At 47.7% G+C, this 71,514-nt stretch overlaps 1 protein-coding gene across 2 annotated transcripts; it reads left to right on the top strand.

Moving 5' to 3' along the window:
• Positions 1 to 38,211: 38,211 nt before the first annotated feature.
• Positions 38,212 to 56,463, top strand: Cipc (CLOCK interacting pacemaker). Of its 2 annotated transcripts, XM_052185352.1 has the most exons (4): positions 38,212 to 38,326; positions 44,005 to 44,192; positions 51,136 to 51,305; positions 52,925 to 56,463. In XM_052185352.1, exons 2-4 carry the CDS (start codon positions 44,015 to 44,017, stop codon positions 53,804 to 53,806), a joined length of 1,230 nt encoding a protein of 409 aa, XP_052041312.1. In that variant the 5' UTR covers positions 38,212 to 38,326; positions 44,005 to 44,014; the 3' UTR covers positions 53,807 to 56,463. The 2 variants fall into 2 exon arrangements, with proteins under 2 accessions (XP_052041312.1, XP_052041313.1); XM_052185353.1 differs by lacking the exons at positions 38,212 to 38,326; positions 44,005 to 44,192 and adding an exon at positions 52,539 to 52,717 and having other exon boundaries at positions 51,211 to 51,305.
• The last annotated feature ends 15,051 nt before the right edge of the window (positions 56,464 to 71,514 follow it).

Raw genomic sequence — 71,514 nt, 5'->3', positions numbered from 1 at the left:
AAATATACCTTTAAATCCAATTATAAACAAGAACAAAGCATGAGTGGCGTTAGGCCACGTGTAGTTAGTTAAGATAGCTCTAACACTGAATCACCAGTTTTAAACTAACCTTTTCTTAATAACACTATACCTTTTACATAATAACCAATTAATTTATAACTCTTTAGTCAAGAAATGTAAAGCCTTATATCATTAAAACCAATTAGAAACATGTATAAAGCGACTACATGAATTTCACAAGCCAAACCAAAGTCTTCCCAAATCTCGAGGTTTCTGGGCTTTTAAGAGCGGCTTTTTCCCCAGCCATGTTTCTGTCTTGGGTGAGTGAGCTACGCTGCCGCGGCGTGGCTTTGAATCAATCCCCACACAAACTGTGGCTAGCTCAAGAGGTTACCAGCAGATGTAATCTTTACCAATTTTTTCTTTTTAACATGAAACAGTCATTCACACAACGACACAGAGAGGACATAAACATACACATAGACAGTCGGTGCACCGGGACAAACACGGAAAGATACACAGAAAGTTAAGCGTGCTTGTTAAGCAATTGCATCCATTTTCCTCTTTAAACAGCTCTTAGAAGCTGTGGACATATGCCTATTTTTAAAAACCCCTTTCTTTTCGCCGAAATCAGCTCTTACGAGCTTTGGGCAAATGCCTACCAAATTCCTTCCCCATATTTCCCTATCTTATCAACCCAAGCAGTCCTGCGCTGGGTCCACGCAGTATGCTTGAAAAACTGTATCCATTCCTGCACTCACAACCATAGACACGAATTCACTAGCGCTAGTTTTGCCCTCTATGTTGCTTACCGTGCGGACACCATTAATTTTCACCTTTTTCTGCGAAGCTTCGCTGGATAGGGCTACCTCAAGAAATTCTCTCGTGCCAGGTCGTCCCACGTTCAGGCGCCACTATGTAGCCGCCAGCAGCTACATGTAAACTGGGTTACCTGTTGAGAGAATTTTGGGGTCATAGGGAAGAGCGGCGAAAAGAAAGTACGGCTAAGTCAATGTTCACTGATCAAAGCCGTAAACTTTAATGGCGCCGGACCTTTTAACAGTTTGGGCAAACCCTCCCCCCAGACTCCAGGCTGAGTTCCGGTGGAAGTTGTCTAGCTTCTCTTGGAGGTCTTCGTCTTGACTGCTCCGGCAGCTGGGTGGGTCACCTGTTTAATTCAGGAATCCCTATACCAGGAAGAACAATGAACTTAACCTTTACTACGTGCACTCCACCCTAGGTGGAGCAGGATCCTGGCTAACTGGGAAAAGTTAACCTTGACCAAAGTCAAACTCTGACCAAGTGCAAGACTGCCCCAATATGGCTCTGTACACAGCGTCCTATGGGAGACCCTTGCAGCTGGAATTTTTCCAGTCTCCCTTGTCCCTGCTTAGGGAATGCCACCTCTGTCACAGCCTGCAGATGCTGAGGGTGGAGGGGCCTGGGATGGCTAAACAGGGGCTGGCCTGTAGGTATGAGGGACAGTTCTGCCCTGTGTCATCTTTTTCAACCCGGAAGCTTGGCCAGAGAGGGTCCTGGTGGGTGAGAGGATGGGAGAGGCTAAAGACTTAGAGGCCCCCCAGTCCCCTGATGAGATGGTGCTTTGGTTTTCAGGAAGCAGAAGCAGCAGTTAGACCATGAATTCTGTTGCTGGGGAAGTTTCTTTCCTAGTGTCCAGAAAGGACCCCCAAGACAGCTCTTCCTTGTCCTCTACAGTTTGCAGAGGATCCGAGGAGAGGAGCCAGTTGGCTCTCAGAACATAGTTGCTGGACACAGAGTCTCTGGAGGTGGCCTCTCCCCTCCTCTGGAGACAGTCCTGAGGGGGATGTGGTTGTAACAGACCATGGCCAGCAGAAGGCAGGCAGCGTCCTGCAAAGAAGAGAGAGCCCCTGGTGCTGCTCTGAGCGACCGAAGCCGGGAGTTCAAAGAGGGAGGCTGCTCGTTGGCTTCAGGCTCAGCCACTCAGACTGGGCGTGGCTGCCTCTGCTGCATAGAAGTGTTGGCCAAGAAATAAACCCACTGCTGGGGACAACCCCGGACCCAAGTCTGATGGCATTTATAGGGCACGGACTGTAGCTAGAAATTGTGTGAAGCCCCCTTGTGCCTGTCAGCTCTGCAGCTGGCTTTTAGATCCCTCCTCCTGTCTGTCTGTGGTATGAGTTGATCTGTCTCGGCTAGCAGCACATCAGGATGTGGAGGTGACAGAGGCACAGATGTTCCAGAGAGTGTGATGGTTATGAGTGTATTTATTATTGTTGTTGTTGTTGTTGTTGTTATTACAAGGTCTAGTGGATCATAGACTGACCTGGAATTCATAGATGACCTTGAATTTATGCAGTCAAAATGCTTTACCTCTGACCTCTAACCCTGGGATTACAGGTATGTTCCACCATACCTGGTTTTTGTTTGTTTGTTTCAGTGCTGGGGGTTGAATCCGGGAAGGGCGTTGTGCTAGGCAAACACTCTACTTCAGTGCCTTTCTAAAGGAAGAAAGAAACCAGGAGAAAACGAACTAGCTTAGGAATCCACCTGGCTTCGCCGACAGCTTCGATGGAATGCCCTGCCCCTGCCAGGGGCTCAGTGTGTCATCCGCTGCCTGGTGTGCCTGTCCTTCCTTCCTCTGCTCCAGTTGCCCTGGCGCTGTGCTGGACTTTCTACAGGATGCTGACAGCACAGGACCTGAAAGAATATGGGACAATGGGTATCAGAGGCTGAGGATAGGTGAAGAAGAGAAAACGGAGCATTTGAAAAGCCCTGCCCGGTTACTTCCGGTATCGACCATCATCATCCCTGCTGGCGTATGAACTTGGTCTTGTCTCACTCAGCTCCGGGAAGAGTACCATCTGGCATCGTCTCATCGGGCCACAGCCTGCCTCCTTTTTAGCCCCCTCTGACTTCCTCCTAGCTGTGTGCCGGCAGAATGATCCATTCTTCTCAGAGAAGGGAAGGGCCAACAGCGGCAAAGACACCCTGAGTGCTAAAGACAGCCAGAGAGGGTCTGATGGTGGAGGTGTCAAGGAAAGTGACACAGACACTCAGAGATGTGTTCCAGGTCACCTGGCCAGGGAGGGCAGAGACAGGGCTCCAGTCTCCCTAACCACTAGCCTTCGCTACCATGGGGATGAGTAAAGTTTGAAGGGGTCTTGCCAACTGGCTGAAAGGGGTGACACCGCAAGTGAGACTAATGACTCCAAGAGGCAGGCTGTAGCCTGTTTGAGCCCAACTCTGGCAGAGCCAGCACTGGCTGAGAAACATGGAGACAAAGAGCAGGAAGATCCTGAGGCAGCCAGGGTGACAAGGGCCCTCAGGAGGTACTGGAGACGAGGTTTTCCCAAGGCTTTCCTTGCCCTGAGTCACAACTCCTCTACCACAGGCTGCCCCGAAGCTTGACAACAAGGAGACTGTCACCCAGTATGGTGACATGTGTTGCCCTTGCAGTGGACAGACCCAAGTACAGACTGGTGTATTTGTTGGCTGTGTGCTTATCTCCCCCCACCCCTGTTTGTGACCTCCTCTGTACAGTGGCCTGGACAGTGGTTGTGAATCAGAGAGTGTGACCAGAGCCCAGATGGACACACCAAGCTAGGTGCAGAATAGGCCTGTGGCCCATATGTCCTGTCCCGCATCCTCATTCTTCTAGAACAAGGAAAGAGGAAGCAAAGTCTCCTTGGAAATTAAAATTGGGTTCATCATAGCCCTGGTGGCCACTCAGGTCTCCAGGACAGAAGGACTGTTCTCTTAGAGCAAAGAGACATGGAGGGCAATAGCCCCTGTGCCCAGCAGGGCTAGGCAGCTCATGGAATGCAGTGCTAAGCAAGATAAGGAGTTTGGGAGTCTTGGCCTAGCACTGGGGATTGGTGCGTCCTGATTCCATTAAAGGTAGGCCTGGCAGGGGGCTGGAGAGATGGCTCAGCAGTTAAGAGCACCAACTGGTCTTCCAGAGATCCTGAGTTCAATTCCCAGCAACCACATGGTGGCTCACAACCATCTGTAATGGGATCTGATACCCTCTTCTGGTGTGTCTGAAGGCAGCTACCGTGCACTCACACACATAAAATAAATAAATCTTTGAGCCGGGCGGTGGTGGCACACGCCTGTAATCCCAGCACTTGGGAGGCAGAGGTAGCAGATTTCTGAATTTGAGGCCAGCCTGGTCTACAGAGTGAGTTCCAGGACAGCCAGGACTATACAGAGAAACCCTGTTTCGAAAAAACAAAACAAAACAAAACAAAACAAAAAAAAGAAGGTAGGCCTGGCACCAGCCAGAGGCCAGAGCGCTCACTCTTGCTTAGGCCTGACAATGGGCCAGCAGCCAACATGGAGGCAGGAAGAAAGCTATTCCTACCCCTTTCCACCCTGTGGGGCTCGGTGGCCAGCCATTTCATCCATGATTCCTTCTTGCCTAGCGGGAAACTGGTAAGCTTGGGCGAGAGCTATCTTATACAAGAAGCGCAGGTCTTGGGGAGCAATCAGGCACCAGACAGAACAAACAGGAGACGCCCTGCCCCAGCTCTCTGGGCTCTTTGTTTTGAGAACATAAATGTAGAGAGAAAATAGTGAGCTCCTGAATCAAATCTGTAAATCTCGGTACCCAGGAGTCTGAGGCAGGGGGATCACGGTGAGTATGAGGCCAGCCTGTGCATCTGTTTCACAATACACAAGCAAATAAACAGTGAGAAGCAGCAGCAGCAGCAGCAGCAGCAGCAGCAGCAGCAGCAGCAGCGACAGCAAAGCAGTTCCTTTCAATCCTGTTTCCGACCAGTGTCAACACTGTCCCAGGCAATGACGTGTGCTGGGAGTGATATGTATCACGTCGGACTTTCCAGGTGCTTACATATATAACACACATGTGCACACACATGTGTGAGGTCATGATCTTTGTCCCTGGGTGATTTTTACACAAAGGGCTGACCATATCGCTCTGCAGTTATTTGGAACAGTCCAAGCTGGACTCCCTCTCCGGGGAAAGCATCCTCGCTTGCTTTTCTAGCTTTCTGGATAATAGACCACGTGTGGACAGAGCACTGACAGCTGGTTCCGGAGCTTCCTTTCCTCAGCCCTCACTCGGGAGCACCGGCCAGCTTTTATAGTAAGTGGCACGTCTGCCCAATTCCAGGGACCACCGCCCACTCTCAGACTGCGTTTGCCCTGCCTGATGGACAGTCTCCGATTGTTACCACACAGTCAATCCCGCAGGGACCATGTTGCCCAGGCCTTTCTGCATGCCTGTGAATAGTTTTTGGGGGGCATTGTTTCCTAGGGTGAAGCCAGTGGGTGGGCAGAAATGCATGCTCACCCCTCTTGGTGGACAGGCCGCAAGGTGGGAGGGTGGCTTCGTCCCCGTGTCCCGTCCACCTCCCTCCACCCCCCCACCCCCGCCCTGTCTGCCCAGGCTCAGCCAAACGCATCCCAGTAGCACACATCCCCCACGTGACTGCTGGCCGGGGCCGCCGTTTCCAGGAAATCGATTGTAAAGCCCGCTGAGTGTCAGTGGCTCACACACTGGAGGCCATCCAGGGAGTAGATTAAATTGTAGGAGAAAAATCTTATCCTGAGCTCAAGATGGCTGGTAATGGGAGCCCTGTGGTGACCTTCCTGGAGAAGTTAAAAGAACACAAGCATTTTTAACCGTTCCCTTGCTCACTGCCTCCGATCTGCCTGGCAGAAGTGTAGTCCCTCTGCCCGTGAAGAAGCCTCTCTCCTGAGCAGGCTGGCTGCTAGGGTAAGGCCTGGTCTGGGGTCCAGACTGTCATTGTAGTCAGAGGCTAGGAAGCCCTTTTCACCAAGTCCAAGACCAGTGGCTGCTCCTGGCTGGGTACGGCCCATTTTCTTCCTACACAAACACAGGTGCCAGGGTTGACTCTGGCCCTTCCTGACACTCCAGAACAATCCGGTACTCAGCCTGCCTGCTCAGTCTAAGGACAGAGAGCCCTTGGGCGGAGCCGGTTTCTTTGGGGCAGGTGAAGCAGGTTTTTTTTTTCTTCTGAGAAATGGAAGGCTACATTGCAGAGGGGCGGCTTGCCTCTCCCTTCCTGGCCCAGCAGGGGAGAAAGGAGAAGCAAGAAAGAAGAGAGAAAGGATAAAGCCGGAAGTGAGTGGTAGGAGAGAAGAGGGGTGTGGGTGGGGAGTGGCTGAGTCGAGGGCGCGGCCTGATCCGCATCCGTAGTGGAAACGCAGCCCATCACGGGACTGCAAAGGCTGCCTCGTCTGCGCACTTCATCATCTGCAAATTCCCTCATCGAATCTTTACCCTCACGCCAGCGTGATTAGTAGCTCTCATTAGTTTTACACATATACTATGAGGCTGGGTCATTTGTTCAGTTGTCCCAGCTGGTAGGTGACAAAACCAGCCTGCTATCTGAGTTCCATCACTGGCTGAAGCTAGTCTTCGCACCAGCCCTCAGGCCAGTAGGATTTCCAGGTAAGCCTGCATTAGTCTTTCTGGATGCCTTTGCCCTGTTTTCTTAAACACACGCACACACACACACACACGCATGCACGCACGCACACGCACGCGCGCACGCACACACGCACACATGCACGCACGCATGCACGCATGCACGCACGCACGCACACATGCACCAGTCTGTACCCTGCTTCTGAGGTCAGATTTGGTTTACTGGGATCTTGCATCTTTGTCGTAGAACAGCTCTGTGCCTGATGCAAGAGTCCAATGGATGAAGGCAGAGTAAAATCATGTCTTCACACAGTCTGATGTCTCTCCCAAACTCTGGTACAGGTGCTCGGGTAATCTCCACTGCTGAGCAGAAAATCTTAGGGGTGAATTACTGTTTTTATTAAGACGAGGCCTTTGCGCACTGGGGGTGGAGCTTATCTAGTAGAGCGTATTCCTGAAAGCTCTGGGCTTGATCCTCGGCAGATCATGAACCGGGCACAGTAATACACACCTGTGACCTTCGCCTCGAGGAGATCAGAGTTCAGGTTCATTCTCAGCTACACAGGAGTTCACTGACAGCCTGAGCTACATGAGACCCTATCATTAAAAAGTATTTTAATGATCCAGGCAGTGGTGGCGCATGCCTGTAATCCCAGCACTCTGGGAGGCAGAGGCAGGAGGATTTCTGAGTTCGAAGCCAGTCTGGTCTACAGAATGAGTTCCAGGACAGCCAGGGCTATACAGAGAAACCCTGTCTCAAAAAAACCAAATCCAAAAAAGAAAAAAAAAATCAACCCCCCCAAACAAAAACAAACAAACAAACAAAAAACAACAACAAAAACAAAAAAAAGTATTTTAATGAATTTTTATTTTTTAATGTATATGGCCATTTTGCCGCTGTGTGCATATGTCTGTGCCATGCGTGTATGCCTGGTGCCCTCTGAGGTCTGAAGAAGGTATGATCCCTTGCACTTAGAGGACAGTTATGAGCTGTCACGTGGATGCTGGGAATCAAACTTGAGTTCATAGCCAGTCGCTGGGTGTGGCTATTCATGCCTTTAATGCCTTTAATCCTAGGCAGAGGCGGGAGGATTTCTGAGTTTGAGGCCAGTCTGGTCTACAGAGTGAGTTCCAGGACAGCCAGGGCTACACAGAGAAACCCTGTGTCAGCAAACAAATCCGAGTCCTCTGAAGAGCCGCGAGTCCCCCTCGTGCCCAAGCCATCTCTCCAGCCCCCAGAAGACCCAATTTCAGAAAGTAAAAACAAAACCCATGGTGACGAGCAGGGCGTGTTTATGTGGTGACCTGGTCTCCTGGGTTCAAGCAGTTTTTCTCCTGGTAGCTGGGACTGCAAGCATAAGCCACCATGTCTGGCTCATGGTGTGAATAAGTCACTGTTAGACAAGAATGCCATGGTAGCAATAGATACAAAGATGTCCTGTGTCCTCCTCTCCTCTCCTCTCCTCTCCTCTCCTCTCCTCTCCTCTCCTCTCCTCTCCTCTCCTCTCCCCTCCCCTCCCCCACCCTCCCCTCCCCTGCCCTCCTTTCCCCTCCCCTGCCCTCCCCTCCTCGCCTCTCCTTTCCTTTCCTCCCCCACTCTCTTTTTCTTTCTTTCTGTCTGTCTGTCAACAGATTTCTCTGTGTAACAGAGCCCTGGCTGTCCTTGACTTGCTTTGTAGACCAGGCTGGCCTTGAACTCACACATACGTGCCTGCCTCTATCTCCTAGTCATGTGCCACCTTGCCTGGAAGATGTCCTATATCTTATTCTATTAAAAATAAAGCAGGTTAGGGCTGGAGAGACGCTCAGCTGGCTCAGTGGTTAGGAACACGTGCTGCTCCTGCCAAGGACCTGCGTTCAGTTCCCAGCACCTGCATGGAAGCTCTGAGTCACCGGTAACTCCAGTGCTAGGGTATCTGGACACCCTCTTCTGGCTTCTGCGGACATCAGGCCTACACATCTATGCAGGCAAAAGCCTTCACAGATACAGTAAATACAGTAGGGCAGGGACTGGCTGGTCAGATGACCCCGGTGGGGCTTGCCAGCCTAATTTAACTGGTGAGCTCCAAGTCCCTCAGAGAGATGTTGCCTCAAAAAAATTAAGGTGGGCGGGTGGTGGTGGCACACACCTTTAATCCCAGCATTGGAGAGACAGAGGCAGGCTGAGCTCTGTGAGTTAGAGGCCAGCCTGGTCTACAGAGGAGTTCCTGGACAGGCAAGTCTATACCGAGAAACCCTGTCTAGAAAAAACAACAACAACAACAACAAAAAAAAAAAAAACAGACAAACAAAAACAATAATAACAAAAAAAAAAAATCAAGATGGATGTCATTCCTGGAGATGATATCTAAGGTTGACCTCTGTCCACACCCTGTACTCAGATGTGTAGACGGATTTACTTAGTGTCTGTATGTGGTGCTGGTATTGAACTCAGGGCAAGTCCTCTACCACTGAGCCACACCAGAGCCCCCATCCTGAACCCCCACACACACACAAACACACACACACACACAGAATAAACATACAAGCTTATAAGGCTGCATAACAGTAAGACACCATTTTATTAATGAAACAAAAAGATGCTCTGTGAAAACGGCTATCTGCCGAGGTGTTAACAGATGATTTTCATTGTTTTCTCTTGGTTTATCTGTGTTTCTTGTTTTTTTTCAATGAATATCAACGATTTGCATGATTTTAAAGAGCAAATAAATAAATAAATAAATAAACTCCAGACTGTGTACTTTTTCCTGTGCTCATCCCCAACCCAACAGCTCTCAAAAAAAAAAAAATGCATCTATATGTCAGTCATTATAACACTCTCCAATGTTCCCTCCCATCTCCCTCTGTCACTTTGACAACTGGGTTGAGGGGAGGGGCCCTGCTGCTCCCAGAAGCCCCCTGCTGACTAGTGGATCTAGAGAAGGCAGTGGGCTCCCAGAACACCTGAAGGTCTCCCTCCCTCCTTCCCTTTCCACTCCCTCCTTCCCTCCCTCCCTCCTTCCCCATTCCCTCCCCCTCCCTTCCCTCCCTCTCTGTCAAGCCATGCATACCTGGGTGGGCTTTCTAGTTATTATTTGTTTCTGCAGGTGATGCTGGCCTCAGAGGGCGAGGAGCTATGACTCACTTTCTGGCTGTCCTGCCGGTGCCCACCTGGAGACCAGGGACACATGGCGTGGTGTGGTACCCCCTTCTCCACTGCTAAAGTAAAAACTGGTCCCATCGTGGTAAAATCAAGTGTGGCAGATTTGCAGTCGCAGGTGCCTGCTCCTCTGCTGTGCAAGCAAAACAATGGCTCAGGGCACAGCCATGCTGGTCCCTTCTGGAAGGCTTCAGGGAAGGGAAGGAAACCATGGGAACCGGCTCTTCAGAGCATCTATTGGGCATGCGGCTGGGGCCTGCCTTGGTCCCATCTTGCCTCTCAGTGTACTTTCCTGAGGTATGTAGGGGCAACTCAGGCAGAGAAAGCACAGGTTTGAGAAGGTTGGCTCTGGAAAATCTGACTGTGATCCTCTTAGAGAAGTGAGTGTTGGCTTCTCCTACCTAGGATACACTGCCCGGGCTCCCCATAACACAGACTTCTGAGGATCAGATCCAGGCTGGATCATTTTAGGGGAAGGAAAGGTTTCCTGAAGTCTTTCAAGTTTAATGATGAGCCAGCGAGTTTATCATTCCCACTGTCAATACAGAGCTGGTCAAAAGAGGCAGCTAGGATCTAGGAGACCTGCCTTGGCCCTGAAAGACTAGGATTCAAAGGAAGGAACAGCGGGCCCTTCGAGTCCCCAGGCCCCACCTTTAAATCAAATCCCTTGAAGTGTTAGGCCTGGCCACCTGCAAAGAGCTCCTGTCATCCTAAGTCTTTACACCTGGGATGGATGGAGATAGTACAGGGCTCTGTTCTTAGCTCTGTTCCCAGTTACCAGGTCTCCTTGGCCAAGGCACTCCTCCCAACCCCCCAGCCCTTGTACCCACACAGTGCAGTGCAAAGATGGGTTTGAAAGGGCGTGGCTAAAGACTGCCCAGCTGCCTGCCAGCAATGTTTCTGCTCTACATGGGAGTCTGGTGGTAAAGTTCCATGACCCAGTATAACCTGGTGTGGCTGCAGGAATCAAAGTGTGATCGGTAGCGACACCATGTGGACACATAGGGTAACTGCACTGGCGTGCACAGAAGCCTCAGGGTGACTTCCAGCTTCCTTCATTAAGGAGAGAGGAGCTGATTGCAATTAATCACATTCATCATCTTACGTGGGGAGCTGTCTTGGAGCTGGCAAAGAAAATCCCAAATCAGAAGACAATCTCCCAGCCAGATCTCCCTGCTGTAAGCCTTCAGCTAGACACCTGTTTTGTTTAAAATTTCAAATACCGGCTTGATAGAAGCGCCTGGTGTAAGGAAGGGAGAGTAATGGTAATCACAACGTTAATAAAAATTTAACAGGCTGTTTACTCTTGCCACGACTCTCACAGACATCACCTCATTTCGTGTTCCCAACAGCCCTGGGAGGTACTTACTCATGTCCCCAATTTTCAGATGCAGGTTGTAAGCTGTGTCTGGGAGGGGAAACTAGACTTCAAACCTAAGCAACCTGGCATTAGACTCCATTTTCTCCTTTGTTTTGTTCTGAGTCAGAGTCTTACCAGGCAACTCAGACTGGTCTCGGACTCAAGATCTTCATGCCTCAGTCTCCTGTATGCTAGGACAACAGGCTCTTGGGACAATGCCCAGATGGCCCTAATTCATTCCCTCCCTCCCTCCCTCTTTCCCTCCCTCCCTCCCTCCCTTCTCCCTTCCTTCTTCCTTCCCTCCCTCCCTCTGTTTCTCCCTCCTTTCCTCCTTCTCCTTCCTTCCTTCCTTTTCCTCTCCTCCTTCCTTCCTCCTCTCCCCCTCTCCATCCCTCTTTTCTTTACAAATATGGCTTCCTTTATGCGTATAGGTGCTTTGTCTGTGTGTGTGTCTGTGTACCACATACCTGCTTAGTGACCACAGGGGCCAGAAGGAGTTGGATCCTTTGGGACAGGAGTGAGAGATGGTTGAGAGCCATCGGGTGGGCGTTGGGAGTTAAACCTGAGTCCCCTGGAAGAGCGGTTCGTGCTCCTAAACCCTGGCCTGTTGCAGCCTTCCTTGTCTTTTCTTTCTTCTTTTCCCTCCTCCTCTTCCTCCTTTTCATTTTTTTATTCTTGAGACTAGGTTTCATGTAGCCTGGGTTGCCCTGGAACTCACTAAATAACCAAAATGGATAGCCTTAAAATTATGATTCTGTGGCTCTACCTCTCCAATACCTCTGGGATTGAAGACTTGAACTACCACATAGGGTTTTTGTTTGTTTTGAGTTTGTTGTTGGTGGTGGTGATGGTTTTTCTTGAGACAGGGATTCTCTGTGTAGCCCTGGCTGTCCTGAAACTCACCCTGTAGACCAGGCTGGTCTTGAACTCAGAGATCCACTTGCCTCTGCCTCTGGAGTCCCGAGACAAAAGGTGTGCACCACCAATACCTGGCTTCACATGATTTTGTATTCAGTGTGGAGGCTCAAACTCAGAGCCCTAGGGAAAATACTTTGTCAACTGAGCTACACCCCACACCCAAATGAATCTCCCATTCCCTCCTTCCTTCTTTCAAACATTTTATTTATCTATTTGCTATGTTTCTGAGGTGTTAGCTCCTGGCCACCAGCTGCTGACCTGTGTTCCTAGCTTCACTGCGCTCAGCTGCGTTTTCCTATTTTTTTTTCATCTACAGGGATTAAATAGAGCCTCACACATGGGAGTCATGTGCTCTACCTCTGAGATATATCTCTCCCCGCCCCTGCCCTCCAATACCTTTTCTTTTTTCCTTTTTCTTTTTTTAGGGGGTGGTTTCGAGACAGGGTTTCTCTGTATAGCCCTGGCTGTTCTGGAACTCACTCTGTAGACCAGGCTGGCCTCAAACTCAGAAATCCGCCTGCCTCTGCCTCCCAGAGTGCTGGGACTACAGGCGTGTGCCACCACTACCTGGCATTCTTTTTTCCTTTTCTGGAGATTAAGCCCAGACCCTTGGGACTACAAAGATATAGACTACAGAGATATAGACTACAGAGATACAGACTACAGAGATACAGATTACAGGGATATAGACTACAGAGATATAGACTACAGAGATACAGACTACAGAGATATAGACTACAGAGATACAGACTACAGAGATATAGACTACAGAGATACAGACTACAGGGATACAGACTACAGAGATGAGATACAGACTACAGAGATATAGGCTACAGAGATATAGACTACAGAGATACAGACTACAGAGATATAGACTACAGAGATACAGACTACAGAGATACAGACTACAGAGATATAGACTACAAAGATACAGACTACAGGGATGCAGACTACAGAGATACAGACTACAGAGATACAGACTACAGAGATATAGACTACAGAGATACAGACTACAGGGATACAGACTACAGAGATGAGATACAGACTACAGAGATACAGACTACAGAGATACAGACTACAGGGATACAAACTACAGGGATACAGACTACAGAGATACAGACTACAGAGATACAGACTACAGAGATATAGACTACAGAGATACAGACTACAGAGATATAGAATACAGAGACACAGACTACAGAGATACAGACTACAGATATATAGACTACAGAGATACAGACTACAGAGATACAGACTACAGAGATATAGACTACAGAGATACAGACTACAGGGATACAGACTACAGAGATGAGATACAGACTATAGAGATACAGACTACAGAGATACAGACTACAGAGATATAGACTACAGAGATACAGACTACAGAGATACAGACTACAGGGATACAGACTACAGGGATATAGACTACAGAGATATAGACTACAGAGATACAGACTACAGGGATTCAGACTACAGAGATGAGATACAGACTACAGAGATACAGACTACAGAGATACAGACTACAGAGATACAGACTACAGGGATACAGACTACAGAGATACAGACTACAGAGATATAGACTACAGAGATACAGACTACAGAGATATAGACTACAGAGATACAGACTACAGAGATATAGACTACAGAGATACAGACTACAGGGATACAGACTACAGAGATGAGATACAGACTACAGAGATATAGGCTACAGAGATATAGACTACAGAGATACAGACTACAGAGATATAGACTACAGAGATACAGACTACAGAGATACAGACTACAGAGATACAGACTACAAAGATACAGACTACAGGGATACAGACTACAGAGATACAGACTACAGAGATACAGACTACAGAGATATAGACTACAGAGATACAGACTACAGGGATACAGACTACAGAGATGAGATACAGACTACAGAGATACAGACTACAGAGATACAGACTACAGGGATACAGACTACAGGGATACAGACTACAGAGATACAGACTACAGGGATATAGACTACAGAGATATAGACTACAGAGATACAGACTACAGAGATACAGACTACAGAGATACAGACGACGGAGATATAGAATACAGAGACACAGACTACAGAGATACAGACTACAGAGATATAGACTACAGAGGTACAGACTACAGAGATACAGACTACAGAGATACAGACGACGGAGATATAGAATACAGAGACACAGACTACAGAGATACAGACTACAGAGATATAGACTACAGAGGTACAGACTACAGAGATGAGATACAGACTATAGAGATACAGACTACAGAGATACAGACTACAGAGGTACAGACTACAGAGATGAGATACAGACTATAGAGATACAGACTACAGAGATACAGACTACAGAGATATAGACTACAGAGATACAGACTACAGAGATACACACTACAGACATACAGACTACAGAGATATAGACTACAGAGATACAGACTACAGGGATACAGACTACAGAGATACAGACTACAGAGATACAGACTACAGAGATACAGACTACAGACATACAGACTACAGAGATATAGACTACAGAGATACAGACTACAGGGATACAGACTACAGAGATGAGATACAGACTACAGAGATACAGACTACAGAGATACAGACTACAGAGATACAGACTATGGAGAGATTGATTACAGAGATACAGAGTACAGAGATACAGACTACAGAGATACAGACTCACCTCACCCCACCATGTGAGTCAGGGTCTCACTATGTAGCCCTGGCTGACCACCATTTCTACATAGGCTAGAATAGTCAAACTTGGACTCTTATTATTTTTTTTTTTTAAAAAAAATCACCTCATGTTATAGTTCTGTCTTCACTGTCAACCCCATCCACCCCATGTTCATGATAATCCCTCCAGGTTGGAGAAACTCCCACTTCCCGGTACACTGGTTTGAATTCTCCAGCGGGCAATTCTGATGAGGGGTTTCCTTTGGCAGTGACGATGGGTACATGAGACAGGCTTTAGGTGGGACAGCCCAGGCTGCAGTCCCAGCTCCTTTCCTCACTGTTCCTAACCGTGTGCCCTGGGTTCATTCCTCAGCCTCCCGTTCTGGGCCTGACAAATGTCTGTCAAACACCCTCAGATTGGAGAAGTCACTTCCTGCTGAGTGGTGTTCATGAAGTGCTAGCCTAGTTTACCTGTAATTTGTACAATTCCGCCTGCGGAGGAACCACCGGACAGATTTCAGAAGGTCAGGAACTCTCATTCAGTCTTCTTGGGAAGCACGGCTGTGATAGGAAGAAAGGTAGGATTTGGATAGTTAGTGGCGAATGCCAGTGTTGGGCAGTGGACCATGCCACCAGACAGAAAAACTGGCAAGGTGGAGCGGATTAAGGAACCCTGGCAAGTCTCATAATTGAGAACGGTGGGGATTTAAATCTTCTCAGACCAGATTCCTGTCCTGGAGCACGTGACCATGACACCCCACTAAGTGGACCATGATAGTTGGTCATGTAGCTTAGAAACCCAGAGTTCTCCATGATAATGAGGTATCTAGATAGGCCCCTAGGGGTTTAGATAGGGTTTAGCCAATAAGAGTCCCTTCCTAGGCAACCCTTCCAGCAAAAGATATTTAATCTCTGGTTCACCCTGAGTAAGTGGTATGCATCGCCATCCACCATGAATAAACAATTTGAACATGCTGTCTCCTTCATCAAGGACTGCTGGGGGTTGGGGTGGGGCTTTCATCATATAGAGCCTCACCTAAGTAGAAGACTCTTCTGCACTGCATTCCTCCCTGAGCTAAGCTGGACCAGCCCTGGGTTCATCTCAGGACCTTGGGGGTTCCCAGCAGCATCTGGGTGCACAGGAGTTTGAGAATCACAGTCTCCATCTCACCCGGAGAAACATGGGCTGGGACCCCTATTTTAGGTCACATTTTGCCTCCCCTGAGAGCTGTGTTGGTGTCTCAGGAGCCTGGCACTCGAGAAAGGAATGTAGCCTAGTGCCCCTGCATTTTGCCTACCCAATCTGTGTCTCCTTGGTATTCCAACACCCCAGTGGTAAAGTGAAAGGCAGAACCACACATCAGCCTGCTGCAGATGAGGCTCGTGAACTGCAGAAGGAGTTGCTGAGTTCTGGTTCTAGAAATATCCAAAGGACTTATTTAGCCAAGTCAGCAAAGGAGAAACAAGATTTCAGTATTTTGAGCCCTATATTTCCATAAAGAAGACATTACCCCAAAAGCAGTACCCCAGAACCCTTAAGCTATCTGGAGACTCTGGTACTATGAATCATTCTCTATGTATTTCAGGAAGCACAAATTTAAGACCAGAAGTGGGGTGTTTGGATGCTAGTTCCAGCTTGGTTTTCTTCCTGCCTCTTTGAGGTCATGAAGTTATAAGCATCCTCTTCTGGTGCCTTAGTGCTCTTCTTCTGGTCTCCACAAAAGCCAGTGCAATCTTCTTGCCCATATCTGTCTACTAGCCACGATGGCCACTGGTCACGAACACATTGCCTATTCTCTAAGATAGCAACTGCCTATGAAATCTATATCATTAGTTACTAGCTTTTTCATTAGTTACTTTTATAGTTGTTTTGACCAAATACTTAAGAAGAAACAACTTAAGCGGGTGTGGAGAGAAGGCTCAACCTTTAAGAGCTCTGGCTACTCTTCTAGATGACCTGGGATCAATTCTCAACACCAACATGTCTACAAAAACCTCATAACTCCAATCCTTCCAATCCTAGGGGATCTGTCATCCTCTTCTGGCTCCCAGGAGCACTGCACACATGTGTGGCACAGAAGTACATGCAGGCAAAATGAAGGAGAAACAATAAGCAAAGTGGTACAGCACTTGGGAGGCAGAGACAAGCAAATCTCTGAGTTCGAGGCCAGCCTGGTCTATAGAACAAATTCTAGGACAGCCAGCGCTACATAGAAAAACCCTGTCTCAAAAACCAAAGAATGTCAGGAGGAAGGACTCTCTTGGCTCTTCATTTGAAAGGATGGTGTCCTGTACAGGCATGGTGACAGGATGGTGTCCTGTATAGGCATGGTGACAGGATGGTGTCCTGTACAGACATGGTGACAGGATGGTGTCCTGTACAGGCATGGTGACAGGATGGTGTCCTGTACAGGCATGGTGACAGGATGGTGTCCTGTACAGGCATGGTGACAGGATGGTGTCCTGTACAGGCATGGTGACAGGATGGTGTCCTGTACAGGCATGGTGACAGGATGGTGTCCTGTACAGACATGGTGAGGAGTGGCTTCTGTGTGGCAGTACAGGCCAGGCTGCGCACATCTTGCAGTTATCAATAAGCAGAAAGACTGGGCCTGGGGGGCACTGGAGAGATGGCTCAGTGGTTAAGCACTGGCTGATCTTCCAGAGTACCCAGATTCAATTCCCATCACCCACATGTCAGTTTGCAACTGTCTGTAACTCCATTCTAAGGGATCTGACACACACACACATTCTCTCTCTGTGTCTCTCTGTCTGTTTGTCTGTCTGTCTCTCTCTCTCTCTCTCTCTCTCTCTCTCTCTCTCTCTCTCACACACACACACACACACACACACACACACACATACCTGCATGCAGGCAAAACACCAATGCACATATACATATAGATTGCAGGACTGAAGGTAGGGCTGGGCTACAGGTAGGTCTGATGTCCTAAAGATTCCACAACTGCCCCCATATTCCAAGTTGTCAAACACATACACCTGTGCGGTCCACATAACAGAAAGTTCACAATGCTGAAGAAGCAGGCATGTCACCCACTACTGCAGCTGTGGGGAGTGGGACTGGACCCTGAGCATTCCAGGTTCTGTGTAAGAGATTATACAGGTTGAACCGAAGCCCCAGTGTAGGAGAGCAGGGGAGATAGCTTAGTTCATAAAGTACTTTCCATACAAGCATGAAGACCAATTTAAATCAATCCCCTGAGCCCATATTTAAAAAGCTGGGCATGGGGCACATATTCGTAATCCCAGTTCTGAGCAGGTAGATCCCTGGGGCTCACTGACCCAGAAAAGACTGACTCAATCTCAAAATCAAAAAGTGAGAGGCTGGGTAGAGAGCTCAATCTACAAACAGGAGGACCTGAGTATCAACGAAACTAAGCAAACAAAACCAAGGACAGCTGGGGAGGTGGAGACTCTCAGAGGGTTCGCCATCCACCTTAACCTAAATGGTGAGTCCTGGGTCCCATTGGAAAATGCTGTCTCTAAAACCAAGGTAGAGGGCTGGAGAGATGGCTCAGCAGTTGAGAGCACTGACTACTTTCCTGAGTTCAATTCCCAGCAACCACATGGTGGCTCACAACCATCTGTAATGGGATCCGATGCCCTTTTCTGGTGTGTCTGAAGACAGCTACAGTGTACTCAGATACATAAAATAAATAAATTAAAAAAAATAAAAGGTAGAATGATTCTCGTGGATGAGACCCAAGGTTGACCTCTGGTATCCACTTCATGCACATCTGTATACACACAAACACACACAAGCACATATGCACACATAAAAAGAGGGATGTGGACTGAGATGGTTTAACAGGTAAAGATTCCTGCTTCCAAGCCTGATGACCTGAGTTGTCCCCTTGGCCTACAACAAAGAAGCAGAGAACAGAGTCCTCCAAGCAGTTCTGAGCTCCGCATGCTCTCCGAGGTGCGTACCCCTGCCCAGACACATGGAGAAAAGTAATTAGAAGAAAAAGAAAGAATAAGCAATGTGGGAATTTAAAAGGCAGAGGCTGGCGGATCTGTCAGTTCAAGGTCAGCCTGGTCTACATAGCTTCAGGCTAACCCCCGGTGCCTAGAGAGACCCTGTCTCGAAACAAAACACAAAATACAAGAAACAAGAAACAGAAAACAGGCCGGGCAGTGGTGGCGCACACCTGTAATCCTAGCACTCTGGGAGGCAGAGGCAGGCGGATTTCTGAGTTCAAGGCCAGCCTGGTCTACAGAGTGAGTTCCAGGACAGCCAGGGCTACACAGAGAAACCCTGTCTTGACAAAAAACAAATAAAACAAACAAACAAACAAACAAACAAAAGAAACAGAAAACAGTACTTGAGGGAGTGTGGGGAACGGGAGCTGTGCTGGTTTGGTTGAGAATGGTCCCCCATTGGTTCATTGGTCTCCAGTGGTGGAACTGTTTGACAAGGATTAGGAGGCGTGGCCTTGTTGGAGAAGGTGTGTCAGTGGAGGCAGGTTTTAAGGTTTTGTTTTGTTTTCATTTTTTGTTGTTTTTCTAAATAAAAATATTTTTAAGAATTTATTTATTTATTATATGTAAGTACACTTTAGACACTTTTTCTTCTGGCTCCAGTCCTGCTTGCTCTCTGTAGCTGTTTGCAGTGAGCCATCATGTGGTTGCTGAGATTTGAACTCACAACCTTCGGAAGAACAGTTAGCATTCATAACCACTGAGCCATCTCTCCAACCCGGCTTTAAGGTTTTAAAAGACTAGTGCCATGCCCAGGTAGCTCTTTGTCTGCCTTGTGGTCAGTGGCGGCTCAGATGTGAGCTTTCTGCTATTGCTGCTGCACTGTCCCTGTCTGCCTGAGGCCATGCTCCTCATCATGGTGGCCATGGGCGTTAAGCCTATAAAATCCAAATTAACATGTTAATTTATAAGCTGTCCTGGTCATGGCGTATTTTATCACAGTCATAGACAAAGCAAGAAAAGAAAGGTCAAAGTTGGTTGCTGAAAGCTGTACTCCCAAGGGCTTTTTGGTCCCATAGCCCTCATCCACAGAGCCATTCAGAGTTGAGAGTCCCATGGCTCTGTTCTTGTAGAAGGGTCTCATTGGGATTGGCCCTGTGAATGCTTCCCACAGACTTCCTGCAGAGCATGGTAGAGCCGGCCACTGTGGTTTCTTGGCTCTTGGAGTGCTTCCTGGAAGAACAAGGGGCTCTCAGTAGGAGTTGGAAGTGATGCTGAGTTTAGGGAAGGGCTAGTGAGGATGCAGCCCAGATTATTGACCTGTATTGAGGTGCAAATGAAGGATGCTCAAGGGAGAACCACAGAGAAGGCCTTCTGCAGTGCCCAGGGATCTCCTGAGGAAGAGATTGACTCCTAGGAGAGTCAGGGAGAGCAGTCCTGTTTCCTCCATTCCCTCCCAGCTTCTCCTCCTCCTCCTCTTCCTCTTCCCCATCCTCCTCCTCCCCCTTCCTCTCCCTCCTCCTTCCCATCCTCCTCTTCCCCCCATCCTCCTCCTCCCCCTTCCTCTTCCTCCTCCTCCCTCACTGAGACACTGAAAGCTACTAGCAAGTGGGGTGGGTGGAGGTGTTTGTATGAGAGACTGACAAAGCTTTTTATCTCCACATCCCTAGGGACCAGTGGCCCTCAGCTCCATACCTCAGTAGGGACAGGAGAGGATTCATCTCTGAGGGAAGATGAAAGTTGTCACTTGCTGTCACTGATGCTTGAACTCCCTGAGGAACGGTGGATTTTATGACCTGAAAGGTCCAACTTCCCCTACCTAGTACGTGAATCGGGAGTGAGCATGGACCAGCTGCAAAAAAGGGCTTGCACTGGGTCACATCCCAGGCCTTGGGAGTGGGGGTTGGGGGTGGGGCTGGTTTTGTGGAGCCTCAGACTTTGTCAAATGAGCCAGATGGATCTTCACATTTCCTATCTTTGGCCCCTAACGACGGCCTCCGTGTGAGGTTCCTGATCCTCTCCTCTCTCGGCTGTCCTCTAGAACTGGAGAATGTTTACTGTTGGTTTTTTTTTTTTTTTTACTTCCTATCTGTCTGGAAATGACAAAGATCAGCAGCAACAGAAAGAGGACTCCTTGTTCCAGTGCAGAACGCCCACACCCTTCGAACTCTTCACCCAGCCTTGGCCTGACTTCACCCGGGAGTGGGAGAGGGAGGGGACAGGGAGACTGGGCTCTGGCCTGAGGACAAGAAACTCCTCTGCCTGGGAACAAAAGCTTTTTTCTGGAAAGCTTGGTGTGAGAGTCAGGGAGATGGGGGAGGGAATGCAGGAGGGAACATGGGGACAGTTCTAATGAAAATGTCCCCAGGGTGATAGAGCTGTGATCTGAGAGTCCTTTAAAAGTCTGGTTAGCTATTGAAAAACAATTGGCTGGCTCCTGGTCTTCTGCCTAGTGTCCTTGCATCAAGCTGGGGACTGACTCTGTCCTTAAAGAGGCAGGCTCAGAGGCTGGGGAGGTAGTCAGCTGGTTGAGTGCCTGCCCACTGCGCTAAAAGCCCTTTGTTTGACCCACCCACCCCCAGGATTACATAAACTGGATGTACTGGTACATGGTAATCCCAACACCCAGGAGGTGGTGGAGGTGACCAAGCATTCAAGATCATCCTTGGCTACCTAGTGAATTCCTGGCTAACCTGAGTTACATGAGCAATGTCTCAAAGACACTCAAACCAACCAACCAACCAACCAACCAACCAACCAAGTAAGCAAATAAAAAAGAGACCGGGCTGGGGAGAGGGCTCAATATTGACTTGTTTGTCTTGCAAAGCACCTGAACCCAGTGGAAAAAACCAAAGCTGGGTGTGTGCTCAGGGATGCAGAGGGAGAGACAGGGGATCCCTGGGGTTCACTAGCCAGGCGGCCTTGTCTAATCACTTAGCTCCGGGTCCCAGTGGAAGACTTTGTCTCAAAAAACAAGGTTGATGCCTCCTGAGGGGTGATATGGTAGATTGTCCTCTGGCTTCCATACATTCACGTACAGACACAGACACAGACAGGCACAGGCACAGGCACAGAAACAGACACAGACATAGACACAGACACACAGACACAGACACAGACACACAGACAGACACAGACACACAGACACAGAAACAGGCACAGACACAGGCACAGGCACAGGCACAGACACAGACACACAGACACAGACACACAGACAGACACAGACACACAGACACAGAAACAGGCACAGACACAGACACAGGCACAGGCACAGACACAGACACAGGCACAGGCACAGACACAGACACACAGACACAGACACACAGACAGACACAGACACACAGACACAGAAACAGGCACAGACACAGGCACAGGCACAGGCACAGGCACAGACACACAGACACAGAAACAGGCACAGACACAGACACAGGCACAGGCACAGACACAGACACAGACAGACAGACAGACAGACTCTCTCTCTCTCTCTCTCTCTCTCTCTCTCTCTCTATATATATATATATATATATATATATATATACTTTTATTTTATGTGCATGATTGTTTTGCCTGTGTGTATCTCTGAGCAGCTCCTAGAACTCCTGCTTCCAGTGCAGACAGAGCAGGGGCTCTGAATCTCCCCCTGGTTTCAGCAGAGTATCAGCTAATCATATGGACAAGGACAGAAAGACATACATGCAGAACTAAGCAAGCCCATTCTGCATGGCCTGTCAGAGAGGGCTCCTACCATCCCTTGAACCTGTCTCCTTAAGGCTTCCGGTACTTAAAATCTTTGCCATCAGAGCACCCCCCCCATTTTTAGTTCTCTTGGGTCCTGGCACTCAAAAGAGTCCCCACCATCACCCCCAGGCTTCTCTGTGTGGCCCTGGTTGTCCTGGAGCTCACTCTGTAGACCGGGCTGACCTTAAACTTAGAGATCTGCCTGCCTCCACCTCCCGAGTGCTGGGACTAAAGGCGTGCACCACCGTTGCTCCAGCACATTTTGTTGTTTATGAGTAGCTGCCTAGTCTAAGGTATTTTGCTATGGTAGCCTAAAGAGATCAAGATACCTGGTGCTAAGCATTTTGGGTTAGAAAATTCTTTATTGGAGGGGCTGTGCCATAGGTTGGAGATGCCATGTGTCTCCCTGGTTTCCATTCGTAAAAACCCAGTAGGTGCTCCTTCCCCTGAACTCAAAACTATCTCTAGATGCTGCCATATTCCCCATTTAGGGTCTAGTAATCTGTTTGGGGATCATGGCAATTAGTACTGCCCATTCAGTGATCAAATAGCTGAGGAGCTCCAGAGAGAATCTGGGTCCCGCATTCCCGAGAGAAGTTGAATTCCATGCAGAAGAAAGGCTAAGTCTTCCAAGCCCTGTGTCAGCTTCTGTTCTTTTAGTTGTAACAAATGGTACCCAGGAATGCTGGTGCAAACCTGTGATCTCAGCATTTGGGAATTCAAGGCCAGCCTCAGCCATGATGGGAACAAGAGCAGCTTACACTACCTTTATAAGGCCCTATCTTAAACAAACAAACAAAAAAAAAAGGAAGGAAAGAAAATTTACTTCAAAATGGCTTAAAAGTGTGTGTGGGGGGTCAGATGGCAGGGGGTTGGGCATAGCTCTGGTTGAGGCTGAACTTAATCCAGTGACCCAAATGTCATCTCTGGAACTTGTTTTTATCTGTGTTCTCTGGTCCTCTCCATCTGTCTCCTTGAAGGGATGGACGATTGTGAGCGATCCAGGCCTAACTGCCCCCATTTGAAACTTGAGTGTGGTAGTGGTGGTGCATACCTTTAGTCCCAGTGCTTGGAGGCAGAGGCTAACCTGGTCTACAGAGTGAGTTCTAGGTCAGCCGGGGCTACATAGAGAAGCATTGTCTTGGAAAATAAAAAAAAGAAAGAAAGAATGAAAGATAGAGAGAGAAGAGAGAGAGACAGAGACAGAGAGAGAGAGAGAGACAGACAGGAGAGACAGAGACACAGAGAGAGACAGAGACAGAGAAAGAACTAATGAACTTGAGAACACACAAGAAGTTCTTTTTTTCCTTCTGTTGCCCAGTGAAGTTTTCATGGCACCTGATTGGCTAATTTGAGCATAGATCTAACCCAAGCAAAACACCTTGACCAGAGAAAGTGATGTTCTAATTGGCCTAACAAGTTACACAACTTCCTCAGGACCTAAGAGCAGTATTAGCTCTAGCAGTATTAGGGAGGGCATCAAGGGTGTTCCAAGAGGAAAATCAGGTACAACGTCTAGGAGACAGGTGAAGGATTTGAGATGACAGAGACAAGAGGCAGCAACTACTGTCTTCATAACAAACAGTTTCCTCCGAAATGGGTCAAGGTGATAGCTGACCGTATATGGAAGACCTCACTGTGTAGCTGTGTAAGGCGCATGCCAGAAGCAGACTAAAGCTGCCCCCCAGATGTTGCACAAATTCTCTCTTAGTTGTCTCTGGGATAAATCAGCAACCAAGGGCCTTCATCCAGATCTGTCTCCACAGCAGACTGTACCAGCAACTTCCCTTTCTTTTTACATAGGTGCATTTTAAATTTTTTTTTTAGAAAATGTGTATGGGTGTCTTGTTTTGTCTCTTTGTAGGTCTGTGCATCGCATGCGTGTCTGGTACCTGCAGAGGCCAAAAGAAGAACAGATCTCCGGGGACTAGAGTTACAGATGGCTGCAACCTGCCTTGTGGATGCAGGGAACTGAACCCAGGTTGGAAGAGCAGTCAGTGCTCTGAACAGATGAGTCATCTCTCCAGCCCCAGCAGATGGATATTTATAATGGGATCAGTAGTTGTCCATCTGGGGCTAACAATCTCTGGCCTCTCTGCTAGAGATACGACTATGGAACTGCATTATGCTATATGAGCAGAAGAGATGGGAATGTCTGCATCTTAAGTCAGCGGTTTGTGTAATCCAGACTGCTTTTCCTCTCCTTGAGTCAGAGCAAGGATTTGCCCAAGATCCAGCTTTGAGCATGCAAGTGAAATATATCCTAGAAGATGTAAAAACAAAACAAAACAAAGCCTGGTTTTCTGAATGACCACATGGAACAGAGGCTTCTGCCAACTTGGAATGATTTCCTCAAGTGAGAAAGGCTTTTCGAAACCACTAAATCACTGCGCTTCATCCATTCTAGAAATCCAACTTTCCCCCTTACTCTGCTGTCTTTGAAGGTGCAGCGCCACTGACCAGACAGTGGTCATCAGAGTCCACTCTTAGGGGATGCCAAGTCCCAGGAGATCTTTTTATCTTTTAAATGAGAGCCTTGGTGGGAAAAAAATCTCCTGCTTGTATAAATAAATTAATTTAGAATCAACATATAAAATACACAAATCCTTGTGAGGAACAGCAGTAGAAATGAGTGAAGATTTAGAATCCTAGGTAGAGAAGAACTGTACATATATATATTTATTCCAGTGACCAGGCACTCTTTTTTCCCCCTGTTTCAACCCAGAAACCATCCCTTGATCACTTCATAACTCCCATGGGTTAATACAGTAGCAACACATCCCCTCATCAGCTAACTAGTGTTGCGTGTGATATTGTTCTTTTTGGAGCACCATTCCCATGTCCTATTTCTGCCCTTCCGCAACTGTGTTTCCTAATATTATTTGTTGGTTACCGAGGCTACGTGTACATCCTGGTAACTGCATTTCCCATGAAAGTGGTGTTTTGCCTTCTTTTCATACAGAGCCTATGTGTTCCTCATCCCAGAGACTTTCTTTGGCCAAAGGTAATGATGAAAGAGAGACATTTAAACAAGTAGCCATGGTACCAAAGCTGTTTGGCTTTGAACTAAGCCATTTTCTACTTTCTTTCCCTGGTTGTAGAGGGAGTTCACTTGTTTTCCAGACAGCTCAGTCAAGGTCTGGTCCCTGTTCATTGCTGAAGAACCCTGTGTTCTAGTCAGTTCAGAGACATGTCCTTTGTCTGGGACCACAGATAGAAGCCCTTGACAATCACACACTTTATTGGCTATGTCCTGAGCATTCCTGGTGCTGGAATTTGTGGTTTGCAAGTGGAGGCTTACTCATGGACCAAGTGTGGGGTGTAAGGAAGATGAGAGGGGCCCTGAGTGGAGGGGTGTGGCACGAGAGTGTGTGAGCCCACGTGGCCAGCCTGGGCATACATGGGAGATTATATTGCTCTTCTACACCCAACCAGGAAAACCACAGAGTCAGCAGAGAACACGGGAATGGGGGAGCAAAGGGCTTCCAGGCAGTCAGGACAAAGTATTTAGAGAAACAGCAAAAGGAGCCTGGGTTGTACAGCTCAGCTGGAAGAGTTGCGCATGGGACGTTCGTGAGACCCTGGGTTCATCCCACATAAAAAAACAAAACAGACACTATTTATTATCAAAATCATCAAAATCTTTTTCTCAAAACCAGTACTCAAGCCGGGCATGGTGGTGGCGCACGCCTGTAATCCCAGCACTTGGGAGGCAGAGGCAGGCGGATTTCTGAGTTCGAGGCCAGCCTGGTCTACAGAGTGAGTTCCAGGACAGCCAGGGCTACACAGAGAAACCCTGTCTTGAAACACCCCCCCCCCACCAAAAAAAAAAAAAACCACAAAAAAACCAGTACTCAGAGGAAAGAAAGGCACCAATCTATCTACCACTGGTAATTGTTACCCAAGGTAGAAAATGATCTAGCCTAGGGCTACGTTGGCTGGTAGGTTTGGAAGCCAATTATGCCACAAAATATTTTTAATGCCGGTGTCATGACAATTTAATTCCATAGGCTGAGTGAGCTCTTTGGTTGTGACCGTTAGCATTCTTGCCGATAGCAAATAGGCTTCAGGCACAGAGGGGAGCTAGCTCTCTCTCTGTGTGGGCTTGAGCGGGTTTGGTGCCTGTCAATCCCTGAACACATTGGATCCTTCTGGAAAAGCCAAAAGGTAGCAGAACAACGCTTGAAGAATGTCTGACGGTTAAGGGGAGGACCCTTCGTCTATGAGTGGAATATTTTATAAAAAATGTTATGTCACCTAAGTTCCTGGTAGGAGGTATGATAATTGTTAGAGGACCCACAACAATGATTCCAAGATGAAAACTGGCGTGGGAGAGTTGGGCTGTGTGGTGCTGAGCCAGAACTGGGTTCTTTGCAAAAGCAGCAGGCACTCTTAACTGCTGAGCCATCTCTCCAGGCCCTGTTGTTTTATCTAATTAATTTAATTTAATGTGTGTGTGTGTGTGTTTGCCCACATGCACGCTCTCACCACTGTGCATATATGGGCATCAGAGGAAAACGTTGAGGTGGATGATCTTGCCACAACCTCACTGAAGCAGGACCTCTTTCGTTTCTTGCTTCTGAACCTATGCAGCGCACTCCGGGCTTTCTGTGCTGGGATTAAATGTGTGCGTCCTGACTTCTGACTTTGTTTCCTCCTTGTGTATAAGAACTAAAGCTGTATCCCACCGAACCTTTCCTCTTTCATGTTAGGTGTCTTACCAGTGGTAGAAAACTATCCTAGAAGGAATCCAGCCCGGAGGTAGCGGGGCCGGCCTCCTACTGACATCGGACACAAGGAGGGCCACACCCTGAGTTCTCTCCATCACAGGCTTTCTTGGTCTGCCACACACTGACATCTACTCTCAGAGCAACCACATTTCTATCTTTGTCTTTTGTGTTTTCTCGATATAAATAGTCTGTTCTGTGTTGGCTTCTTTTCTGGGGGTGGGAGTGGGTATTTCTATGGAGAAAATTCTCATAGCACGAGAATACAAGGCGTCCTTAAGTTTGGAGCACAGCCATTGCTAGCTCTCACTGGAGAGTGTCTCACAGGCTTCCCATGAAGTGGCGGTTTCTTACAGGAACTTTCTTACGATCTATTAGAAAGCATCGTTGTTTTAAATTTCCACCACTATTTCAGGGTGTCATGTATTCTAGGCTGGTCTTGAAGTCAGTCACTCTGTGGCTGAGGATAATTTTTAACTTCTGATCCTCTGGTCTCCACCCTACAAGTGTTGAGACTATAGGAGTGAGACATCACATCCAGCGTTCTGCGGGTGCTGGAGATCAAACCAGGAGCTTAATGCGCGCAACGCCAGTGCTCTAAAGGTCAAAGCGAGTTTCATGGAGCCCAGCTCCTAAGAGGAGCCTCTGGAGAGTGGGGTGGGGTACTTCATGTAGTTTGCTGGAGTTAGACAATGTCCTGTGTAGCCCAGGTTGGCCTTGAACTTCTGATCCTCCCAAGTTCTGGAATGTCATCTTTTGCTTGACACTTGCCATCATTTTTTAAGTTAAAAAATTTTTTTAACCTTTATTTTTATTTTCTGTGTATGGGTGTTCTGCTTGTATATATTTCTGTGCACCTTGCATGTGCAGTGTGCCCTTGAAGACCAGAAGAGGGCACTGGATCCCCTAGGACTGAAGTTATAGAAAGTTGTGAGCCACCATATGGGTACTAGGAACCGGATTCAAGTTCTCTGGAAGAGTAATCAGAAACAGAGAGGTAGGGAGAGGGGGAGGGGGAAGAGAGAGGGAAGAATGAAAGGGGAGGGGGAGGAAAGAAGAAGAGGGGAGGAGAGGGAAGGGGGGAAGGAGAGGTAATTGTGTAAGATTTGGAGCAATTAAAATCACAGGCATTTTTTCTTTGGATTTTTTGTTTGCTTGTTTGTTTGTTTTTTGGGACAGGGTCTCACTGTGTATCCCTGGCTGTCCTGGAACTCACGGAGTTTGAGTGCTGGGATTAAAGGCCTGTGTCATTGAGTCTAGCCAGTTAGGAAAGTGAATACTTACTAGGAGTAGTGTTTCATTCCTTTTGTCCCAGCACTCAGGAGGCAGAGGCAGGAGAATCTGTGAGTTTGAGGCTAGCCTAGTCTACATAGGAAGCTCTAAGACAGCCAGGGCTACACAGAGAAATCATGTCTCAAAAAAGCAAAACAAACAAAAATATATTTCAAAAAAATAAATAGATAATAAATAAATAGTTAAAAGCACATGCTTCTCTACCAGAAGACCTGGGTCTGGTTCTCAGCACCCACACGGCTGCTCACAACCACCTGTAACTCCAGATCCAGGGGGTCCTGTGCTCTCTTCTGACCTCCCAGGGCAAGACACACACACACACACACACACACACACACACACACACAGTACATAGATACACATGTAGGTAAGATAGCCATACAGGTAAAATAGAAATAAAATTTAAAGTAAGTAAATACATTTACAAGCAGTCTCCTTCCAAGTGGAATTATCCAGGGTAGCCCATCCACCCACTAACTGTTGTCACCCAGCCCCCAGCTACTTGAAGGGTCCCTTAGTTAAAAGGGAGAAATCTCTCAGGAATGGTCCCCACAGCAGCAGCTAGTGAAGTCTAGCCGCAGGGTTTCTGAATGGAGAGAAAATAGAATTTTGTTCTGTGTTAGGGACAATGAACCAGATATGACTCGATACAGGCTTCTGAGATAATTTTGTGTTGTTATTTCACCTCAAGTCTGAAAGAGAAGACACGCTGGACAAGTCATGGCATACACTGGTTAGAACAAACAGTTAAGGGTGTGCCCACATCAAAGGGCAACAGGGTATCTGATTCAGGTCCACTTAAAAAATAATTTTTTAAAAAATTTTCATTTATTTGTGTTGGGGGCAGGGTGGGTAAGAATATGCCATAGCCTAAGTGCGAGGGTCAGGATGAGTTGGAGGATTTGATTTTCTGCTTTCTGCTGTGTGTTCCAGGGATCGGCTTTGGGGAAGGAAGTTAGGTGGTCAGTCTAGACTCTAGGCAGCAAGAGTCATTACTGCTGGCTTTGTGTGGTTTTGAGAGTGGGGGGAGAGAAAGGGAGGGAGGGACAGAAAAAGGAGGAGGGAGGGAGGGAGGGAAGGAGAGAAAAAAGGGGAGGGAGTGGGAGAGACAGAGACAGAGAGGGGAGGAGGGAGAGAGAGGTGCATGCTGGGAAGTCAGTGTGACCCAGGTCCTCTGCAAGCTCAGTAAGTGTTCTCAGCCTCTCAGCCATCTCTCCACTCCCAGGTTGTTTGTTGTTTGTTTTATGACTTTGATGCTAAGCACTGAGTTCTCCTCACACTGGCAGTGTGTAGACTCGCCGCACAAGCCCCCCCATCAGGTTTTCTAGGAAAGCACATGGATACAGTAAGGGCCACCACTGCCTCCTTTGGCCCAGGCAGCCCTTTGGATCCCTTATGAATGTTGATGTACACTCTTGGGTTGTCACCTTGTTGGTGACACAACAGCCCTCCTCCTCTGGTCCCTCTAGCCTTTCCTGCTGGTCTGAGTCCGAAAGGCCTTCCTCAGCTGCAGAGAGGCAGTCACATTGCTCCAAAGCGGACAAAGAAAGGTAAGGAAGAGGATTCTTTGAACTGGATTGTGTAAATAGAGGTGTGGGCTGTGAACACCGAGCAGCAATTAAGTAGAGAGATTGTGGCACAGGCTGGCTGGGCTGCGCCATCCTCTCAGACACTGGCAGTGACACGTTCCTACAAGAGCCTTTTAAGAGCTGCTAATTATTTAGATGCCAATAAGAGCTGGGTCTTAAAAGTGATTTTGAACTGATTATGGCTTTTTGAACTGATTGCATCTGTAAGCTAGAAAGGCAGGAATCTATAAAAGAAAAAAAATCCTTTGATCAAACACAAAGGAATTATCCTAAATAAAAATACCATCATTTCACATATACACGGTTGTTCCACACATGTAAACAAGCAATTTCTATACATATCAAAGATGTAAGCAATTATATTCATTATTCCCCCACCCCCCACCCCGGCTTGGAACCACACCCTGGATTTTGCCTGGCACATGCTAGACCAGTGCTCCATCACTGAGCTGTGCTCCCCACTGTTCCACACCAAATTTCAGGTTGGCTGAGAAGAGGGGCCACCGTTGTTCATCCTTATAATTCCTTACAGTGTAAGAGAGTATTTACTGAATTGGACTGATGCATACCAGAGCAAATAATTGTCATTTATTGTGACAATAAAGTGTAGATCGAATGCCAGAGAAGGGAAAGACAAAAGACCATTTGAATAGCTTCAGGGCTAGGGAGACATACCTATTTTTTTTTCCAGAGACCCAAGAGAAATATGCAAATGTTCTTGAGAGGGAAGCCAACCACTCTACATTCCACAGAGACCGTGTTGATTGCACTGTGGGGGTTGCTAGGCAACCACTTGGTAATTCCCTGTGTGATAGAGATGAGCCTGTCACGTGCTTTCCTGGCTGTGTCTGACATGAGGGAGACAACAGGTAAAGGACAGCTAAGAACACCTGCACCCGATGACACAGTCAGTCACTCCTGCTGAAGAGCCTCATGCCCTGTCACAAGTTGCTGCAGGGAGAATTTCATTAAACTCCTAGTGCATGACATTGCAGTGAGTTTTCCTAGATTCACCCCGTGGGCAGATCCTGCGGGCGATCCTGTTATCCCTGACCACAAAGCCCAAGACCAAAAGCATCGAAATTCTGCACGTGCGTGGCTGTCACTTCAATGAGGGCTCCAGATCCCGTCCCCTGGCTCCGGCTGGGATGAGGCGTCGCTAGATAAAAGCATCTTTTTAAGTCTTAAAAGGAACGCTGGAAACCACAAAGAGACCCAAATTCTGGATGAGCAGACTACACTTTCCACACACCCGTAGATAAGACCTCTGAATAATTTCTTTGTGTGAGTACGATTTCCAAGAAGTATGATTCCAAAGACAAGTGTCTCATAAAGAACCCACTCCACCGTGAGTCTTGACACCATCAACTGCCTTCCAAATAGGCTGAAAGCGAGATATAAAGCGTTGGAGGACGAATGCTTTATCATGTCTCAAAGCTTCTTTGATATTAAGGAAGGAATAGTGAATTTGAATTTAAATTAAGAGGAGTGGCTTGTTCATTCAAATTTTCAAAAGGTTGCCCCTCCTGAGAAGGAGAAAGTCCTCCAGCCTATCACATCTGAGTCTTTGGAGACCGGCTGCCGGCTTTTTACCCTTCCATTGGAGATCTTGGGCTCTGAGATTAGGCAATCAGCCACAGAAAAGCAAGTTTTAGACTGAGCTAAAACATCCACTCTTGATGAACAACTGGACGAGACTCCATCTAACACTGGCCACCCACTAACCCACCCTGCTTCACTGTGGGTGGTAGAGGCAGGAGAGAATCAAAAGAGAGACCCCTGTGCCCGCCCTTTGGCTATCAGGCTGTTAAAACAATGAACTCCAGGTAACTAAAATTCCCCCAGGAATCCCCTGATGAGGGCATGGAAAGAGTGAAACCCTGACACCCACCACTGGAAGACTGTGCTTCCCAGGAAGACCTTTCACATGGCTCTGACTCTGAGTAAAGGGGCTTAAAAAGAGGATGGGGGTTAAGGGAGTGTGGCACGGAGGTGCCCAGGCGGGCCCTTGCCCCAGCACCTCTTCCCCCTGAGGGACCACAGGCACACAGACATGGTACAGAATAGAGTTTATTCAGGGTAGAGGTTGGGAGTTAGTGGTAGAGAAAGGCAGAGAGAGAGAGAGATAGAGAGAGAGAGAGTAGAGAGTAGAGAAGTGGAAGCCGGCCATGACCACGTGGAGGAGGGGGGAGGGGAGCCCAAGGGGCAGAGAGGTGAGAGTAGGATGAGGGAGAATGGAGAGAGAGAGGAGGGGCAAGCAGCCCCTTTTATAGTGGGCCAGGTCTATAGGGCGGGGCATACCTGGCTATTGCCAGGTAAGTAAGTGTGGGGTGGAACTTAGAATACCAACACTGAGAGCTTCCTATGTGTTTATTTCCTGGCTTATTTAGTTTTTTTTTTTTTTTTTTTTTTTTTGGTTTTTCAAGACAGGGTTTCTCTGTGTAGTCCTGGCTGTCCTGGAATTCACTCTGTAGATCAGGTGGCCTCGAACTCAGAAATCCGCCTGCCTCTGCCTCCCAAGTGTTGGGATTACAGGCGTGTGCCACCAGGCCCAGTTGCTTATTTAGTTTTTGTTTTGTTTTGTTTTGTTTTTTCAGAGGAAGTGGGGAAGAACTAGAGGCCTTCCTCTTCCTGGTTCAGGCAAACTGTATATTTCCTTTATTAATTTACACACACACACACACAAACACACACACACATATGAATATACATACATAAACAAAAAGGACTTTTGAAAGTCAGAGGACAACTTTTGAGTGTCAATCCTCAGGAACCATCCACCTCAACTTCTTACCAAAGTGTCTCACTGGGAGGTGGGTCTAGCAGATTAATGCTAGGCTAGCTGGCCAGAAGCTCACGGGAGCCTCTCATTTCTACCTCTCCTGTGATGGTTGACTGAGAATGACTCCTGTAAGCTCATCTATTTGATTCCCACTTGGTGGTCCTGTGTAAGGAGGATTAGGAGGTGGGGCCTCATTGGTAGGGCTGTGTCACTGGGTGTTAGCTTAGGTGTCAGAAGCTCTCACCAGGCCCCCCGCTTACGCTCCTCACCATCTCTGTCTGCCTGCAGATCAGGATGTAAACTCTCAGCTACTGCTTCAGCACCATGCCTGCCTGCCTGCTACCAAGCATCTCCCCCGTGATGATCACAGCCCTCTGAAGCTGTCAGCCGACTCCCATTGAAATGCTAAACACTTTGTTCCTTTGTTTCCTCCCTTGGTCAAGGTGTCTTCACAGCACTGTAACAGTGAAGAGACCTCTGCGGTGCTGAGATTACAGGGTGGACATCACCTCACCACACCTGGCTTTTTACTTAGGTGCTAGAGTGAACTCAGGCATTGTGCTTGATGTGAGTCAAGCACTTTCCTGACTGAGCTACCCACTGAGACCTTCGGTCGCCTAATGTTTGAAGATGCAGGGGAAACAATAACGCAGGTTTGATGGGTCTAAGTGTCCCAATAATGACACTGCCTTAAACAGGCCCAGCTGGCCAAACCTTAGAGTGACACCTTAGAGGGCAGTCCACCTCCCCTTGGAGTGTGGGTATATATAATTCTTAGGAATGCTTTGGTCTGTCACACAGACACTACACCTTTGACATTCTTCAGAGATTCCAAATACCGTCAGCCTTGAGCTAAATCAAATTTAAGGAGGCATTTTTTTGGAAATTAATTTTAAAATTTTGTTTAAAAAGATTTATTTATTTATTTATTTATTTACTTACTTACTTACTTACTACTTATTTAATGTATATGAGGACACTGTAGCTGTCTTCAGACACACCAGAAGAGGGCATCAGATCCCATTACAGATGGTTGTCAGCCACCATGTGGTTGCTGGGATTTGAACTGAGGACCTCTGGAAGAGCAGCCAGTGCTCTTAACTGCTGAGCCTTCACTCCAGCCCAGCAGATTATTTTTTAAGATTAAAAAAAATGTTTATTTGTCTGAGTGTTTTGCTTGCTTATATGTCTGAGCACCATGGGTGGGCAGTGTCTGTGGAGGCCAGCAGAGGGCTTCAGATTCCTTGGGACTGGAGTTAGAGCTGTTTGGTATGTGGGTGCTAGGAATTGAACAGGGGTCCTCTGGAAGAGCAGCCAGTGTTTTAAAACTCTGAACCACCTCTCCATCTCTTTAAGGACATTCTTGCATAAATGATCAGGATGGTAAACAAAAACAACAAACAAACAGCTTACTAACTGGCGAGAATTGTGGGGCTGAGGTGTTTCTTTCCTTCACTCCCCCCCACACATACACCTCACACCTCACATAGCTCAGGTTGGCCCTGAATGTTCTAGGTACTAGAAGCTGAGTACTTGAGTGTGAAAGTTTTGTAAAGTACCATCAAGGAGAAAGGAGACAAGCTAGTTGTTTGGAGGACTTCCCTGTGTCTGTGTACTCAGAGCTGTGCCTCAATGTTAACATCCTGACTGTATCTAAACACGCTCTTTTCCACCATCCTGCTCTTCCAGATTCCCAGCTATGACCATCAGTCAAGGAAAACTTGGCTGGTGAGGGGAAAGAGGTCATGAATCCTTCTACTTCTGACCTGTTCATGTCTCTGTCTATTTGAGACCCAGAGTCTCTCTTGCCTGTCCAGGCTGGAGAGCTGCCTCTTCTCTTAGTATGACTCTGGTACTCCAGTGCGCACATACATCCAGCACACCATCAAATCCTCTTTGCAAACTCTCTGAAGTGGCCAGCACTGATAATGCTAGGTATTGATTCAGACTAGAGAGCGTTATAGATGGTCAAGGGAAGTCCAGAAAAATGAAATTGCTGGCTCCCAAATGCTGGTCCAAGAACTGACCCAGTCCTTATGTTTTTACTGGTCCTTGATAAAACTAGAGAAATGAGAATGTGAAACGTTTTGTATGACTCTGGTTTTTTGAGACAGGGTTTCTCGGTATAGCTCTGGCTGTCCTGGAACTAGCTTGGTAGAACAGGCTGGCCTCAAACTCAAATCCTCTAGCCTCTGCCTCCCTAGTACTGAGATCAAAGGTGTGTCTGATCACGACCAACTTGAAATTATCCATTTTTTAAAAAAGATTTATTTATTTATGTGTAAGTACACTCTAGCTGTCTTCAGACACTCCAGGATCTTGTTACAGATGGTTTTGAGCCACCATGTGGTTGCTGGGATTTGAACTCAGGACCTTCGGAAGAACAGTCGGTGCTCTTAACCACTAAGCCATCTCTCCAGTCCTGAAATTATCCAATTTTTAAATTGTGAAAATATATCTTATCCTATGTAAATAGGATGTCAGAATGCCCTTTCTTTTATAAAACGATACTGAGAGAAGCTGGGACTTCAACCTTGATGCTTTCCTTGATGCCCATTAAAATAACTTCAATTTAAGATTCAAGTTTATGCCAGGTGGTGGTGGTGCACACCTTTAATCCCAGCACTTGGAGGTAGAGGTAGGGGGATTTGAGTTCCAGGGCAGTCTGGTCTACAGAGCTAGTTCCAAGACAGCCAGGGCTACACAGAAAAATCCTGTTTAGTAAAACAGAAGCAAAACAAATAAAGATTCACGTTTATTTATCAATTTTCTTCCCCCACCTCTCTCTCTTCCTTTTCTTTTTTCTTCCTGTTTTTTCCTTCCTTCCTTTTCCCCCTCTGCTTCTTTCCTTTCTTCCTTCCTTCCTTCCTTCCTTTATTCCTTCCTTCCTTCCTTCCTTCCTTCCTTCCTTCCTTCCTTCCTTCCTTCCTTCCTTCCTGTGTTGGCAGGTGGGATCTAACCAGGGCCTGGTGCATGCTAGGCAAACTCTCTCTACCATGGAGTCCTTTCCCAGCCCCCACCTCTGTGGTAACTTTGAACTCCTCTGCTCAATTTATCCTGTGCCTCTGTCTTTTAAGTAGCTAGGATTACAGGAATGTACCACCAAACATGGACAAAATTACTGTTATTTATAAATATTAATACTTCTAGTAGCTCATGTCTGTAATTCTGGCATTCAGGAGGCAGAGGCAGGGCAATCACTGTAAGTTTAAGACGAGGTCACCTTGGTTACAAAGTAAGTAATAGACTAGCCAGGACTACATAGAGAGACCCTACCTATAAATTAAAAAAAAAAATTCTTCATTCCTTCTACTCTTTTTTTCTTCCTTCCTTTCTTTTTTCTTCCTTCTTTGAATTTTACTAATTCAAAAATATATGCACATATATACTACATACATACATGGCTAACTCTTCATGATACCTTACATGGGACTAAAAAATCAAATCCTAATCTGGATAGGTGATAGTTTATTGAAGTAGACTGGAAGGAGTTGCTGTTTGACTCAACTCTGCTTACAGGGGAAATTTATTCCCAAATCCTAATGCAGCATTTAAGGTAGCATGTCTCCCCCTGCTGGAAATGATGTTGGCAAACCAGGTCTTGAGTCTCTAGCAGTTCTGGGGAGGATTCAAATTATTAAGACCTGAAAGCCAGAAGAATCCTGTTTCAAACTCTGTTCTTCACCACAGGGACCTTAGTCCAAACAGGAATCCTTGAACAATGGCTTCAGGCCTCAGGCCACAGGAATCTATTCATACGGGTGCCAATTTACAACCCTGGAATATAAGTTTTGAAAAGGAAGAAAAAATGATTTGGCTACCTAACAATATCTACTTTCATAGACTTCTTCATATAGAATTATAGAGTAAAATAATCATAAAATTGTGCCTATCCATAAACACCACTCATTTATTTAGAAATTCAAAGTAGTTGATACAAAGTGGCCATCTCCTCATATGCAAGGGAAATCTGATTTATTTTCCTTTTTGAAGTTCAAGTCGGGCCATTCTTCATGGTTTTGCATATTTCATTTGTTCTTTTCTGCCTATATTATCTCACCTCCATGACTGTGAATCCGACTTTTGTGCTTAAAATTTTACCTGGTTTCCTCTTCCTCCTCCTCATTCCAACTAAAGATTTTTTTTCTTTGCTTTTATTGATTTGTTCACTTTTCTGGCACTTGCATTCTCTCATGTTGGTTATTAGAGCATTTTATTTCATGTGTTTGATTTTAAGGTGTCTGAGAGTAAAGCTCATTTTAGTTAGGAGCAGTAGGTCTTCCCCTTAGGAGTTGAGGAGTTATGCGTGATGGGCATAAACTTCAGTTCCCTCGTTTATAAACGAAGGGAAATAGCACCTGTCCTACAATAGTTGAGATGTCCCGAGGAAAATGCATGTAAAACTACAGGCTTTTAACCATTTGATAATGGTTAGCCACTGTTTTCATTTCCTCCGTCTCCCAAACAACAGCCTTACTATGTGTAGGCATTCATCTACTACTAGTTGGGAGGACTTATGCTAACAAGCACATTCATTCTCTAATACATTAGCATTATCTGTGTTGGGATGAATAATGTGATTAGCTATGACCTTTAAGCTGCTTGGATTACCAGTGCAGGGCCATTTGCCATCTACATCGGCAAGGTGCAATTTAACTTTCTGCAGTGTTAAGAAAGTGCGATAATCTTCGTGGTCCAATAAAGTCGTCATTAGCTGCACGTGACCACTGAGTTCTTGTAATGCTGCCAATACGTCTGGAAACGCAATACCCCCATTTTACTGAATTTTAACCACTCCTCACGAAGTACTGGGTTGGAGAGACAGGGGGCAGCTCCATAAGCAGCTTCAAACTGTCAGCAACCTACACTCGCTCATTTTTAGTTGTGAAACATTTCCCTTAGAGATTACGCTCATCTTGTAATTCGCTTTCCCTTCAGCGTGCTCGAGGGGCAATTTTCCAGGGCTGGGCATGGGTCTTCGTCTATAAAACCTGACTTCGCTCGCTGCACGGGGCTGATGCAGCCAAACAGCAATGCATGAAATCATCTCACTAAGATAATCAATTGCTTCTAGTCCTGGTGCACGGTCTGGGAGATTGACAGGAAATCAAACCAGGCGACAAGCGTGGCAAAAAATGTGACTGAGCCGGGACGCGGCGCCCGGCTGCCAGCCCGCGCGAGTCCTCCTACGCTGGGAGCCGCAGCCCGGCGCGTCCAGTTCCGGTCCCCACCCCTAACGGCGTCAAGGGGAACACACCCCGAGAACGACTTTCCCTCAGTATCCCCAAACGAATTCCAACTCCTGCCACGTGGCTACAAGCCACCACCCATCCCTTTGAAACCCAATCGTGAGATCTTGCCCTCAACACAATAACTCGAAGAACCGGACAAAATGGCGGCGAAGCCTTACGTGCCAATCATAGAGAGGACCACCGCCTTGGAGAGAGCGTCGCTCTCTCCTCGGTGCTCCGCGGCCTTCCGGCTAGAGCGGGAAGGTGGGGCGGGTCTCCAAGTGCCCTTCTAGGAGCACAGCGCGCAGTCTCCATGGTGCTGGGTCCGCGGAACCGGGCCACGTGACTGGCGAGAGCTGTTGTGGGGGCGGAGGGAGGAGAAATGGGCGGGAGGCGGTGCGGATAGCTAGAGACCCGGCGAATACCAGGTTGTCATGGAGTCGTGGGGCCCGGCTCGCGCATGCGCCAGCTAACCCGCCGGGCTAGTCATGGAGCGGCGACCCTGGCCCTAGGTGAGAAAGGCAGGGCTCGCTAGGCTCAGGGCACAGGGAGAGCTGGGATGGGGGTGAGACTGAGAGATTGGGACTGGGATCACCGAAAAAGCAGGCGGGAGCAGGTGAAAGGAAGGAGAGCGAAGCGGGCCCGAGGGAGAACCAGGACTTTGGGGGCACGGGGGCGCCAAAAACTGGGAGCAGAGGGACGCGCCATTCCTGGCTTCCTTTTAGTTGGTTTGCTCCGAGGATCGGGCCCAGTATGGGGAAGGGAATCTGGGGTGAGGCACAGACGGTGTGTAGGGACAGGGTTTGTATGAGGGGCAAGTGGTTGTGAGTCCCTTCGAGCATGTGTGCCTTGGCCTGGCCCTGGATACCATTACTCCCGCCGGAGGAGAACCCGAAGGCCTGAGGGGGTCTATGCATGGGCAGGTCGGTGGGCATGAGTGTCCAGGACCTTCGTTTAGGAGCTAGACGCAGGTGCACTGTCTAGCTCAGAGGCCTGCGGTCCCCTACTCTTACTGGTTATTTCTCCTGGATGGCCGGCTAGCCAGGCGTGGTGCCAGCGATAGAGACGTGAGGAAGAAACTAAGAAGTCAATGGTTAGTGGGTGTGCAGGACGGTTTTGATCTGGACCCAGGGCCAGAGTCAAGCTCTCTGTTTACTGCCCAAGTTCTGGCAGTAGGTATTGCCTGGGCATTTGCCCTGGAGACTGGTGGTATGCCAGTCACAGCATATAGTCCTGGGGTCTGCCCAGTTCTGCCCCGCTGAGTTGGCAGGCTAGTTGATGCCTGGAGGGTGAGCATGCTGCCTGGCGCAGATGTCCTGTGGGCTGGTGCGAATGGATAGGTGGGCACTGTTACTGCGAGCCCCCTTTTTGAAAGTGATCTGAGAACGTTCTCTGATTCACATGCCCCACCCCACCCCCTTTGGAAGGTGAGGATGGAGAGAGCCACCGGAGAGGGCAGGGTCCTCGACATGACTTTTTTCAGCCAGTTTTGAGAACGGGAAGGAGGGTGAAGGAGAATATGAATAATAGACATGTAGGTAGGAGAAATTTCCACCACTAAAATACTCATTCTCCGGGAATGATATTTCTGAAAATGCAGATCAAAAGAAAAAAAACGACTTCAGAGAAAACCTAGTAATACATTTGTGCTTCTAACTGGGATTACTCATGGGTTTATGGCTGATCAATTCACTTTCTATGGCCTTATCACTTTTTTATATGTAAGCTTTTCACCTCACACCTCTCTGCACGCATGTCATACACGTGACACATTTAAAGGGAATGTGAGCTCCCAGGAATGGTGCCAAGTAGCTGTAAAAAGAGAGTCCTAAAAGCTCCGTGTCAGAGCCTTGCCTCTTAACCCTTTGATTGGCCTTTTCATCCCAAACTCAAAATTCCCCAGAGATTGTGGGTCACACTGGCTTTTAACTTGGTTGGTATACTTGTCCCTATGGTTTCATCTTAGAATGAGGGGTATATTGGACTACACCTGATAATTAGACCTGGAGGTGATCACGGCCTTTGAAAATGCAGTCTTGACCTTCAAGTTGTTCAGGTGTTTTGGTGACTACCAAACTGCTTGGGCTGCCAGAGACTCTGCTGAACTAACAATAATACATTTTTGTTAAAATTTATTATTCTCTTGACTACCTCACAAGTTTGTTGCAAAGTTGAAAACAACATAAAGATAGAATCAAGGACTCTGAGGTTCTAGAGCAGTGGTCTTCAATCTTCCTAACACTGGGACCCTTTAATACAGTTCCTCATGTTGTGGTGACCCCCAACCACAAAATAATTTTTCATTGCTACTTTGTAACTGTAATTTTGCTACTGTTATGAACTGTAATGTAAATATCTGTGTTTTCTGACTCTTATGTGACTACTGTGGAAAGGTCTTTTGACCCATAGAAGGTTTGGGACCCACAGAGTAAGAACCACTGTTCTAGAGACAAATAATGACTCTAATGTAAGAAGTGAAAACCGGAAGTGAGCCCCAAGTGCTGTGAAGCACACTTCCGAGAGTGTCCTCTACCAGGTTATGTGAGCGCTGACTAGTTTCCCGTTATGATCTTACTATCCACTGTCTTAAGGCGTGCTGAGGGGAAAATGGCACCTCTCTGTTGTTCTGCCCAGGGCTTCCTCTGGTGTGCTGCATGTAAGCCCACTTCCTCCAAAAGAAGAGAGGTGTGTGTAGCTCTCTGTTCTCACATGGGCCTCCTCGGCTGGAACACTAAAGCCTTTTCCTCTGCCTGAACAGAACTTTATCAAAAACAGAGACTCATATTTTTAATCTTTTTGCATCTAAAATAGACACTTTACCATTTTAAAGTCAGTTGTGTGGGCTTTGTTTTTCTTCTAAAATGCCACCAATTCCCCAGGATATAAAGTTTTAGAATTTAATGGATTTGTCAAAGTTTTAGTGTTTTGATTCTGCAGTCAGTATTCTATAATTTCCCTGTGAACCAGAGTAAATTCCTAAGTGTTTTCCTGTAGCTCCACTAACTGCATTTTAATAGCTAACATCGTAATAACTCTCCCAAGTCTTATGACAGGATCATACAGACTAAATTGGGATGCTTTCTCTAAAATGCCTGTAAAATATTCTGTTTAGTAAGATATTGTGACGTTTCTCAGATTTTTAGTTGCAACTGCCGTGACCTGCTCTTCTAATCTGGATCAACAGCTGGTCAGACCCGCATTACTCTGAGTACCATCCGGAAGCCACTTCTAGTTTCTTTTTAAAGAAGGCTCTATTCACTTTCACATAGTATTTTAGGAAAATTACACTGTGCACATTTGTTAGGTTCATACAAAAGGATCCTGCTTTAATTAGAGATACAGCTTGACATTTCCACCTGCCTTTTAAACAGGATGGTCTAAGCTATCAAACATCAGAGCTGTCAAACATAAGACGTTGCTTTGCGCAGTGCTCTGTAAGATGTGGCAATGGCATGTGGAGGGTTAAGCGTGTGACTGACTAGGGGGACAGTCCTGGGATATGAATTGCCGAGGCTGACAGACCCTGAATGAGATAGGTGTGGGGCACAGTGACTTTTCACTTGAAGTCACAGTTAGAATTTCCTCCCATTCAGGTCTCTTTAGTCCACTGCAGGTGTCTCTAAGCATGTGAGCGCGAGGTTGCTCAAGAGTGCGTGGACTCCTGTGTCCTGCTCATTGTACCGTGAGTCTTTGCCCTAGTGTTTCTCACGAGGTCCTGAACCAGCAGAAATGTTCAGGTGTGGGTTGAGGGAATTCCAGGGACAGTGCCGCTTAGCTGAGGTGTGTGGTTTTACTTAGGACAGCTGCGTAGACTCATGAGTGGATTGTGAATTCAGTAATTTCTGGGCTTTTCGCACTCCTACCCAGTTTCATCATTATTGTTTTCCTTGGTGGTACCCTCTTTTCTTACCCCTTGTTTTTGTTTTAAGACAGGATCTCGCTAGGTAGCCCTGGCTGGCCCAAAGCTCACTATATAGACCAGGTTGGCCTCCAACTCAGAAATCTGCCTGGCTTTGCCTCCCAAGTGCCACCACTCCCACCGCTCCTTAGTTATTCTGCAGTCTTCTCCAGCGTGCATGACTCCAAGGCACTGCCTGTCTGTCCTGTGTGTCTGTTCTCCCATCTCACCCCACCCCATTGCCCGAGCACGACATTGTGCTCTGACCTCCCTGGCCATTTTACTAACGAGTATACCAAGTTCTTCTCCCTTCAGCCTTCCCATTGGCTTGGAACACACTGCTGGTCTACCTGTGCCCTTTGCCTCACTAATGTGTGCTGCTCCCCACCCCACCATCGCAGCCACACACTTTCTGCCGCCCAGACAATAGCCTCACACCTTCATAGCCTGTCTAAGCAATCATGAGTTGTATGACTACTTGGTTAATATCTGTTGTTTTCTCACTAGATCACAAGCTCCAGGAAACCTACAGACACAAATAATTCTATTCTCTGAATCCTCAGTCTAGCACAATGGCCAGTTTATATGTTTACATGTTTCTGAATGTCTGAAGATAATGTATCTGAGCCTTACTTCTTCCATTGCAAAACGGGGCCATATAAGTACTTACATTTAAATTTTTTTATTCATTTTATATGGGGGTGTTTTGTTTGCATGCATGTCTGTGTACCGCTTGTGTGCCTAGTGCCCACAGAGCCCAGAGAGGGCATTGTATCATCTAGGGCTCGAGTTGTTGTGAGCCATCATGTGTGTACTGAGTTCTCTGGAAGGTGGCCAAGTGCTCCTAACTGTTGAGCCATCTTTCCAGCCCACTCCTTGTAAGCACTTTTTACATTTAAACATTTATTTATTTATTTATTTATTTATTTATTTTGCTTTTTTGGAGACAGGGTTTCTCTGTGTAGCCCTGGCTGTCCTGGAACTCACTCTGTAGACCAGGCTGGCCTCGAACTCAGAAATCCGCCTGCCTCTGCCTCCCAGAGTATTAGGGTTACAGGCGTGCGCCACCACCGCCTGGCTAAAAAAAGTTATTATTTTACTTTTTCACTTTACAGCCTGTTTACTGTCCCCCCTACCCAGTTACCTCTTCTCACAATTCTTCCTGAGTAAGCACTTTTAAAATATTTTGTGTGTACATAAATATTTTTGCTTTTATGTGGTGATGCTAGGGATCAGACTTAGGTTCTAAGCATACCAAGTAAGTAAGTGCTTTACCACTGAGCTATTCCTCAGGCCTGCAAAAGTTTCCTGGTTTTTTTTTTTTTGTATTTTTTTTGTATTTTTTTTATTGTTGTGTTTCTGTTTTTTTATTTTAATTTAAGTCCAAAAGTAGCATGTAGAGGGCTAGAGAGATGGCTCAGAGGTTAAGAGCTGTCTTCCAGAGGACCTGGGATCCAACACCCTCTCACAGACATGCATATGGAGAAACACCAGTGCACATAAAACAAAAATCAATCACTAAAAAAAAAGTGGTGGATGGGACTAGTGAGATAGTTCAGGAGGTAAAGGTGCTTGCCACCCGACAGGACCCCAAGGTGGGAGGGTACGACCGACTCCTGTCAGTGTCTTCTGACATCGACATGTGAGTCATGGCACATGTGTGCTCATACATGTATGTGTGCACACAAAAATAAACCAATAAAATAAATGTAAAATAGGCTTTTGAAGCAGTGTGTGTGTGTGTATCTGTGTATGTGTGTATCTGCATGTGTGTGTGTGTGTGTGAGAGAGAGAGAGAGAGAGAGAGAGAGAGCGACATTGGTTGTACTCTGCTCAGTACTCTATTCTAAGAACTGACAGGTTTGAGAAACCCTGCACTGTTGAGTGGTGGCACTAGGTCACAAGCCACACATGTCTACTGGGAAAGCACGTCTTGCCGGTTGATATTACCTCTCCTCTCCTCCGGGAGGAGGGTGAGTTTATCTGGTTACCCATTTCAAAAAGCCTAATCAAATGTCCCTTTGTTAGCAGCTCACAAAGCTTCCACTGAATGTGGTTGCGTGCCTTGAAATCGTGCCTTGAATTCGCAATGGAATTAGAGGGCAGCAAGGGGATGGTGAGCCTCCTTTTGGGTGGAAACCGTCTGTTTAGTAAACTTGAAGCTTGGTCAGCTGAGAGCACAGAGAGCTGTAGCTGGGTGAGGCTAGTGCTCTTTGTCCTTCCTCTCCTCACCATTTGGCTCCCCTCGTCCATGCTCCAGGTGATGACTTATGTAATTGTTGTTCTTCACAGAGCAGTTCATATGCAAAGAGTACCTGTGATCCAGCTTCCAGCCCTCGTAGACATGGAGAGGAAGATCCCATCCAGAGAGAGCCCCAGAAGACTCTCCGCCAAGCCAGGCCGAGCCACGGAGATGAAAAAACTAGCCCGACCACTTGGTGCAGTCGCCGCTGACTCAGACAAGGACTCTGGCTTTTCAGGTTAACCATGTCTTACTCTTCTGCCTTCTACTGAATGATTTGCATGGAAACCTTCCTCCCTGAAACTTAGTAGTGTAAGAAAAACAAGAAGCTTTCTCACACAGGATAAATTACTCTCTGAGCTCTTATGAATAGTAATTATGAGAATGAGGGTGGTAGTGGAGGTAATTCTGTGGTATTTTATGGTCTATGTCTCTATGTATCTGTGTATCTTTCAGTCTATCTGTCTGTCTGTCTGTCTGTCTATCACAGCACCATGGAGTTAACTCTGAAAAAATAATTTGATATCCTTTTTCAATTAGACTTTTCAACTTTTAATACTATATTTCAAACTGTATCTACTAGAAAAAAAATATTTAAACATGGCCTGGATCTATAGTTCAGTTGAGAGTGCTTGCCTGGTATTCAGGATGCCCTGGGTTGGATCCCAGCACTTTATAAAACCCGGGTGTGTTAGCTTGCTGTGCCTGATACCCTCTTGTAGCCTTTGAGGGCTCTTGCATGTACATGGTGCATGCATATACAGACAAACTAGCAGGCGCACGGGCGCGCACACACACCCACACCCACACACATACAAAAGAAAACAAACAAATCTTTGAGCTGGGTATGGTGGCACACGTCCTTAATCCCAGGATTTGGGATGCAGAGACAGGTGGATTTCTGAGTTTGAAGCTATCATGGTCTACAGAGTGAGTTCTGGGCCATCAGGACCACACGATGAAACCCTAACAAACCAACCAGATCAACCAAACCTCCCACAACAAAATTATCATTAGTAGGACTTTTCTTTTCTTTTCTTTTCTTTTCTTTTCTTTTCTTTTCTTTTCTTTTCTTTTCTTTTCTTTTCTTTTCTTTTCTTTTCTTTTCTTTTCTTTTCTTTCCTTTCCTTTCCTTTTCTTTTCTTCTTCTCTCTCTCTCTTTCTTTCTGATTTACTTATTTTATGTATGTGAGTATACTATCGTTCTCTTACTGTTGCTCTCTTCAGACAGGCCAGAAGAGGGCATCAGATCCCCTTACAGATGGTTGTGAGCCTCCATGTGGTTGCTGGGGATGAAACTCAGAACCTCTGGAAGAGCAGTCAGTGCTCTTTCATTGTTAGCTGTTGTCTTAGGGTTTATTGCTGTGAACAGACCCCATGACCAAGGCAACTCTGATAAGGACAACAGTTAATTGGGGCTGACTTACAAGTTCAGAGGTTCAGTCTATTATCCTCAAGGTGGGAACATGGTAGCATCCAGGCAGGCTGGTGCAGGAGGAGCTGAGAGCTCAACGTCTTCATCTGAAGCTGCTAGCAGAATACTGGCTTCCAGGCAGCTAGGATGAGGGTCTTAAAGTCCATGCCCACAGTGACACACCTGCTCCAACAGGGCCACACCTTCTAATAGTGCCACTTCCTGGGCCGAGCATATACAAACCATCACAGCTGTCCTGAGCCTTACCCAAATGGGCTGGCTGCATCCCTCCTTAAGCTTCTTAATTTTGTGCTAACACTCTTCTATTTGTAGGTCTGATAGTAGTCAGTGGCTTGAAGTACCCTTACAGTGCAACTAATGCCAACAGTGTTGTCCCAGTAGATTCTCAGGATGATGGGGGACTCAAGCTCACTCTCCTGAGAATGGAGCTTTTTCTAGGGAAAGATACCCAGGTATGTCCATATCTCCAGGTGTTACCCAGGTTCCACCCGTGTTACTAATTTACTAATTTATGGTAGGAAGTGCTGCTGTCAGGAAATCTAGGACTCTTCCCTTCTTAGATTGGTGTGCTTCGTCTCATAGGCATGCTGAATGAGAGGCTAAGATATAAATAGATGATTACTCAGAGAGGGACAGCACTGACCCAGGGATTAGAACAGAGGAATTAGTGTCCTACCCCGGGCCAGGCCAGTCCAGGGAAGGGTGAGCCAGCCTATAGCACTGTGGTTTTTGTTGTTGTTGTTGTTGTTTTAGTGTAATTGTTTACCAGGCTTGTCTTATGAAGTTCACCCGAAGCACCAGACAGTTGAAGATTTAGATCCCTAGTCCCTCCCAGAGATTCTGGAACTGAGGCTGCAGAAGGAAGGTGGAAAGTCTGGAAAGCACTGAGGGCTTTTATCTCTTTCAGTATCACACTTGCTTTGGCTCTGGGTCTAGAGCATAAAGGTAATGCAGGCTCACTGTAAATGTTTAAATGCTTGGGGGAGTCAAAGAAGAAACCAGACTTTACCCACAGTCCTTCTGTTTGTAATTCCCAGGACCACTGGCATTCAGCTCCTTCTTCTAAGGTCTAACTGTGTCAGTCCAGTTGTTTTCATAAGTACTGTGCTGTTCAGACACAGTGGCAGTAAGTAACAGTCGCCCCCACTCCTGTTTCAGAAGGTGGCTCCAGTGAAAGCTACTGGCCATTCTTGGGGCAGGTTCCAGGGAAATGTCCCTATCTGAGTTAGTCCAGCTACCTTGGATATGATGAAATTTGTACTTGATCTTAGCCAAAAGGCTGAAAAGCACTTTGGTAAAATTTGCAAAACTAGGGCTAGAAGAGGGCTCAGTGGTTAAGGGCACTGTCTGCTCTTCCAAAGGACCTGGGTTCAATCCCCAGCACCCACATGGCAGCTCATAACTATCTGTAATTCCAGTTCCAACAGATCTGATGCCCTCATACTAATACACATAAAATAAACTAATTTTTTTGAAGAATTGCAAAACCAAGATGGAGTGTGTTTTCTGTTTTAATTATTTTCCTAAATTTATTTCAAGAAATTTCAAATCTAAAGAAAAGTGATTGAGTCCTTTACCAGAAAGCTACTTCCTTCAGATCCACGGGGATTACTGTTTTTGCCCTATTAACACTCCTCCCCTGTGTACATTGCTTAATTGTTTGAAAAGTAAACTTCGAACAATTAGCATTTCATTGCTAAATCTTTAGTTTAAATCTCAGAAGCAAAGACATTTCTCTCTATATAATTATAATGCCATCATCACACCCAAGAACGTCAACCCTTGAGGAATACTCTAACTGCGGGGCATCTGATTTCCCTGTTACCATAGTGAAGTCCCTGTAGCATGTGCCACTGGCTTTTGACTTTTGGCACCAGCATCTAATTGAGTGTGCATTGCATGAAGATAGCCTGCTTTTTAATCTTATTTAATCCAGAGTAGCTGTCCATCTTTTCTTTCCTTTTCTTTATGATATTGATGTCTCTGAACACAACGGTAAGATAGTTTGAGGAGAATGCCCCACATCCTGGATTTTTTGATAGCTTCCTCACATTTGGAATCATGAGTGCTACATTGGAGATGTTGTATACTTTCCATTGCAGAACACAAGGAAACTTACAATAGCCTTATTCCGTTTTTGTTTGTTTAAAGATTTATTTATTTGTATGCATGTGTCTCTCCATGAGTTTGTACACTATTTACATGCAGGTGCCTGTGGGGGCCAGTACAGGGCATCAGATCCCCTGGACCTGGAGTTACAGGAGGCTGTGAGTCACCTACTGTGGGGCCTGGGAACTGAACCTGGGTCTTCTGTAAGCGCTCTTACTGCTGAGCCATTTTCAGCCCCATTTCATTCTTGATGATACTCTGATCACTTGGTTAAATGGTAATGCACCACATTTCTTTGTTGTAAAGATAACCTTTTAGTCAAGCCTGGTGGCACATGTCTAGCATCCTAGGTTCTGGGGAGGCTGAAGCAGGTGAATTCTTGGTCATGACCTGCCCGGCCTCTGAGTGCAAGGTCATAGGCAAGTATCATCAACCTGCCTTCTAACAAACCCCTAGCCAGTGTTTTATCGTCCGTTGATGATCTTGCCTTGAACTGGTTACCATCCCAGTGATTTAAAGGTTGTAATCTTCTAATGCTGTCACTTTGCCAACTCAACCTTTTAGTGAAAAAATATTTTCCTTCTTCTGTTTCATTTTGAGTATCATCCTGGATTTATGGAATTCTTTAGTAATTATTTATTGGTCCTTTATCACCATTATCTGTTATGTACGTTGTCTCCTGTGACACCTCCTGCAGTGTTTAAGTAAAAGGAACAAGCTGTCTAGGTTCATCTTATGTCTTTTTAGCAAAAGACTTGTAGTAATTCTTTGTCTAGGATACCTGGTTCCTTTTCTTTTTAACGATTTATTTATTTGTTTTATTTATATGAGTACACTGTACCTGTCTTCAGACACACCAGAAGAGGGCTTTGTATCCCATTACGGATGATTGTGAGCCACCATGCGGTGCTGGGAATTGAACTCAGGACCTCTGAAAGAGCACAGTGCTCTTAATCACTGAGCCATCTCTCCAGCCTGACACCTAGTTCCATATGTGTAGAATGCATTTCAACTCCAAAGTCCAGGAATCACAATTGTTTCTAGTCTAGAAGTATCCATTTGGATTAACTGTCTGACCAAGAGAAGAACTCCAACAGCCATAATTTTTGACAAGTGTCACCAGACTTTCTGAATTAAACCTCTGTTGATAAATATCTTCCTGATCACAGTCTTTGCCAAGCTGTACAAAAAACATTTACAGTTTATCTTGCCTCATTCAGATTACTCTGACATACTTAATGGGCCCTTTCTCTTCTCTTCTCTTCTCTTCTCTTCTCTTCTCTTCTCTTCTCTTCTCTTCCTCTCTCCCTCTTATTCCTTCTTTTCTTTCTTCCCTTTTCCCTTCCCTTTTCCCTTTCCTTTTCCCTTCCCTTTTCCCTTCCCTTTTCCCTTCCCTTTTCCCTTCCCTTTTCCCTTCCCTTTTCCCTTCCCTTTTCCCTTCCCTTTTCCCTTCCCTTTTCCCTTCCCTTTTCCCTTCCCTTTTCCCTTCCCTTTTCCCTTCCCTTTTCCCTTCCCTTTTCCCTTCCCTTTTCCCTTCCCTTTTCCCTTCCCTTTTCCCTTCCCTTTTCCCTTCCCTTTTCCCTTCCCTTTTCCCTTCCCTTTTCCCTTCCCTTCCCTTCCCTTCCCTTCCCTTCCCTTTCCCTTCTTTCTTGGCATTGGCTACCCTGGAGCTGGAATTACAAGTGGTTGTGAGCCACCCTATGTGGGTTCTATACCTGAGGCTGCCTTGAACTTCAGGTGCTTCTTGCTCAGCGTTCTGAGTGCTGGATTATAGGTATATGCCACCATACTGGTCTGTTCTGACCTCCCTGCAGCTCCCCAGTCTCTCTATCTTAGTAGTACCTCATGTATACCTTTCTCAAACTCACTATGTAGTCAGAGATGATCTTGGGCTCCTGATCCTCTTGTTTCTACCTTTTGAGTGCTGGCATTGCAGGTATGCACCAGACCTGGCTTCCGTGGTACTTGGGATGGAGCCCAGGGCTGAGTACTTGCCAGCAAAGCTCTCCGTCAGCTGAACTACATGTTGGTGAGCATTTAGGGTAGTCCCAGTTACTTCTGTAGAAGGTACGTGGTCTTTGGGTTCATTTTTGCAGGCATCTGGTTTGCATTCCTTTTATATGAAATTTACATAGGGAGAATATTTGTATTGTCTCCCATCACCGCAACCATGATACCTGATAGGAAGGATTATGTTGGTCATAGTTTCAGATGGTGTCACCTTTGAGGTGGCTACAGTGGAGCAGCTCTGTCTGTGGAGGTAGAGGTGTGCAGAAGTGGGCCAGGAGCAGAGAAAGCAGGCCAAGCCAGAGCCTGCTGTTACCTGCAAAGGCCTGCTCCCAGCCATCTACCAGCCAAGTCCCACTCCTGAAACCTCTGTGCCTTTAAGACAGAGCCACAAGTCGGGTATCAGGCATTTAAAACCAGGGCCTGTGGGAGACCTTTCAAACGTAAACCACAATAGCACCCTTTCATGCCCTGTTGTCCAGGGTTCCCAGTAAGCACTCAGCTGTTCAGGACTTCAGCAAAGTAGGTACTTAACAGGGTGGCCGGGATAGCAGAAGGGACAGTTCGTTTCAGCTTTAACAACTGACCTAAGTTTCTTTTCCTGCCACTGTGATAAAATACTCTGATAAAAGCAACTTATGGGAAAAGGGTTTATTTCAGCTCACAGTTCAAAGTTATAGTTCGTGGAGGCAGCAGGGGCCTGAAGCAGCTCCTTCCGCACGCCCACCCACAGTCAGGAGCAGAGAGCAGTGAGTGCCGTGCTCCCTCCCTCGCTCACTCACTCCCTTCAGAACGTGTACAGTCCGGGAAGAATCCCTGCTCCTGCCGTAGTCAGTCCTTCCCACGTCAGTTAACCTAGCCTGGACTCCCTCACAGGCGTTCTCAGGGGCTGAACCTGATCTAGATAACCTTTACAGGTATGCCTGGGGCTTTGTCTCCTGGATGATTGTAGAGTCTGCTAACAGCTGTCACTAACCATTCACATCAGGACATTCAGGACGGAGCTATTTTCATTTCAACATGGATAAACATTTTAATTGGCTTTGCTTTTTATATTTTGTATCCTTTGGTTCCAGGGCCTCTGAGGATCTTGAGAATGTTACATTTTCTCCCCACTTCTCACATTTTCTCCCCACTTCTTAAAAACGGTTTTTAAAGTAATGTCCTGGCCCAGATGAAGTGGCTCAGCAGGGAAAGTCACTTGTCACCAAGACTGACAACCTAGTAGCAGAGAATTGACTCCCAAGGCTGTCCTCTGTCCCTATATGAACAGTATGACATGCACCCACCCCATCTATCCACACAAAATGTTAAAAGGTGTTAAAATAAGAAAATACAAGTAACCATTTAATCGGTCTTCAACCGATTTCTCTTGTGATCTGGTAATGATTGCTTTCAAACAAACCCTGATTGGCCCAGGGTTTTCTAAAAGTTTTGAACAAACTCTTAGAACTACTACTACTCAAGCAGAGTAGTTAAACCTGTGGAGCGGGAAAGATAGTTACTGAGCAGCCAGTGACAGTTCCGACCTGCGTGCACTCACAGAAACCCCCATCCAGGGCCTCCTTTCTACCTGGAGCCGGGTTATGAGCCGTAGCTCAAGTGAGCTGACCATTTCTCTGCCCACCAGATGGGAGCTCAGAATGCTTGAGCTCGGCAGAGCAGATGGAGTCGGAGGACATGCTGAGCGCCTTGGGCTGGAGCAGAGAAGACAAGCTGAGGCAGAGCTCCAGAGCTGCAAACAACGCCTTCCCCACGCTGTCCCCCATGGTCGTCATGAAGAACGTGCTGGTCAAGCAGGTGAGGGGACGCGGAGCCCACAGTCTCTGCACTCGGGCTTCTCTGGGCCTCCCATGTGCTTGTGCGCCCACGACCACACTAGGTGACGCCCATGTGGCCTGACAGACAGGGCTGCCTCAACTGCTCGTACAGGTACTTTTTTTTTTTTTTCCCAAGACAGGGTTTCTCTGTGTAGTCCTGGCTGTCCTGGAACTCACTCTGTAGACCAGGTTGGCCTCAAACTTAGAAATCCTCCTGCCTCTGCCTCCCAAGTGCTGGGATTAAAGGCATGTGCCGCCACTGCCCTACTAAAATTTATTTTTTTAAGCTTTAGTTTTTTATTTTTGCTTTCTTTTTCTGAAACATTTTTTAAAAAGATTTATTTATTTATTTTATGTATATGAGTACACCATTGCTCTCTTCAGACAGAAGAGGGCATCAGATCCCATTACAGATGGTTGTAAACCCAATATGCTTGCTGGGATTTGAACTCAGGACCTCGGTGCTCTTAACTGCTGAGCCATCTCTCCAGCCCAAGCTTTAGTTTTAAGGGTGTGTGTGTGTGTGTGTGTGTGTGTGTGTGTTAAGCAAGTACTCTACCATGCCTTCTTCTCATCTGAGGGCACCTGAGCTCACATGTGCACACACACACTTATACTGAAATTTATACATACTCTTGCACACACATGCACGCACACACAAAACACTCAGGAGTGAGTGAGGTAGCTTCCCCAGCAGAGGGACACAGGAAGGACGGCTGGTCAGACTGCTAGGCTGGGCAGGAGATAGGAAGCTTAGTGACAGGCTTCCTTCATGGAGTCACTCCTGGGTTTCCTTTAGTTTTGGGAGTTTCTTAGTTTTTGTTTTGAGACAAGGTCTCCCATAGCTCAAGCTGATCTTGAGATCCTTGTGTGGCTGAGCGTGAATTTGAGCTCTTGATGTTCCTGCTTCTATATCCTGGATGCCAGGATGATAGGTATCTGCCACTGTGCCAGGATTCTGTGGGGCTGGGATCCAATAAAGAACGCCAGGTATGTTAGCCCAGCACTCCGCCTGACGAGTCGCCGGACCTGAGCTTAGCCTCTGTTACCCTCGCCAGGAAATTGCACTCTGGTCTTACTGCCTCATTGGACTGCACCTGCGCCATTATTTCATCTGCCTCCAGTTTCTTTTGCTTAGTGATAGCTCTTGATTAAAAACAGGGATTTCAGCCTGGAAGGATAGCTCAGCAGTTCAGAGCACTTGTTCTTCCAGACGACCCACGTTTGTCCCAGCACCCATGTTGGACGGCTCACGACCAGCTGTAACTCCATCTCCAGGGATCTGACATGGGGACCTGCACTCATGTGCACCTACCTAGTCACAGGCTCGTCACACAGGCAGAGATGGGATGTAAAAAAACAAACTCCCCAGAGTTCTCCCTTAGGAAAAAGGTTTGTGTTTGTTTTTGCTTCGCCTTCTTTAGTTTTAAAGTGTGATGCAGATGTAAGTGGATTTCAGGCCCCCTCCCCGTCTTTACCACAACTTCCCTGTGCTTGAGGGCGCCCGCCACAGCTGAGCAGCCCCTCCCTCGCCTTGGGTGGAGGCAGGAGGCTGCTGTCTTCTGTGTGGGTGCAGCTGTTCTCTTGCTTTGTCTCCAGGGCGGCAGCTCCTCCCAGCTCCAGTCCTGGACCGTGCAGCCCTCCTTTGAGGTGATCTCCGCGCAGCCGCAGCTCTTTGTCCTTCATCCACCTGTGCCTTCTCCTGTCAGCCCCTGCCATGCTGGGGAGAAGAAGTCAGAATGCAGAAACTACTTGCCCATTCTAAATTCTTACACCAAAATAGCCCCCCATCCAGGCAAAAGGGGCCTCAGCTCAGAAGACAGGGGGACAAGTGGGGTACTGAAGAAAGTCTGCACGGAGAGCCTGGGGCCAAGCGTGTCTTCCAGTGAGCCAGCCAAGACTGGCCGAGTGCTCCCCAGTCCTTCCACTCCAGCCCCGCCCAAACTCACTGAGGACTCGGCTCTGCGAGGAGTCCCCTCCCTCGGGGCTGGCGGAAGTCCACAGACTCTTCAGCCCGTGTCCAGCAGCCATGTGGCTAAAGCTCCCAGTCTGACCTTCGCCTCGCCTGCCAGTCCTGTGTGTGCGTCAGACAGCACTCTGCATGGCTTAGAGAGCAGCTCCCCTCTCTCCCCACTGTCAGCCAGTTACAGCTCACCTCTGTGGGCTGCAGAGCACCTCTGCCGCAGCCCAGACATCTTCTCCGAGCACAGGCAGAACAGGCATAGGCGCTTTCAGAATACCTTGGTGGTCCTCCACAAGTCTGGCTTGCTGGAGATCACTCTGAAAACCAAGGAGTTGATTCGTCAGAACCAAGCAACTCAGGTGGAGCTGGACCAGCTGAAGGAGCAAACCCAGATGTTTATAGAGGCCACCAAAAGCAGGGCTCCTCAGGCATGGGCCAAGTTGCAGGCATCACTAACATCTGGGTCCAGTCATTCAGGCAGTGACCTAGATGCATTGTCTGATCACCCAGACATATAGCACAGAAGCACTGTCCAGTTACTGAGTTAACCCCTTTGCTACCACAACTACACTTGTTTTCCACAGCCTATTTAAGAGCTTGTCTTTCTAAACTCACCCACAAAGCCACGTGCCAGTCCCGGCTGCTGTCTTAGTCTGTGGTCCATGCACAGGTTAAGTGTGTGTAAGTTCCTCTGAGGACCTCCAGCTGGCAGCAGCCGTGAGTCCCTGAACCTACAGGCACTTAGCTGGATCTTGGGACAAAGGAGAGATAGATGGCTGTGTCTGTCTCTTTCAGCTGTTACTCCTCCTCCTCCTCCTCATTGTCCAGGACCAGGGTACAGTGACATGGATGAGCGTATACAGTGACAATTGTCCAATCAAGGAGTAGGTGACCTAAGGATCCTTTCACTGTCCTCCCTCTAGCATGTTAGTCCCAGAGAAAAAGAAGAGGATATGTTTTTGTTCTACCAGGCGTGTGCCTGCTGAGCGAAACCTCCAGTGCTTTGGGCAGGTGCCTGGGTGCGAGCATTTTCCACAAGGCTTTGTTCTTATACTTGTAAGTGAAAGGGAGAAAGGGCAAAGCCGTCTGACTCACACTCATCACACCAGATCTAACTTTACAAGTAGGCAATACTTAACTTCAGATTTTTTAAAATATAGAATGGAATTAATACTGTCTGGAATTGTATTTGATGAATTGCTTTTTTGATTTAAGGGTCAAAGAAGCCAGCATTTTTGGTCACTAGCTGGAAAGTTTTGTTAATTTATACTTGAAATAGCACAACCTGTTCAAAAGGCTTGAGATGGGGCTGCAGAGGCTCAGCGAGGAAAGGAGCTTGCTGCCAGCGACCTGAGTTTGATCCCCTGAACCCACACGATAAGAGGATAACCTACTACTGCAAACACATACACACACACACACACACACGATAAATAAATATAAAATTAAAAAACACAAGCTATCATCAACATCAAAGTAAACCAATCATAAGCTTGAGGTGGCTTGTGTTGGGTCCTCAGGGTCTAGTGTAAGCCCGCCCTCTGCTGTCTCTTGTCTGTGCCTCACCCAGCTGTTTCTGTGAGGGAAAAATGATTGTGTTTATAAATTTATAAACAAGTTAAATTTATAAACAAGGCCACAACAATCAGAAAGGATCCTTCCCTGTTTTTGCATCTGGTTCTCCCTTGCCCTGTGATGGCGGGGCCTCCGTGGAGCAGTCTTGCATCTTGGGTCAGATGTAGGCAGCAGGGCTGAAGCGTCCTGCCCCTCTCTGAGGCTGGTCTGTAGGGCAGGGAGCCTGAGGAGTTTCCATGTCTTCAGTTTCCCTGTGCTGGTAACTAAGTGTCTAAATGGTAAAGAGCCAAAGGCTTGTATCCTCTCTGTTAACATTTTCATCCTGCTGGAAATCTGTGTTCTTTACAAACTTAACTTAGATTTTGTGACCAGTATCTTTTTCTGCAGAGAGTATGCTCTTGGGGCTTTACTAGGTCCAGAGTTAAGGATCACATGTACTACAGAGTTGGTTGTAATTCTAACATAGTTTAAAAAGTATAAGACTCAGGTTGGCTCTACTGTACTCATCAAGATATATGATTTAGATTTGACTGATTTAAAGATAATCAACTTGGTAAAATATTCTTTGGTCAGCATAGAATTATTACCTGCTGTTTGCTTTCCGAAAGTTTCCAAAATCAGAGTCAGTTTTTCTGGGCCGACTCGGCTTCCCCTGAATCTGTATGGCATTGTGGCCGTTCTGCACTCCACTAGGAGGCATCCTTTCTGGCAGAAGGTTTGGCAGGAAAGCCTTAGAGACAGGTACATTCAGAGCAGCCTGGGCACCGGCTGTGAGTCTTACCGTGTGTCAGAAGGCTGGGAGCACTTGCTGGGAGCCACATGTATTCCACTGGAAAAGCCCTCTGTGGTGCTGTAAGCCTTTTGGACTCTTCCTCCTAGACTCTGGTTTTCATTTCCCTTCCTGTCCCCATAAAAGATGATGAAAGCCACCATGGATCCTCACTGCTGGGTGGGGGGAGGGTTAGCCCTCCAGTCACTGCTCCTCTGTGATCTTAGAGGTGCAGCTGCAAGTCTCTAGGCTGTTAGCATAGTGCTCTGTTCCTGGTGCAGCTGGAGGCAGACAGACTTCAGTGGAGAAGCTAGGTCTTAGAGGAGCTCTCCTGTGAGGCCAGAGGCCAGCCCAGCACTTGGAGGAAGTCCTGAGTGGACCTGAAGAACCTTCATTGGTTGCCTCAGGCTGTAAGTAGCAGTGGCCTCAGTGCATGCTGTGAGCTCTTAGGAAGCATTATGTAGGGCCGTTTTCCCAAGGTGAGAAGTCAATTTTAACTCAGAGCAACCCATAGGAGAGCCTCTGTCAGGTTGTATTGGCCGTATTGAAACACATTTTGAAAGGTTCCTGACTGAAATTGGCTATAGAATTTAACGTCGTTTGTAATTTACTACACTGTTTTTATTGATTATTCTGACTTTTTTTCCCTAGTATGATTCCTTCAGCAGACAAGTTACTCTCACACATATACTGAGTGGCTTTCCAGCCACATCCTCCTTAGGGTAGAGACTATTTACCAAATGTGAATTCTTCTAAGAAAGTGTGAAGTTGTGTAGAAATTGACTGTGAAATGTCAAAGAAAAAAAATAAAAGTCACTTACTTGAAAGCTATTTGGTCTGTTTGCTTTGTAACTACTTAGAAATTCTAAGGCCTGGGCATGTAGCCATGGGTAGAGTGCTTGCCTAGGGTGTGTGAGGCCCTGGGCTCTACCCCTAGAAGCACTGCCCCTCCATCCCACTTCCTCAGAAACCCTGCAAGTTTCAAACACTGTCTTGTGTTGTTTGGGATATGGAATCGCTTGCCGAGCACTGGAGACTTTGAGTGCCGCATAGCGGCCTGGAGAGCCTGCCCGGCTTGCAGGTTTTCAATGTAGGAGGTGGAGGAGCAAGAAAGCCCTCCAGTGCCTTCCTGCACCTGACATGTCCCAGAGAGAACTCTGAAATAGCAACGTGGCTCTGGTTGTATACTGGGATGAAATAAAGCCACGTTAACTGAAGTTCTTACTACAACAGAGGGGTCCTTAGCAAGATGGCTCCGCCTTCCTCTGCTTCCTCTAGGGAGATGTCTCCCTGCTATGATGTTCTCCCTGCTACCCTGAGGACTGCTTCCTGGCATGTTTGACACCGGAGTGGAACAAGCTGGCTCTCCTTAAAAGGTCTGCAGAGTTGGCAGTGCGACGTCTTGTAGAAATATTTCTGGCCCGCACAGTGGTCTCAGTGACTACAGTATGGCTGAAATGAATTTAAAATGGATCAAGATGGCTCAAGAAGGCCCTTCTGGAATAGAGACACTGTCTTCCAGAAGTGGCATTCAGAAAAGAGCTGGTGGTGACCCTGTGGGGCTTGGAAGAGCCCTGTCCTGGCTGTGCACCCACCAGGTGTGGATGCTGCCAGTCTTCTAGGGCTGCCTGTTTGTGAACATACCTGTTTAAGCCGGATCGTGGAGGCTTTCACAGTTCATAGCCTGGTGCAGAAGAGAGGAAAGCCTGGTATTTGTGTGTTATTTCTATTTCATCTTTGGTTTTCCATGATGCTGAAAATTGAACTTAAGAGCCTCAGGCACGGTACTGGGTTAAGTCCCCTCCGTACCTACTGTTACTGGTGACTTTGGCTAACCCAGCCTGTGAGCTGAACAATAAAGAGCAAATGACCTCTAAGGCCCTTCCCAGCATTGCCTCTGTGACATCTGTAGCAGTGGGTCAGCTAGACAGCTCAGTGAGTACAGGTACTTCCTGCCCAGCCTGAGGCCTGAGGTGACCACTGAGACTCCTATGACAGAAGGAGAGAACTTTCCCCTGAGAGCAGTTTTCTGACCTCCATAACATGTGCACCATGGCACCCCTCCACCCCAACCCCAACCCAAACACACAAGGAAGGGAAATGTAATTTTAAAAGGTTTTGTTTTTAGAAAAGATCTGAGCCGGGCGGTGGTGGCGCACGCCTGTAATCCCAGCACTCTGGGAGGCAGAGGCAGGCGGATTTCTGAGTTCGAGGCCAGCCTGGTCTACAGAGTGAGTTCCAGGACAGCCAGGGCTGTACAGAGAAACCCTGTTGGAAAAAAAACCAAATCCAAAAAGCCAAAAAAAAAAAAAAAAATCTAGCTGTATTAGATGGTGTTAATAAAATCAACAGACACAGCCGGGCAGTGGTGGCGCATGCCTGTAATCCCAGCACTCTGGGAGGCAGAGGCAGAGGAATTTCTGAGTTCGAGGCCAGCCTGGTCTACAGAGTGAGTTCCAAGACAGCCTGGTCTACAGAGTGAGTTCCAGGACAGCCAGGGCTACACAGAGAAACCCTGTCTTGAAAAAAGAAAAAAACCAAAATCCCCCCCCCCCAAAAAAAAAACAGACACAAAAGAACTAATGTGAGGACCTTAGGAAATGGGTTGCCAGTGTTCTAGCGAGGCGACTCTACATATACTAGTATCCAGCTGGATCTTACTTCCGACACGTGACAAGTTTGTTGGTGCTTTTGCCTTTCTCGTAAGTACCTGATTGCAACTTGCATCACTCATTCCCATAGAAAAACTGCCCTCATCCAGATGTGCTTGTCCCTGCCTTTAATCCCAGCACCCAGGAAAGCAGAGACAAGTGGATCTTTGTGAAGTTGAGACCAGTCTGGAAAACAGAGTTCCAGGACAGCCAAGGCTACACAGCTGTCTGAACAGCAACAAAACATCGCATTCAGATTTTTTTCTTTCTTTTTTGGTTTGGGGCAATGTCTTGCTGAATGTAGCCCAGACTGGTCTGGGATTTATGGTTCTCTTGCCTCTGCTTCCCAAGTGAGACATCTATGTATGTATGTATGTATGTATGTATGTATGTATGTATGTATCTGTCTATCTATCTATCTATTGCTAAACTTTGAACCTAGAGCCTTGTACATTAGACAAGCACTTTGCTGCCCTGAGCTACATCCCTAGGCCTTTGAACACGGAATTATTTGTGTATGTGTGGTATGTACATTGTATGTAGACATGTATGTAGATGTGTGCTCAGGCTTCATCCTTTGTCATGCTCTGCAATTTTCCCTTAACACGGCGTCACTCAGTGAACCGGAAGCTCCATGGTTTTTGAATAGTCCAGCAAGTCTCAGTAATTCTGTCTCCACCACCCCTTGGTGCTGGCCTTACAGGTGCACATGACCGCACATAGCTTTTAAGGTGGATGCTGGGGATTTGAACTCAAGTCCTCCTGCTTGTGCAGAAGCACTCTTACCGTTTGAGCCAGCCTCATTTTTTCCCCCCAAGACAGGGTTTCTCAGTGTAACCGGGCTGCCCCGGAACTCACTTATTAAAAAAAGGCTGGCCTCAGACTCAGAGCTCCACCTGCCTCTGTCTCCTGAGTTGCTGGGATCAAAGGTGTGCTGGCTCAAATTCTTAGCTGAAAGTAAGGGCATTTGGGGATTAACTCACATCATGTTCTTTGCTGGTCAGTTATCTGCAGCAAACAGGCCTTTCCTATGAGATGAAAGAAGTGAATTTTTGTTTTGTTTTTTTAAGAGTGTATCAGTTGGCTTTTTATTTCCTTTTAGACTTCTCTTCCCACAATCAGGGATGATGTCTCTCCATGTATTGTCAGCCGCTGCGGACAGGGTGAACATTTTCACTGTCAGTAGTCAGGGCTCCACAGATGCTATTGCACTTTGTGAGGTCTTTTGTTCTGGTTCCTGCCTTCAGGTGTCACCTTTTGTCTGCTCAGAAAGAGATGGGAGAGGAGAAGAGCTTCTGTGGCCTGGCTGAGGCAGAACGGTTGAGGAAGAACCACCCCAGTGGCCTGGCTCTTGCAGTTTTTTATCTCTGGTACTTTTAATTGAGAACAGGGTGGGACTCTGTTCTCGGTTGAGAAGCATGGAAGAATGTCATCTTAGGTTTTAAAATGGCAGAGCAAGGCCGCCTTCGTGTGCGCAATCCTGTGGTAGAATTCAGCCTCAGGAAGCCTGTCACTTGCTTGGGGGTAATTAAGACTCTGCTGCCAAAAGGTAGAGTTATAGTTAACTTCAGGAGAGCGAGTAGCAACCCAGGATAGTTATTCTGCCTGGCTTCCTAGGACGCGTTCTGTGGGCTCACACGTGACTACTTGGGTTTCTCTCAGAATCCCTCCTCTTTCTCAGAACACGTGGCTTCCCTGTATCTCTGAGGGCTGGTTATGCAAGACGTTAGAGAATTGCTTGAAAAAAAGCCTGCACGATTCCTGCCGCACATTCCTGCAGCTGGAGATGAACAAGAAGTGAGAAAAACCCATGGCATAGCAAGTGAACACAGCGAGTGGGCGGAAGCTGGTAGAAGAGGGGGAGTTGAAAAAAAAAAGTTGGATTCTGAGACCGGCTCTTCTGAGCGCCTCGGTCAGGGCGAATGCCTGTGTTCTCTGCATGGCTTTCAGGCGTGGCTGGAGAGCCTTGAGTAAAAATAGATGCTTTTAATTTTCCTAGAGGTTTTATCTCAGGAACTGCAGTGGCCCTAGAAGAGGCCCTTCATCCTGATAAAGGCCCTTGTAACAGCAGGGCTGGAGCCTCTGTCTCTGCAAACAGTCCAGAAGCATTGCCCACTAGGGAGTCACATGGAAGGGATCTCGGACACCCTTTGTATGGGGGTAATAGTGAAAAACCAGAAGCCCTGAAAAACTGAGACCCCTCTCTGACCTACTGATGGCAGGCCGTGTCTTTACAGAGAACTATTAAAGTGACTGTCCGTTCCATACACTTCTCCTAAAATGAATAAATCGTCCCTGGAGGGGCCAGAGGAGTTCCTCCCTGGAGACTCCTGAAGGCTCACTGGACTGAGCTGAGTGCAGGCCGTGAGGAGAAAGGCTGCCATTCAGTTTATTATTAGGGAATGCCACAAGGGCACTGGCTCAGGAGGTAACCCAGCTAGGCGCAGGGGTCTCTGCCCTTTCCTACAGAGTGTGGGAGGGAGGAAGATTCAGGCAAGTTCGAGAGTAATGTTATTTAAGAAGAATGTAGCTTCTATCAAAAGGTGACATTCCCCAGCCTCCCTTTCTAGAAGATGACTTGGGAAGGGACCTCTGACAAGTCTGGGCTTCCAACAGAGAGAGGAATAATGGAATAAAACCCCTTCTAGTGTCTGCTGTTAGCCAAGAGCATTGAATTTAATCAGCATTCAAGGGTGTTGTGTGTGTGTGTGTGTGCGTGTGTGTGTGCGCGCGCGCCCTACTTGCACACAGATGTGCAAGTGAAGAAGCTTGAGACAAGAATCTTCCTCTATTGTGAGAGCCTTGTTGCCTTAATACAGGGTTTTGCGATTCTCACGGGATGAGAAGCTCCGTGGTTTGGTTAGGCTTGCCGGGGAGCAAGCTCAGAGATAGGACCCAGGCACCGGACCAGAGACCCTGTCTCTGCTTCCCCAGGCTGGGGTCCCAGGCACCGGCCATCATGATTTTTTACACCAGAGCTTAGGATTCAATCTTGGGTACTCATGCTTGGAGAGCAGGCTCTCTTGACTCACTCATGCCCTCGGTCCCTGGGGTGAAGTATGTTGAGGTAAAATTCCCTGAGCTTGCTTATTTCAACATCAGGAAGAAGACTCACACAAACACACACACAGACAGACAGACGGGCACACACACATAGAGACACACATAGACACACAGACACACAGGCAGACAGAGACACACATAGACACAGAGACACGCAGAGACACGGACACAGACATACATAGAGGCACACACAGACACACAGACGCACACAGAAAGACAGAGACACACATAGCCATAGAGACACATGAAAGACACACAGACACACACACACACAGACACACACAGAAAGATAGAGACACACATAGCCATAGAGACACACGAAAGACACACAGATACAGACACACACACAGAGAGACACACAGAGACACACAGACACACAGAGAGACACACAGACAGACAGACAGGCACACACACACACACACAGCAGTTTCACAGAGCCACCATCGTTCACATTCAGAGAAGCCTGGCCCTCAGGTCTAGGAGCCCCCTGTGAGGGTCTCATTCTCCCGCCCTCTGGTTTTAAGCAGGCCTCTGTGCCTGTCTCTCATGAGGGAATGTATACAACCTAAGCAAACTGGAAGCACAGCAGATCCCATCACCAACCAAGAGCCACACACTCAGCCTGACAGCACAGCAGGAGACATGACCCAAGCAATTGTCCCCTGACCTCCACAGGCAGCTAGGTCACGGTGACCCAAGGCTTTCCCAGTCGATGGTCCTCAAGCCAAGGTGTCGGGAGGTAAATGCATTTCAACCTTGTCCTGGCTTGTGATTCTTTCATGAGGCGTGTTACAGGCTTCAGCTGCGCCGTGCAGACCATGTTACTAACATTGCGGATTGGCCCAGTCAGGTCAGGTCACAGGGAGGGGGCCATTTCTGCTTATAACCAGGATGGGCCTCCGTGACCTGCCAACTGCAGGAGAATTAGGATGAGTGGGACCCGACTCGGGCACACTTTGTTTTCACTGTTGCTATTGTTTTCATTCAAAGGGAAAAAGGACAAGGGACACAGAGTCAGACAAGCCTGCAATGACAGGACAGGTCAGCCTAGAGAGAGTCCACGGCGAGGAACCTTAAATATTCTCAAGGGTGGTCCTTGTCCTTCAGATGTTCATCCCCTCCAAGATTTGTGTTGTCCCCCGACCCCCAAAGACTTGTGTTCTCTAGGGCTGGCGGTGTAGAGTGTTGGCCTCAGATTTGCAAGGCTCTGGGTTTGAGCTTCAGGTACTGAAAGTAAGGGGAAGTCCATCTGGCCCCGGGAAAGCTCGGCTGGGGTAAGTCACATTTCGAGGTACTAGTTCTGAGCTTAGTACTAAGAGTGGTGCTACAAGACTGTAACCTGGTACTTAGAGACTTAGGAGACAAGAGAGCCAGGAGTTCAAAACCAACCTGGGCTACATTTGACCATATCAACCTCCCACAAAGACCCCAAAATACAAACAACAACAACAACAACACTCACACCCATACACACACACACACACACACACACACATACACGAACAAAGTGTGTGTTCTCAAATCTTGATCATTTTCACTTCTGAAAGTTTTCATGTGCAATAGATTCCTTAAACTGTCAATGTGGTTTGTGTTCCAGGTACTGACCTAGCTGTAAGGTATAAAATGATGACTATTTAGCTTTCTGTTGCTGTGATAGCCATCATGATTAAAAGCAGCTTAGGAAAGGAACAGATTTACTAGGTTTACATTTCCGGTTAGTCTCAATTGAGACTCACTCAGGTCAGAAACTCAAGAAGGAACTGAAATAGAAGTTGTAGAGGAATGTTACCCGCTCTGTCACCTTTCTTACACAGCCCAGCCCCACCTGCCTAGGAATGGTGCCACCCGCAGTGGGCTGTGCCCTCCTCCATCAGTCTCACATAGATGACCAAGCCAGTCTGATGGAGACAGTTCTGCAACTGAGGTTTCCTCTTCCCAGATAACAACTGGTTAAGACAAGTTTACAATAAAAACTAACCATATACCTTTAATCCCGGCTCTCAGGAGGCAGAGGTAGGCAGATCTCTATAAGTTCGAGGTCAGCCTAGTCTATAAAGGGAGTTCCAGGATAGCCAGTGCTCACAGAGAAACCCTATCTTGAAAACAAAGCAAAACAAAACAAAAACTAACCAGGATCATGACTAACCCAGGAGGATGCCAGTGACTGTTAAATCTCTCGTGGATTTGGTCTCAGTGGGCCTTAGACATCATCGCTGGGAGAAGGGATGTCTCCTACTTGACTCTTTTATTTCAAAGACCGGCACTTTGATACCCTTGGGGTAACAACACCCCGTGTTGAGGGCCAGAGTCCTCAGCTCAAGCTCCTAAGCTGAGACCAGAAGGCAGGTGCTGCCACAGGCACAAACCATTTGTTGTTTGATGAGTTCACCCTCACACCCTACACCGGGAGAGTTCTCAGGCGGACTGTCCTGCTGGGTGGCAATCTCCTGCACTTCCCCGGAACCACAGCCCTGTCTGGCCTCAGCAGCTGCCAGCCAGGGTGCCCACATATCCTGGCGTGCATCCAGTAATGCCAAAACACTTGCGAGGCACTGTTGATCAACCCTGGCAGTCTTGACACCTGAGCTGGGAGCATATGGGGAAGACAGCGCTGGGGCAGTGCCTGGTGTCCGGGGCAGGTCGTTCTTGAGCTGTAGGGGTTCTGCAATGCCTGGAGAGAGGAAGCTCAAGTCAGCTGGGCTCAGGCACAGGGTGAGGCTCGGACAAACAGATGTTTGCTTTTGTTTATTTAATTTCAATTTTGTTGTTCTGTTTTTGTTTTGTTTTGTTTTTCAAGACAGGGTTTCTTTTTTTAGCCCTGGTCATCTTCAAACTGTGTACAGCAGACTGGCCTTGAACTCAAAGATCTGCCTGCCTCTGCCTCCCGAGTGTTTTGAAAGGCAGATGATACTACGCCCACCTTAATTTTGATTATGTGTGTGTGTGTGTGTGTCTGTCTGTCTGTCAGTCTGTCTTTCTGTCTGTCAGCATGTGTGGAGGCTGCAGGACATCTTTTAGGAGTTGCTTTTCTTCTACCACGTGGGTCTGAGAAATCAAACTCAACTCGTTATGTTCACTGGGTGTCTGTGAGGTTACCTCAGAGGCCCCAATCTTGAATTTTTTTTAAAGTTATTTACCTCTATTTCATGTGCATTGGTGTTTTGCTACATGTATGTTTGTGTGAGGGTGCCAGATGCCCTGGAATTGGATCTATAGACAGGTGAGCCACCATGTGGGTGCTGGGAATTGAACCTGGGTCCTCTGAAAGACCAGGCAGTGCTCTTAACCACTGAGCCATCACTCCAGCCCCAATTTTTTTTGGGGGGGACGGGGGTGAAGGTGAACTTGATGCTGGCCTTAAGTTGTCTCCAATCCTCCTGCCTCAACCTCCTGAGAATTGGATTACAGGTGTGTGTCCCCATGACTAGCTGAAATAGTGTCTCAGTCACGGAAAGAGCTTGAAGGGAGGCGTGAATGGAGAGAACGCGGGGCCAGGCCTCCACCCTGTCTTCTCAGAGCCTCGCAAGATGCAGGTGTGTTGGGTTGCTCCTGTCAACATTAAAAGATTGTTGGGCCTTACTGGGAAGGAGCTGAGTGTGACCCGTGTGGTGACTGTTCAGTTCTAGTGATCCCTGCAGGTGAACTGTGCCGGTTAAGGAAAGGAGGGCTGGGCGGGCTGAACTGGCCTCAGCCCAAGGCCAGCCTCCTGCTTTGTACTCGCAGTCAGTTAGTCAGCAAGTCAGCCAGCTCCCTGCCTGCCTCTGGCACGGGGCCCAGACACCCAGAATGCAGCCCTTCCTGGGGCCTATCCTAGAGAACGTCTGCTCAGTGGCTCTGCGCTTCCCAGCCTGCCCCAGGCCTCACCCCTCTTTATAGCCATCCAGGCCAGGTGGGAGCTGAGCAGCAGGATCAAGGTTGTCGGCCCCACCTTAGCTAGGCCGCACCTCTCTGGTGATTCAACCTCCAAGTCTTCAGTGCAGTCTGTCCTTCACACCGTGATAACCCCCTTCTGCTCACACCTACACCTTCAGGTGCACCCACTGAGCTGTAGGCTTGGCTCTAGAGCAATATCCTTTGGAACATCTTATTAAAAAAAAAAAATCCATGCCAGGTCACACCCAGACCAGTTTTATCAGCCTCTCTGGGAGGGAGGGCATCCTGTTCCACACCCATCAGGAATTTCTGAAACTCCTTGGATGACTGCAAATGTGCAGACGAAGCTCCCCGGAGGAGCGTGAACAGAAGCAGTTTGGGAGAAATGCAGAGTCCTGCTGCGTTGTCATAAGATCCCCAGGGATTTCCTGAACTGCCAAGGGTCAGGGGCAGCACCTTTTGCTGATCCAAGTGCACTGCCAGGGATTTTACACACACACACACACGCGCGCACACACACACACACACACACACACCATCTCATGAAATTTGTACATCCCTCTCAAACAAGAAAACAAACCTGCAGTCCATCCCAGAGTCCTTACTTAATTAGCACCTATGTGAGACCCTGGGACTAAGTTATTAGTCCCAGGAAGGACACTATTATAACAACAACAACAACAACAACAAAGCCACACACAGGGTGGCAGTGAGGGAGGAGGCTACAGGCTGAAGAGCGAGGAGGGCTCAAACCCATAGATGCACAGCCGGGGTGCTGTGGTCCCCGCCCCTCTCGGCAGGCTGTCTGCCCCCTGACCAATGTAGAGACGGGTCTCTGGTCAGCCTAGTGTTGGTAGCATGGATCTGGGCCCCAGGTTGTGCTCTTTCTCAGCTAAAGCCCTTTGTGGCTCGGCGAGGCAAGCTCTCCCACCCTGGGGTAGGTGTCTCGCGGATGCTTCCCGCAGGCTGTGGCCTCAGGAGCGGCGGAAGGCGGCGCCCCCTCCCGGACGACGCGAGTACTGCATCTCTCCCTGCGTGGCTGGTGGCTAGGTGGAAACACTTATCTCCACGCGTGGTCTGAGTGATCCGCGTGGGGGCCTCTAGCGTCCTCCAAGCGTTCTGTTGTCTCCTGTAATTTAATTGTCTCTCCCGAACGCGTGGCTAATTAACTCCTTTCTCTGAGAGCTGCCACACTCTCTCCCCTGCTATTGTGGATTAATTACACTGTGCCGGTGAGGGATTTCTCAGCCTCAGCGGGCTCTTTGGATGGGCCTCGCAGACTAGGGCTGGCCTGCCTCTTCCATCGCCAGGCCTGGGCCCTGTGAGCAATCTCTACAGTCTTGGACTAAACGCAAGAACAGTTAGTTTCCTCTTGTTCGTGCGACCTCTGCAGCTGGTATCCATCAACATCAAATTTATGATACTTTCTCTCCTGTTTTTCCTGCTCTCAAACTATACGCATGCTACTGCTTCTCCTCTTAGCTTCGATTCCTGCTATCTTACTCACTGTCCACAGCACAACACGCTAAGTGGAAGGTGTGCGACAGGGCAGAGTGGGCCAGGTCGCACAGCACACCCACAGCACAGAATTCAGCTTTCTGGAAGCTTGGGCCAAACAAGAGAGGGATGTGGCAGCAGTCTGTGGAGAAGCGCATCATGTGTGTCTCTTTGGGGGTCTTCCCAATATCTCAGAATCGCCAGGCACGCAGCACTCTGTGTGGGGATCTTCTGGGGGAGGTCTGGGGCATCTGTGTGGCCACTGCTTCATTCATTCACTGTCCCCTGCCCATATGTCTTGCTGTTCTTCCAGCGCTGCGTGCTGGTGCTGGAGATGTCTCCAGGCAGCACCCCGCCCCCCCCCCAGGGCTCCTTTTCTGTGCACCCCTGCGATCCCACTCTCGCCTCCCAGTTCAGACTCCCTAGCCGCTGGCCCGCCTCTCCTCTACCTAAGGAAGCATCTCATTTCAAGAACGCCATGGCGAATGCCGCCTGGAATTTGGAAATACTTTGCGGGGAGGTTTGTAAAGGCATTGCAGGTCCTCAGTCTGGAGGACTTCAGCTTGTGAGCCACACCAGCAGCCAGCCACCGTTCCGCAGAGACTTTTCCCCCAGCGTAGCCGATGAGCTCTGGAAGCAGAGGAGCTTCCTGCTCCCCCTGACACCCAACCCGTGCACCGCAGTGTTTCCTCCACCTGAATCTCTAGAAGCTGGGATTATGCTGGCCCCTTGATCATGTTTCGTTTCTGTAGGGATGTAGCCAGAAGGAGCCTGGGCCTTTCCTTAGAGAGGTGTCATCCTAGCATCTAGAAAGCTGCTTTTCCCCAGGGCAAAGTGGTCACTGTCCCCAGTCTGGGGAGGCCTGGCACATCACCAGCAGACCCGTCATCAGCCTGCAGGCAGAGGATGCGCCTAGCTCTTCTGTACCACTGTGTCCTGTGACACTCTAGCTGTTGGATGCATACATTGAAGGACTGAACCCAAGAGTTACCGAGGGAAAACTTTATTCCGTGTTCTTTTCGTCAGAGAACTTGTTGAACGTTTACAATAATTCACTGTGCAGACGCTGGTGCTTGGAGGCAGGAGCTGCACTCCGGAGCAGGCTACGTAGCTGTGAAGCTAGGCTCTGCCACTTACTAGCTGTGAGCCTTGGGCAAATTAGTAACTTCTCTGTGCCTCTCCCCATATTTTTTTTTTTTAAAAAAACTTGGAAAATGGGGTTATAACAGAGCTGACATCACAAGGTTCTTACAGGGAACGAATGAATTAATACAGGCAAAGATTATGAATGACAAGGGCCAGGCAATGGGGGATGCCCAGCTAATGCCAATCATTATTAATCCCATTAATAAAAATATGTCAGCATGGAGGGCTGGAGAGCTTAAAATCTCAGGAGTAAAGGCATCACAAGCAGGCCAGAGAGGGGCCTGAGTTCAAGTCCCAGCAACCATTTCATCTATAATGGGATCTGTCGCCCTCTTCTGGCGTTCAGGCATACATTCAGGGAGAACATTGTATACATAATAAATGCATCTTTAAAAAATGTCATCATGGCAAAAACACCACTTGCCCCATTCCTGCCCTCCAAGGTGTGTGGGGCAGGCAGGGGACAACCCCACAGGAGGAGGCTATAACAGCAGCAGAGAGCTGTGGGAATGCAGGCAGACGGCTCCAGGCTAGTCCGGTTCAGGTAAGGCCAAGCCCTATAGAGGAGTGAGGTGTGGACAGGCTGGAGCTGTCTAGGCTGAAGATATCTGGGCAAAAGGAAGAACTACAAGAAGGCACCAGGTCATTGGACATAGATAACTGCACGGGAACGCCTTGCCAGGCAGATAAGGGCGGTGGACACCAGGGAGGGCCAACCCCCCCTCCCCCCACGTCAGGGTTCTGGTCTTTCTGTACATCACTTTTACCCTGTTTACTGAGGCTACGCAGCAAGGCCGTGGTGGTCAGACACTCTCACGTGGCCTGCTTTGGACACAGGGAGTCACGAATTTTTTATGCTTCCACCTGAATTCCTCAGCAGCTTTGGACTACTTCAGAAATCGTCTCCAACATGGAGGCCATTCAGACGTCAGTTGGCACTTTCTTTGCCCAAGGGGCACAATGAGTTGAGGTAAGGTATGGTTTCATAAGACATTGTCACAGATGAGTCAGGGTCTCAGGGACAGGATCCCTAACGGTAGCTGCAGGACGAAGCGCCATCACTCCTAACCCTGACTTGTGATTCCCAGAAATCCCAGGAACCTCTGTCTACGTACAGCCTTCCTTCCTCCACGCCTGGTGTGCTTCTCTCTATACTGCCTGATCTACGTGTTGCCTCCTCCGGGAAGCCTTCCAGCCCACCCACGTTCGAGGGGGTGCCGCCCTGTCCTCCAGGCCTCCGTCTTCCCTTCAGCCTGCTCCTAGTGCTGAATCACAGCGGTCTGCAATGAGTCTTCTTTCCCGTAAGCTCCCTGAAGTCTCATTCATCTTTGCTTTTCTGGTTCTTGGCACCGTGCCTGGCACAGAGTCAGCCTCAGTGAATGTTTGAGGGATGAGTGGAGTAGCTGGGCCTGCGCTGTGTGCACGGAGAACATGGAAGGAAGGAGGACAGGAGCTATTCCCAGCCCCCTCCTGCTCCACACAGCAGGCCCCAGAGGAGATCCAGGCTCTGCCTCCTCACCCAAGCAACTGGATCCTTAGGTCCCGCACATCCTTTCTTTAAAGTTGTTTTAAAATTATTTTTAATTGTGTGAGTGTGTCTGTGTATGTGTGCTGATGTGTCTCTGTGTTTGTGTGCACATGAGTGCCGATTCTTAAAGAGGTCGTGGAACCCCACGGAGCTGGGGATACAGGTGGTTGTGAGAACACCTGATGTGGACGCTGGCACTTGAGCTCAGATCCTCTGGAAGAGAGTGTTCTTTTTTTAATTTTAATTTTAATTTTTTTATTTACATTTCAAATGATTTCCCCTTTTCTGGCCCCCTACTCCCCAAAAGTCCCATAAGCCCTCTTCCCTCCCCCTGATCTCCCATCCACCCCTTCCCACTTCCCTGTTCTGGTTTTGCCCTATACTGTTACACTAAGTCTTTCCAGAACCAGTCCACTCCTCCGTTCTTCTTGTACATCATTTGATGTGTGATTATGTTTTGGATATTCCCATTTTCTAGGCTAATATCCACTTATTAGTGAGTGCATACCATGATTGATCTTTTGAGACTGGGTTACCTCACTTAGTATGATGTTCTCCAACTCCATCCATTTGTCTAAGAATTTCATGAATTCATTGTTTCTAATGGCTGAATAGTACTCCATTGTGTAAATATACCACATTTTTTGCATCCATTCTTCCGTTGAGGGATACCTGGGTTCTTTCCAGGTTCTGGCTATTATAAATAGGGCTGCTATGAGCATAGTGGAGCATGTATCCTTATTACCTGCTGGAGAATCCTCTGGGTATATGCCCAGGAGTGGTATAGCAGGATCCTCGGGAAGTGAGGTGCCCAGTTTTCTGAGGAACCGCCAGACTGATTTCCAGAGTGGTTGTTCCAATTTGCAACCCCACCAGCAGTGGAGGAGTGTTCCTCTTTCTCCACATCCTCGCCAACACCTGCTGTCTCCTGAGTTTTTAATCTTAGCCATTAGAAAGAGAGTGTTCTTAATCACAGAGTCCTCTCCTCAGGCCCTTTTCTTCCTCCCCCTCCCCCTGCCTATTCTTCTGCTCCTCCTGCCTATCCCCCTTCCTCCCCCTGCCATTGTCCCTCCCTCTCTCCTCCTCCCCTCCGCCACCTCCCCCTCCCCTTCCTCCATTATCTCAAGTATCCCTGTGGCTGTACCTGGAGGCAGAGCAGGACCACGTGGAAGACATAGGGCACAGAGAGGATCCAGGACACTCGAGGAGCAGGCAAGCATACAGACAGTGGTGAAGACCATGGATGTCTTAGGGAAGGAGGTTATTTCCTGGGAGCTAAGGGCCAGCTTTGTTGCAGCAAAGGGACCACATGTTCAAAGTTTCTCAGGTTTGTCCCTTTCCCAGAGTTTAGTGTGTTCCTGAACCTAAGAGTGAGGCTGCTTATACCTTGCTTGTCCAGCTCTAGGACATAAATCAACACAGCGTATGCATGCTGTCTGAGGAGATACTTAGGCACTGGGTGGGGGGGGGGTGGTTGGGGAAGAGGCAGGTGCCTCCCTTCAGTATTGAGTGTAAGGCCTGAGGACCTATGGCTTCTTCCTGAAATAAGCACATGGCTTTTACCTTGCTTTGGGGGTCAAGCATTGTGCTGCAAAGCGTGCTTGTAGATGCCCTCCCCCAAATTCCTTCCTCCACAAGGTGGCAGAGTGGCTGGTCAACTCTGGCATCATCAACTTCCTGATAAGCCAATGCTAAAGGGCCAGCATCCTGTCCTGCCTAGGCCAGTGTCCCTGTCACCCTGTCCTTTGAAGTCACCTGATCTGTTTCAACCTGCAGGCCACCTTGAATCCTCTCTGTGGCCGCTCCAGGCATGTGTCTGAGAAGTGCCCCTCTCCCCTCATTCCTCTCTCCCAGCCCACGATGCCACCTCCACCCAGGTTATATGGTCATTCTGCCTCATCTTCCTCTATCCTCCAAGACTCTATGGTTTTTGTTTGTTGTTTGTTTGTTTGCTTTTTTACCTTCTTTGCAGTCTAGTACTGATCCCACCATGCCAAAATGTCTGTGGGTCCCCATAGTCCTTCAAACTCGTTACAGATACCCTACTCAAAGCCTTTCCTGCTCATATAGCAGCTCTAGGTTTTCGCTCCCTCCCACCGTGATGGTCTCTGTGCTCCAAAGCTC

Source organism: Apodemus sylvaticus, chromosome 6 (assembly GCF_947179515.1).
Source record: "Apodemus sylvaticus chromosome 6, mApoSyl1.1, whole genome shotgun sequence".
Classification (NCBI taxonomy): Eukaryota; Metazoa; Chordata; class Mammalia; order Rodentia; family Muridae; genus Apodemus; species Apodemus sylvaticus.
This window is presented reverse-complemented; position numbering and strand designations above follow the sequence as displayed.

Coding starts and splice junctions, on each gene's coding strand:
- Cipc (XM_052185352.1), top strand. CDS start 44,015: ATGCAAAGAGTACCTGTGATCCAGCTTCCAGCCCTCGTAGACATGGAG. Junction 44,193..51,135: donor CAAGGACTCTGGCTTTTCAG/GTTAACCATGTC, acceptor TCTGCCCACCAG/ATGGGAGCTCAGAATGCTTG. Junction 51,306..52,924: donor AGAACGTGCTGGTCAAGCAG/GTGAGGGGACGC, acceptor CTTTGTCTCCAG/GGCGGCAGCTCCTCCCAGCT.